This window comes from Homalodisca vitripennis, chromosome 3, assembly GCF_021130785.1.
Source record: "Homalodisca vitripennis isolate AUS2020 chromosome 3, UT_GWSS_2.1, whole genome shotgun sequence".
Taxonomy (NCBI): domain Eukaryota; kingdom Metazoa; phylum Arthropoda; class Insecta; order Hemiptera; family Cicadellidae; genus Homalodisca; species Homalodisca vitripennis.
Genome location: NC_060209.1, coordinates 95160317 through 95232405, shown reverse-complemented (window position 1 = coordinate 95232405; position 72089 = coordinate 95160317). Strand labels below are relative to the sequence as shown.

Below are 72089 nucleotides of genomic sequence, written 5' to 3'. Positions count from 1 at the left end.
TAACATTTGAGAAAGATCAAGAACATTCACTAAAACACCATGGGGAAGTACAAGTTTCCTATTTTGATTTTTTAAGGTGGAATTTAAATGCCATTAAACTATACAGTGGGTTCAAAAATTTATGTACCTGAAAGGATATTGGAAAGTAAAAAAGTTTACAGCAAATTTTAAAATTTGGACAAATAAAAAAGCTTTTGTTTTTAAAATAAAATATTGTTGTTTCAAAAAATATAATTAACGTAATTTTTAGACTGACCTTTCATATATTTTTAATATATATATTTCTTGTATTCGTGTGTAGGGTATAAATTTCCTTCAAAACGACGGGAAACCGATTTTGATAAAATTTTTTGTTTTGTGTTAAAGGAAAGTTTTCGAGAAGGGTTTTTGATTTCCCAATTTGGTCCTATTTAAAAAAGTGTAATTAAAAAATTTTATCTAAAAATTTGTTTTTGATTTGGGGTGTTTTACATTGGATCCGGCAGTTTGCGCTACAAACCAACGTAATATAAATTGAACTGATATTTTTATTATAACTATAATTTGTACTTCTTTTCCAAACTTTGAGCAGCCATCATCATTAATCCCTAAAAGTTAAAAAAAACATTAAATAATAACAATATTTATAACTACCTATGATTTTTATAAAAGGTGTAATTTTCTTTCAGTAGTGGTCGAGACTAGCTAATGAACTGATATAAGCTATATGAAAATTCTGAGATTGTTCTAAGTTAACCTGATTAACAATCAGGATTGTGTTGTTAGTGATTAATCTGTTGAAAGTTATGGCAGTAATAATGTTCACAAGCATGAATTGTAGTCTATTACATAAGTCCATACGTTAGGTATACAAATTTAGGATTACGGTAATTTTAGATTCCGAGGGCCAGAATCGGAGAAAATGCAAAAATTATTTTGGAAAATTACGTTATGAGAGTGATTGCTATACTCTTTATTAGAGAGTTCTAATACAATCTACCTAACACTATACAGGATGAATGATCAGTAACCCAATGCTTTAACATTTGAGAAAGATCAAGAACATTCACTAAAACACCATGGGGAAGTACAATGTTTGCTATTTTGATTCTTAGGTGGAATTTAAATGCCATCTCAGCTATACAGTGTGTTCTAAAATTTATGTACACTGAAAGGATATTGGAAAGTATAAAAGATACAGCAAATGTTAAATGGACAAGTAACAAGCTATTGTTATTAATACAATATTGTTGTTTCAAAAAATATAATTAACAGTAATTTTTAGACTGACCTTGTCATATATCTTAATATATATATTTCTTGTATTCGTGTGTATGTATGAACTTCTTCTAAACGACTGGACCGATTTTGATGAAATTTTTTTGTGTGTGTTGAAGGAGATTCGAGAATGGTTTAGATTTACAATTTGGTCCTATTTAAATAGTGTAATTAGTTAAATTTGTATCTATAAATTGTTTTTGATATTGGAGTGTTTTACATTGGATCCGGCAGTTTGCGCTACGACACGTAATATAAATTGAACTGATACTTAACAGCTGTTAAACACCTCCAGCTGAAGTTCATCAAAGAGGCAGAAACATATATTTACATTAAAATTTTAGTAAATATTAAATTATTGTAAAGTGCTTAATCAGTAGTTTAATGCAGATTGCAAATACGAAGTTATTTAATTTTAAATTTAGATTGCGCCGATGATCAATAATCCATCTAATACAATAGAAATGCTATTTATACGCTGTTATAACAACTACCTTATTGTATACAGCTGTGAATGTTTGCACATAACGTAATCTAATCTGGTTAGTTCCTTTAACATTGTGTATGGCCTTTTTACTGCAGTTATTGAAAAGCGAGATATTTAAAAGGAGATAAAATACTCTTGCCCTAATACTTGAAGCATACACCCCTAATACATATTTAGTGGATGAGTAAAAATATCTAAATCACTTAATCATCAAAATTTAACCTAAGTTAGATTCCGAAACCAACATTTGAGACAGTTGTTTTGGTCAGTGCAACAGCATAAATTTATTGTAGAACCGTAAATAGATTAGACTGGGAGTGAATTTTAAACGACCAGAACAGACCCATTTTGACCGCAGCAATCTTTTAGTTGTACGATACACTTTCGTCATTGGGATAAAAAGGCTAAGTCTTATTGTTACTGAAGCCATCGAAGAACTTCAATAAATTATTATAGAATGTTGGAGGGAAATACTAATCTTATAAAAACTGTTTCACTTTACGACTTCAGGATCCCAAACCTCTGTTCTTTTAAACTTAAATCTAAAATGGATAAGGAGATTTGAATAGCTTTGAGTTACTATCGATTATCTCTAGACCATTTATTATGTCATAGAAAAAGAATACATAGATATATTGTCCAGTTTATCAACACAAAATTGCGTGCGAAGCCGCGGGTAACTGCTAGTTTTATATATTTCACTAAACAGATGATTATAACACTGACTGCAGTAAAATATCAGTTAATATCCGAATATTAGAATAAACATTCCCTTTATACACACATACAAAAACGGATTTTTTGGAATTGTTTGTTGAAAACCACGAGGAAAGTATAACAAACATGGTATTTTTGATATCAGTAGATATTCTACTTTGTTTTTATTAAATAAAATATGAATCGTTGCATTAAAAAACTTCAGTTCCATACCTGCTGCTTGTCAGTCTTGAAAATGTTTAAAATACAAAATTTAAAAATATAGGAACTATTATGCAGATTTTACACAAAGCACGATTTAATATAGGTACTAATAAGAGAGCTTTGACAGTTTTAAAATTTTGACCAACATCAGTTTTTTTTAGCACAGCGAGTAAAACCAATAACCAACTTGAACACATAAATTTGATGGTCTTGTTACTACGCACAAATTTGTTAATTTGATATTTGCTGAGACTATTACCAAGATCACTTCAGTGTGCATAAAATATGGAACTAGTGTTTTGTGGAACTACTTTACTAGAAAATTAAAGGTTTGTATAAGCAAGTTTCGAATTATAAAAAATAATGTAAAATTTATAAATTGAAACCGGTTTTCCTTAATTATTACAAATTTCCTAAAAAATCTCTTGTTATTTAATTAATAAAACTTAAAGTATAGAAAAATAAACTCGTCCTGTAAGCAACAAAAGTTGTTTCATTGCGGTATTTAAGATCGGTTTGCTGCTTATCTGCGTTAATCTTGCATATAATTCTATTCAAAGTATTCCACAGAATAAATACCAAACCCATTCAAAACATTCAGAACATAGGGATTATGGCCGCACAGATCGCTCACATACCCTACTGTGTAGCCGGCATTTCATAACGTGAATGAGAGAGCGTTGGATCTCGGTCTCGTTGCCCGTTTTGGTCCGCTGCACTTTTTTCTTTTTAAAACGATATAAATTCATTAATACAACGGGTTCGGGTATTTACAGAACCCCCTTGATGTGCGTTAAATCTAATTTCTTGGATTTGTCTTTCGCGATCCTGGACAGATGTAGATTCTCGTGTAATTGGATATTCCCACCCTTTGATCCCGGAGGACTTGTATTGTGAAATGCGCTATAGCCTACACTACTCTCATCTGTAAATGCACCTACTCGTATACCATTGATAGTCTCTTGGGAGAATGAGACATGTAAGCCGTACCGTGTAGCAGGTGAAGATGACTTCGGTGAGTGGCATAATTCATGTACTCAACCATTTTCTCGCTATGTACACTACCTCCTATCGACATTTGTTCTTAATTTAACAAATTATTCATAGTCTGTAGCTTTTCTTATACAATCTCGTACATTTATTGTAGCAACGTATTGTTATAAAATATATTTTCATAAAAAAAATAAAATATGTGTTTTTAATCAATCATAAAATATACAACACATGGAATAAGAGAAATAATATCTTAGCTTTAAACACATTACTGATAAAGCGTGTTCAATATAAAATAATTTATAGTAAAATTTCAAAGGTAATGTTTGGAAAAGAGCTGTGTACATAAATATTATTAATTTCTATGTACTGAATGCCAATTTTTAAACCCCACCGTTTGCGTTAAAACAAGTAGTAAAGTTCTCAGACAAGGATGTTCCTTATCGTATTTGTGGACATCACGAAAGGAGTAACGCAGTTTTAACATTTTGAAAACAAACTGTATTTTAAACGTACAAGAAATAGTCTCATATAAATCAAAATGCTTTATTATTAACTTTTTCTAGATACATTTTTATCTTTTTCTATGTGCTTAAGCATGCTATGTGGTCGGACTAGAAACATATAGCACCGAGGAGAAATCTGCGGTATATCTTTTTGTATTAATATGAGTACTATATTTTAGGCAGCAACATTTAATTTCAGCTTTATCACTAATATTTTGGATAATTACATTTATAATTATCCAAAGTAAACTGTTATTGAAGAATTTCAGATTACTACTGAATATCTTGAACACACCAGTGTAAATGACGTCAATATGTCTTCAGCGGACACTTTATAAACATTAAACAGTTGTGGTCTGTTAGTGCTTCATATCTGTACCGCATGGAAGTCTCCCAGTCACAGTCGCTCACTTTCACATTTGATTTATCACCTCAACTGACCAATCATGCGTAGACGAACGACCTTGATCTAGTTACGGTTCTATCTCTTCGCAAGTCTCTTACACAATTCTCCTTTGTTGGTAAACAGTCTGCTTCTGTTAGTGCTTCATATCTGTACCGCATGGAGGATGTAGCGCCTTGCAAGTCTCCCAGTCACAGTCGCTCACTTTCACATTTGATTTATCACCTCAACTGACCAATCATGCGTAGACGAACGACCTTGATCTAGTTTCGGTTCTGTCTCTTCGCACGTCTCTTATACAATTCTCCTTTGTTGGTAAACAGTCTGCTTCTGTTAATGCTTCATATCTGTACCGCATGGAGCATGTAGAGCCTCGCAAAGTCTCCCGGTCACAGTCGCTCACTTTCACATTTGATTTATCACCTCAACTGACCAATCATGCGTAGACGAACGCCCTTGATCTAGTTTCGGTTCTGTCTCTTCGCACGTCTCTTACACAATTCTCCTTTGTTGGTAAACAGTCTGCTTCTGTTAGTGCTTCATATCTGTACCGCATGGAGCATGTAGCGCCTCGCAAGTCTCCGGTCACAGTCGCTCACTTTCACATTTGATTTATCTCCTCAACTGACCAATCATGCGTAGACGATCGACCTTGATCTAGTTTCGGTTCTGTCTCTTCGCAAGTCTCTTACACAATTCTCCTTTGTTGGTAAACAGCTGCTTCTGCTTTTGCATGCACTTTAACCAACCCTCCTTAGATGCTCTAATTTGTTAATTACATGTATTGGTTATAGTTAATGACACATTCGTCAGCAGCGAACCTAATCTTAGAAATGTAAATTTTCCTCGTTTAGCCAGTTTAAAAACACACATTTCTACTTTAATACATATTTTAATACTACAATCTAAATATTATAAAAATTGCCTGTGTACCCTGGCTCTAGTTGTATATATAAACATCACTATACGTTATGAATGCTCTGTACAAAATTACATTTCTGCGTCTTTTTTTATAAGACTCTCAAAAATACTATAAGTGTTGTATCTCACATTTTATTTCCATTCTTATTTATCAATCTTACATATTCTATAACCTTCTCTACAGATATTTTTTCAATTTCTTTATGAAATCTTTATGTTAATGATATTAAAATTTTTATACTTTTAAAAAAGATAATATTCTAATTTCAAAACCTTGATTAAAGACCTAAGACAGTGTATATTTCCCAGGGGATGACAGGTTTTCGAGAACAGTTCATAATTATAGTTTAATAAATACACTTTAAACTTTAAAAATATTTAAATTTTTATACGTCAATAAGTAAAATAACTTTTTTAATCATACAAACAAATTCATCATAAATAAAATAAGCATTAATTGTGATATTATATTGCAGCTTATTTAGTTTACAAATAAATAGTACCATAATGCATATATATATATATATATATATATATATATATATATATATATATATATATATATATATATATATAGTGTAAATAACAAAACTAGAAAATAAATACATTATACTTGATTCATTAATACCTTCATTCCTCCTGACATTCTCTAGTCCCATAAACGCGGCTACCCGCTGCAAGAATTCAGTTTCACCTGTAAGCTGACGCAATCCTATCTAGCTCTCAAGCTAAAGAGAGTTCTACATACGGTAAGCGGGTACGACTTTTTATGAAGTGGAATTAGCTACGCTGTTACCAATGCCGGCATTTATTTCGTCTTCATCAATAAATTGAACATTGTTCAGAAACTAGTTAATGAACCTAGTAGTTATAATAGAAAAAGTAAAGTCATAGTGCAGAAAGCTAACACAAAATTTAACTTTCAAATTCATACAAACACAGTTCAGGGTCACAATTATTATGTAAAGCTCCACACTGTAACAACCTTTTATTGAAATAGGGACAGTCGGTTGCCGAGCAGTGTAAGGTGTCAAACTTTGTGTTTGACTAGAGCAGTTTCAAATTTTGTTTGTGACATTTGCACTTTTTATCAATAACGTCAACGTACTGTGCCGACTCGTCTCCTTATTTTGTTTTATAAGATTCTCGCACTGGCCAAAGGCCCATGAGGACGGGCAGAATAAGACCAAAAAGGCCCTCTCCTTAAAAATATCTAGTATGGGCGGATGATAGATTTCGTTATAAACTAGTACTTCATTAAATATTGAAATATTCCATCATGGTTGGCAACGCAAAACAACGCTGTAATGAAATGACCTATTTGTTCAAATAAGCATGGACGAGCCCACATATAATCGTATATATCTCATCTAATTAAATACCACTAATTAATTACCTGGACTTAAGTTAAGACCTCCTCCATGAATCAATGGTTATCCCAATTATCTCTTCGTCTCGACAACCTTGTTAGCCTTATTACTGCAGATCTTAATAGTTAGCAGTTGCCCTTGTATAACAATGTGCCCATCCATATTTAATAACATTTCAATACTGTAGTTACACTTACATAAATATTTTTTATATATATTTAAAGGAGGTTCATTCAGTAAAGAGGTAAAAGATTTAGTTTAACAACTAAAATTGATTGCTGGTAAAATGTTTCACGCTCATGTGGAATTTATCGAACTTTAATAACATTGTGACTTTAATAACCAAATTTATAGACCTTGTAAATTTTCAACCTTTTTATTACAACCAGATAGTGAATCCAATTAGAGATACTGGCCAACAATCAGATCGATGACCACTAGACTACAATAAGTCTCCTCACAGTTATAGTTGGTCTTTAGATCCGACTTGGCGTTACTTATCGGAGGGATTATCAAGTTTCCTCCTTTTGAAATCAGTGAAGTCCTTCACTGAAATACAAGAAGATACTCTTATTCGTAGGAAAATCGGTTGGCGTGAGAACTAAAGTTCCATCGGAATTTAATCTCTGAACAGAAAACAATAAGGCATAGATATAACGCATCACAAATAATTATGTTTTTAATAGCTGCCTGTGATGTTACCGTCACGCGCCTTGGTGTTTTGACTGACAAACGTGGTATTACAGGCTAAAAGACTCTAAAGCAGGGTCCACACTATGCCGGGGTAGGCCGGGCGGGATGACGGGTGGGCTAAGCCGGGCGGGTACGTTCGGGTCGGGCCCGACGTCTACACCGAAAAACGAAAACGACCGGGTTATTCTACCTACATAGTTTCAACACCCCAGACTGGTGACTTCGTTGAAGAGTACTTTTTAGAAGTTTTTTAAAGTGTCCTTAAAGTGTTTTTAGTGTTTTCAAAATGATTACCGACTATGACGTCGCTATGTCAGCCATGGCTGTGGTGATACTCGCTTTAAATCAGGGCCCAAAAAGACGTCAAAGAAGATTTTGGATTCGCCCGAGCCTTAGGAGAGGACGGCAGCTGTACAGGGCTAGCGAATTAATGAAAGATTTAATGTTGGATGAAGAAGACCCGTTGAATTTGGAATACCGAAATGACGTTGGTTTCACCAACTTTTTCCGAATGCAGCGATCGGACTTTCAAATGCTAACTCAACAAGGTTGGACCCAAAATATCAAAAAAGAATACTCTTATAGAGATGTTATTCCAGCAAGCGAACGATTAGCTGTCACTCTGCGCTTCATTGCGACTGGTGATTCGTACCACTCACTAATGTATGTTTTGAAGATCTCCAAACAATGTATCTCTAAAATCGTACCTTAAGTTTGTGACGCCATTGTAGAGGCCCTTCAAGACTACATTAAGGTAAGGAAAATTGAACAAAAATTAATTTAAAAACAGTACTTTTATTGACATAATTAAAAAATAATTGAGTACAAAAAGTTAAAAAACTATTGAGGGAAGGGGTCCATATTGGACAGTTCTGAATTAGTGGATGCCGGGGATGCCGATTGCGAATACGATGAAATTGACGACGGTAATGAGGAATATCCAGACGTCGAAAACCATTGAGATGTTGAATTGGTCATGTTGTCAGTGAAGAATGGTGGTTGCGTTTGAGTGGGCGTCCTGGGGGAATGAAGGGCACCATTGGATTGGCCGGTCCAGAGTTTTACCGTGTATTAACTTGTGGCACATTGCACCCATGCTGATGTTCAAAGATATCCCATTTCAGCTTCAAATAATAATTGGTTGATCTTATTCTGCACAACTAACCTGGTTCGGGGCGAAGGAAGCTTTCTCAGTTTAATTGCTATCTGTTCACCGTACAATGAATATTCATCATCGATGTTCGCTCTTTTTGATTGAAGAGATCTCATGACGTTCAGAACCTCATCCAGTGCATTGGAAGAACCGGGACTATCCACTAATCGACGTCTTGCAGATTTGCTTTTTGGTGCCTTTGGAGATTTGAATGGTTTTTTGGTTCCGGCAACCTCTGAAGGGGAAAGCGTTGATGCTTGTTTGTCTTCAGAATTTTGGGGATGAACAACTTGGCTGTCATCGTTAATGCCTTCTTCTTGACTGTCTTGTGGTCCATCTTCCTGAAAATATAAATACTAAAATAAATACTAAAAAAAAGGCGTACCGGCAGCTAGCTGTCGGAAAAAGTGCATTTCTTTTAGTGCATAATTTGAGCCGTTGATTTTGAAAGTGAGACAACTCCATTTTTTGTTATTACTGGATATTTCTTAATGATTTGCATTTGATGGGCATTAAACTATTCACAAGCACTAATAGACTTATTTTATATTTTTTGAGGTGCACTAATAAATAAATATACAAGAAAAAAATTCGCTAAAAAATATGACTAATTTTTCTTTTACTTTCATTTTTCAGATGCCTCAGAGTGAAGCAGAGTGGAATGAAATCGCCCAGGTATTTGAGGAAAAGTGGAACTTTCCAAACTGCATCGGTGCTATCGACGGCAAACATATCGCTTTAGTAGCACCTTTTCATTCAGGCTCTGAGTTTTTTAACTACAAGGGATTTTTTAGCATAGTTTTGATGGCTGTGGTGGACGCCAATTACAATTTTATATATGTAAATGTGGGTTGTCAAGGGAGAATCTCCGATGGAGGGCGTTTTCAATAATACATTTTTCAAGAAAGCTCTAGAAGAAAACTCTCTACATTTACCTCCCCACGGGCATTGCCAGGAAGGACAACCCAAACCCCATTTGTGTTAGTTGCAGACGACGCGTTCCCTCTTTCACCAAATATTATGAAACCGTACTCTGGAATACATGACAAAGGATCTAAGAAAAGGATATTTGGTTATATAGACTCAGCAGGGCTCGAAGAGTTTCTGAGAATGCCTTTGGAGTGCTGTCTGCTTGCTTTCGTGTATTCCGATCTCCAATGGCATTACAACCTGAAGCTGCAACGAAAGTTACTCTGGCTGCTGTTTACCTACATAATTTTTTTACGCAAAACCTCCTCAAAATCAGTTTATAACCCTAGAGGGAATGTTCGATAGCGAAATCTACGGAAGATGGGGAAGTTACGTTAGGATTATGGAGGCGTGATGCTTCTTCATCTTTTACGTTCCCTTTCTGGAGTCCCCAGAAGAAGTACAACTTTGGCTCAATCAGTAAGAGATGAATTTGCCGATTTTTTTATTTCTCCACAGGGTGAAGTGACATTCCAACACAACCATTAAAACATATTATGTTGGAAAGTGAACTTAGTTTTTAGCATAGTTGTTAAAAAAATTAAAATAAATAGAAATTACAAACTTACCTCTTCTTTTCTTTGTGTGCTATCCTGAGTATTCCTCGGTTTATTTTTATCGCCCAAAAAATTCAATCGGTTGGTAAGCGAACCATTTACTAACGTACGGCTCATCAGCGCCACTCCCTGTTCTTTTCGTTTCAGCTTCTTTCTTTTTTTCCCTCCAAAATGGCTGGTTAAATTTTTCCAGTTGCGCTCAATTTCATTTTTTATCCACTCCAAAAAGACACAGCAATCTCTGTGAGTCTGTCGTGTCTTTGGTTTTTTAATTTATGTTGGGAATCTGAACTATCCATAGAAGACGACGTTCTCTATATAAGTCTATTAACACTAAAACTTGTTCGTCATTCCACTCCATCACTTAAAATGAACAATAAAAAAACCCTACTTAAACAAACTGAGTCGAAAATAAAATAATTCGTCTAGTTCGGTCGGAGGTTTAATTGTAACTGAAGCCGCTCGGCCACGTCCCCACTCTATCTTTTTGTTCGGCTCGGCTCGGCTTCCTTTGATCTGTACCTACTTTATGCGGGTTGGGATCGGCACCGGCTTAGGCCGGCATTTTCTAACCCGGCAAAGCCGCCCGGGGCGTCTGCATCAACGCGGCTTAGGGCCGCCCGGGTCAGCCCGCCCGGCCTAACCCCGGCATAGTGTGGACCCTGCTTAACAAGTTGAGTCATTTTTGGAAGGGTGATGGGTGTCCAACATCATCGATGTTAAAACTCCCCATTAGGACATACTTTTGTTTACGATTGATCAGGTCAGGTAATACAGCTTCGAATTAGAAAATAATGTTTTCTTCATTTCTGCTGAGTGACCTGTAAATTTAAATTTTTTTAGTTAAAATTTCATTCCAACTGCTTCAAAATATAGTTCAATTGTTCTATGAGCGAAAATGTAGAAAAAAATAATTTTTCTCACAATATTTCTACTAATCCTCCTCTGGACAGTTTTTGGCATGCGTGTTGGCCAATATAACATTTGGAACATGACAACGGTCAGTGTATCTTATTTGTTAACAAATCCTCGTTCAACTCGTTTAATATGTTAGTGAAGGATTGCTCATTTTGGTAAAGCCGTCGTAATGAATCTTTATTGTTAAATTATTAGCTTCTTTCTTTTTGTTGGATTACACCAATTAATTTGGTGTTTTGCCGACAAGTGGGGTGCCTTAGAAACAGAATTCTTTTGGTTATGGGCAGTCTGTGAAACATTGCACTTTCCACGCGGCAGCAGTCTGCCGGTAGAGGTGTTTTTCCAGGCGAAGTCGACTTACAAGATGCAGTACTTGGCTAAATTAATAATTCGCCTACCTCCAGATCTTGCTCAGCCCTAATCACACTCTTTACCAACAGCTCGGCCAGTATCCTCTTACCAGGCATACTGAGGTGCATACCATGACGGTTGAACCAATAACTGTTGATGGCATTGAAGCCTAGAAGTCAACGCCCTCATGTCTGACGCACAACTCTTCAATTAATAAGTTTGCGAGGGTAGTCAGCTGGTTCACCGCATGATCTGGGACAGATCATGGCTATGCAGTGCGGTCGAGTAACAATACCGGCCGAGCTGAGGCGCGAGGTGTTGCGCTGCTCCAAGAGCTCGAAAATGCTGTGGTTGTCACCAGCCGCAATGACGTTCGCCCCCGTAATCAAGACGTCGCGTCGCAGGTGTCTGGAGTAGGTGGATCGCATAATCGATCAGTGGTAGTCTGGCCCTAGCTTACAGGTACTACTTACCCTCGTCCTTGCTGCTATTCGTTGCCTAACCAAGTCAGCAAAGTGTCGAACATGGCTATCACACAGGATGTTAATTAAACACTTTGAATCTCAGTTGGCGTTTTCTGGTCGGTTTATTACTGGATGAGAGACTTGCTAAGGATTTTTTCATTTACCTTTGAGCTAGGAGGAAGGTCTCATATGTTTATTTTAGGCGTTTTGTTTTTTATTTGAATACAGTTATTGGAAAGGGGTAGTGTGATTTTTTATTAGATAGAATAAAAGTCTTTTTGATTTTTATTATTTTAACTACCGACGAGCCCTCCTTTACCCATCTACCATCTTACTGGACACCGCGGCAGATCCAGTTGTTAAGGGGTGGGTTATTAATGAGAAAGCAATGTACTGGAGCAAGCGAGTAACTAACTCATTATTATAATTCAGCAACTTCTCGTACTCAGTTCTAAGAGATTCATTGTCCTGTTTGAGTCGGTAAATCTCCATTATTGAAGCAATCTATATTGAGAGGGATAATATGTCAAAACAGTAGTGCTACAAAATCTAAACAATAAATAACAATCAACTACAATGGATAAAATATGACAAAAGATTTATATCTATAATTTTAGGTCTGTGGAGAAAACATGACTGCAGTAAACGTGAACCGATTCACTAGTGCAAAGCGCTACTATTCTACCGGGTTTGCTATAAGAATATGTAGATGTAGAGCTTATTGATAAGATTCGGCGCTCCACGAGGAAGAATAGGAGCGTGCTAGGATTATTATAAAGAAGTCTAACCTTGTGTTAGTGATCAGATTAAATGCAGTAGTTACTTGAATGGAATAAATATGTTGCCCGGTTCACCTATAAATTTCCACTATTTTAAAAGTTTTAAAAATTAGAATATCCTATAGCATAAGTGTTCTTAAATTAAATTAAAAACTCGGAGCATCAAAGATAATCTGCTTACTTCCGTTTATTAATATAAAATAATAGATCAGGCATTAGCAAAATGTTTAGTTTTATTTGAAATGCAATCATAGATGAAATATATGGCAGAATAAATCTTCCATAGTAACTGTTTTAATACCGCCGTTTATTATACATTTCTGACTTCCATTTAATACAGTCAAAGCAATTGTGTTTTGATGGCAGAAAAGAATTACACAACAGTGGTTTGGTTACCTGTGAATGATGGATGGCCAGTAATGAGTTAGCGTAACTTTCCTGAATAAATGGAACTATTGACTAAGCTCTATTGTGGAATAAGACGATCTGGTTCATTACATGTGATTCACAAAGATAGGAATGTGAAAGCAGTGTCTGAAAGGTGAGGTGAGGAGCAAAGGTGAGCGAGTTTGGGCCATTGAGTTGGGCGGAACCTCTTCAGACCACACTGACCGCTTTCTAAAGTAAATGTCACAAGTATCATCTGAGATTGTCAACAATAACCTAAGTATCTTCCTGACTGTATCATGTAGCATAAGTGAACAGTATTGTGGAGCTGTTAATTATTCCCTCCATTATCAATTTTCGGACGATTCATTGAGAATACGAAATCATTGTTCACAAAACCTTACTTTAGTACGCAAACAAGACAAGGTAGCACTATCAATAGCCAACAACCCCACGACCAGAGGACTAACTTAACAATGGTGAGTGAGAAAATTTAGGAGTATTGCAGGGTTGCTTACTCGTTCCTTCACATAAATAACTTTAAATGGACCTTCCTAGTATTATTGTAAGGTAAGCCTTTTTAGTATAGAGTTGATTGATACAACAAACACATATTGAATGTGTATACAACATGATCCATGATTGAGAGAACAAGTGTAAGTATCGTGTGGAATACCTCACATATATTTAAGGGCGTTTCCATGGATATCATGCAATGTTCCCTAACAAATTAGTGCAATATCGGCCCATCCAAGATGAGGCTATCTGTCTATAGAGCACCTGTTTTATTGAGAGTTAACTCAATCAATGAATGACTTGACACCGATAACTATATAGAAGTATCGTTTAGCAGATCAAAGGCGTCTTACATTGCTGAGAACTCGTCCCAACAGTGCTGTGTCACTGGCCGTTCCTTATTAGCACAAAACCGGTCTATTCAGAACGAGGCTAACTGTCACTAGTACTGGCGTCTAATTTTATCAAGAATAAACTCAATCTACAACTGACTTGATGTCGATAAGTATAACAATTTAATTTGGCAGATAAGAGACGTGACATAAAGCTGTCAAATATTTCCACCATTATTATATCACTGATCGATCCTAGTTAGTACATGCCCAGTATATACTTGACAAGGTTAACTGTGATTTTTGTTATCTAATTTTATCAACAACAAACTCAATTCACCATCCAATATCCATGGACTGCTTTAACATCGATAAATATTCTTTGGTAGATGAGACATAACATAGAGCTGTCAAATATTTCCACCAGTACTATATCACTGATCGATCCTAGTTACTTCAAGCCTAACCGATACTTGACGTGGTTAACAGTGATTATTGCTATCTAAATTTATCAGCACCAAAATAAATCTATCATCCAACATCCATGAACTGCTTTAACATCGATAAATATTCTTTGGTAGATGTGACGTAACATAGAGCTGTCAAATATTTTCCACCAGTACTATATCACTGATCGATCCTAGTTACTTCAAGCCTAACCTATATTTGACGTGGTTAACTGTGATTATTGCTATCTATATTGATCAGCACCAAACTCAATCCATCATCCAACATCCATGGACTGCTTTAACATCGATACATATCCTTTAGTAGATCGGAGACGTATTATGGTGCTATAATATTCATATTAGTACTCCGTTTCTTACTTTTCCAAGTTATTAAAAGCTAATTATATATAGCCAAATACATTCAGGACTACCCTAACTGTCTTTGATGGAATTTGAATCTCTCAAGAATAAACATGAATAATTACTCTGGATGTCACTCCCTGTTGTGCAAGCCTAAGGCTAACTATCCTATTGCTACCTGTATGTTTTAACAAAACATTTATTAATTACAGACTTGACAACTTGACATCGCTTCTTATTGTACAAGCTCAAAGTTAACTGTCACTATATGCCACCTACCTTTAACAACAATAAACTTGGTTAAATACTCACTTGATATGTATTATATCACTATAATATTATTCTTCGTTGTGCCAAGCTCAAAGCTAACCGTCAATATTGGTACCTGACTCTAATGACAATAAACAACTAATTGCTTAACTGATATCGTTCCTTGATGTATAAGCTCATGGCTACCTATTGGAAGGTTTTGAAAGGCTAATAGGATTTGGAAATTTACCTTCGTTGTATGTTACAAAATATACAGCACTACGTTTCATGGATTGTAATATAGCCTCTTCGTTAACTGTCTAAACATTTATAATTCTTTATATGCACTTAAAATCTACAATTGTAGCAATGGAGAGCTACTACACAAAACTAAAGATTGAGATCATACCCAAAAACTGTTTTGAGATCCAGACAGGAACCCAGACGTTGTCATTTCACAGATGTCAGGAGCAAAACATATATCAAACCAGAAAATATTGTAGTGGGTTATTAAAGAGAAAATCAATGTCGGTATTTCCTGTGGTATCGCGACGTGTCATCTGAGACAATAAGACAGGACGTTGTTGGTCGGTAGCGGAAAGAGTAAAGGTACCCGCCTTTGGCCGTATGTTTTGGTCTTAAACCTTAATGCCATTGGAGTGTTTACGAATTTGGTTGGTTGAGGCTTGTTTGATTGGATATTGTTAAAATATTCTTAGGTTTCCAAGTTAGTTATTTTTTTAATATTAGCACCCAAACAGGCCTAACCTTAACCGAAGATAGACTTAGCCGTTGGTCTACTAGTTTTATGTGTGAAGCCTCTATAAGTTTTAGTTTGAAGAAATTCTCTCCGCTGTATATTATGTTGCCTTCACCCCATTTAATATGATTTTATATGACGTACTACCTGCACTACCTGCAATGATCAGCAATCTTAGACTTGTCCCCTAGCCTTTTTTCCATAGTTTTATGATTTGTAATTCTCCCTTTTGTGGTCTTTTCGACTCGTCTATGTATTTCCTATTACAAGAATATTTTATACTGTAAGCAAAGTTTTTTTAGTCCTGTGTGTCATTGCTGTTTGGTTTTTACGAGACTTTGTTTAACAGTGTTTTTGGTTACAAAAGAGTTTCTAATATTATATTTTCTGCCTACTCTTCTAAATTTCTCAAATAATCTCAGAACATAAGGGATTTATATGTACGTCATTTTTTCTTTACTTTTATTTTGAGATTTATAGTTTTTGTATATTGGTTCTTTTACACTTCTCAATGACAAAATGAGGGTATTCACTTTCTAAAAGATCCGATTCAACGTTTTTGATGTTTTCTTTCAATCCATCTTTGTCTGATCAAAAGCTCTTTACTCCGTCAAAAAAAACTATGTGACTTCTTTATTGAGATCATCTTAAACATGTAGATGTTGGCCCATGTGTTTTTTTTTACAATACAAAATTTTCGGACTTACCTATCTCTTATTACACACTCATCCAGAAAGGTGATTTTGTTTTGTACATAGGGAATGGACGAAAAATGCTGTTTATGTGTAATAAAGATTTATTTCATTCATTATTAGGCTGATCTTGACCCTCATTGGATGAGAAAGAGCAACAAACCCATTACTCTGAACAATTAAACGTTTGGCTTGGCATTGCGAAGAATCAGTTTTTTGGGCCCTGTTTCATTGATGAAAACCTTATTGCCGAGGTATATCCAGAAATGTTACAAAATTAGGTTTATCCCGCTATCCAAGTAGCATCCAACGAGTGTAATGAAGTTTGGTTTCAACAGGATGGGGCATCTCCACACTATGTAAGGCCGCGAGTATTTAAACAACATTTTTCAAATCGCTGGATAGGCAGAAGAGGAAGTATCGAGTGGCCACTAAGACCACCAGAACTATCTCTACTTGACTGCAATGTGTGAGGTCACATTAAAAACAACGTCTATAAAACGAGACCCCAGTGCATTAATGGCCTTAGGGACAGAATAGTAGCAGAAATTCAAAACCTCCCGCGTGAATCCATACAGCGTGCCGTCTCAAGTTTCTACTACAGGCTTGGACATTGTCAAACTGTCCTGGAACAGCGGTTTAAACATCTGATACAAAAACAGGTTAGTAAGTTTATTTTATTGCTTAACGTAATTGTAATTAGTAGTGCTTCTGTAACTTAACATTTAAAATCTTAAACTGATTCACTTTAGTTTCCTTCCTATAGGGGTGTCCTGAGTTAAATTTTTTTATATTTGTTTCTAAAATGTTGAGCAGGATCTATCCAGGCTTTTAACTTAATTGATATCAATGAGTTACCATTTTTTATAGAGTTGAGATAGAGAGTTCTAGTTTTCACTGTTCCTCTTCTTTTGGCAAGACCTTTCAAATGAGGTGTCACTTAACGGGTTTTTACGTTTACGTTTAAAAGTTGTAAGCTGTTCCCACAAAATCCCATTTGGAGAAATGGGCAAAGTTTTAACAGTGACTACAAAGTTCACTTATATTTTCTAGAAAGAGTTCCATACCTCCATATTTATCCATAAAAAACTAAAGAGAGTGTTTCCATACTTACATTGTATATTTTTCACACGTATAACGAAAAAAATTTAAATACATACATAAATCAATATCTGATGTCAAAAGAACACTGCGTTATTCGTTTCAAAAATAATGAAAATTTAAAGGCTTAGAAACTTATACTAAAATAATCCAAACATTATTTTTGTAAAAGGAACAAACGACAAAGTTTGACACAACAAAATGTAACAAAAAGAAGGAAACTATTGACGTATCTCACTATATCGATCAGAAATGTTGTTGTTCACTTCTTATAAATCCACTGGCCCTATGTCTGAGGGTTTGTACATTTAAAAATTTGGAGCCGTCCTCCAAAATCCCATTTTGGGGAATGGGCAAAGTTGTAACAGTTTGTAGTCACAATCGTGATTCTGGTGCGGCTGCAAAAAATATGCTCGGAATGTTATCATGCACCTCAGTCCTGTATCTTAATGTATGTGCCCACCCATATCCTTCCAATTTGTAGTCACAACCGTGATTCTGGTGCGGCTGCAAAAAATATGCTCAGAAGGTTATCATGCACCTCAATCCTGTATCTTAATGTATGCGGCCACCCACATCCTTCCAATTTGTAGTCACAACCGTGATTCTGGTTCGGCTGCAAAACATATGCTCGGAACGTTATCATGCACCCAATCCTGTATCTTAATGTATGCGGCCACCCACATCCTTCCAATTTGTAGTCACAACCGTGATTCTGGTGCGGCTCTAAAGCAATATATGTTCACAATATTAGCAGGCACCTCGTTTTGTATCCTAAAGTATGCAGCCACTCACGCCCATCCAATTTGTTCCTTCTGGTTATAATGGTGCCGCTTGTCTTGTATATGGTGTAACTACCAGATGAAACCGGATATTAATGTGACAGCAATTATGTGCGGTTAATTAATTACTTATACTACCTCACTACCCGTATTGGAGAATAGCCGCATTCTTAGATTTGTTATGTAATGATTGCGCAATAGTTAAGATGTAATAGTGCTATGCAATTTACTGAGCACTGCTTACACATGTGGGGTACGTTTAGATACTTTAAAGTCCACAAGGCGTTTTTCTATTAACACATACAAAACGTTTACCATAAATTTAGTAAAATTTTTTGAATTTGATCCAAATAGTGTTTAGTAAATACCTATGTATTAAATGCTTACTATTCCTTTAAAAAACCTAACGATATAATTTATGTACATTATATTTAGGTTTTTAAACCGGCGGCGTCTGAATGCTTGCAAAAATAATTGTAAAATGTTTTAAAATCACACGAAAAGCTATTAAAGTAAGCATAGAATTAAACACTATATATATATACAGGGTGATTCATGAAGTTCTCCCCCCACTTCTACAGCACATTGTACTAGTAAAATAATGAAATAATGTTATTTAAACATAGGTCCGAAAAACGCTTCGTTAGCGAGTTACAGCTAGCGAAAGATTTCGCCTGAATTCCTGGGTAAAGAGTAAAATAAAAGCCATACTGAACTTTTGGAAAGGTTAATTAAGTAAGAAATATCGTGGATTCTTATGTATTTTTACCTGATAAAAGCTAATAAAATAGGTTTCAGAACTGTACCTGTAGTAGTTTTTGAGGGATTCAGGGTTAAATGCAAAAAAATTGGGGCACGAAACAATGTTTTTTTAAGTTTGATGTACAATAACTTTGTTAAATTGGTAATAAATACATAAAAATCAAGAAACATTAATTGTAGAGAATTTAATTCTGAGAAAATTGATATAATCAAAGTCTACAATTAAAATAGAAATAAGTACCAAAAAATCGATTTTATTCACTATAATACATTACTAGTTTTAAGCAAAATTAATCAGGTTGGGCCAACCGTATGCACCTTTTTATAATAGATGTTTGAAAATAAGGCCATCATTATCAATCAATTTTGCAGCACGTTTGTGTATTGCTTTTGTTGCGTTTCTTAATTTTTCAGGACTTCCCTGTATCTGCACAGGCCGAATCCATAATACGGGCAATTAATTCATCACGAGAATTCACTATTGTCTTGTATACAATGTCTTTCATCCATCCCAGATGCAATAATCCAATGGAGATAGATCTGGTGATCTTGGTGGCCAAGGGTGAGGCCCTCCACGACCAATCCAGTGTCCAGGAAATTGATGATTTAAGTAAGCAGAAACGGCACGTGAAAAGTGGGGAGGTGCTCCGTCATGCTGAAAGTACAAATTTTGTCTGAGATGTAAAGGAACATTCTCTAACTGCTGCGGCAACTCTTCTTGAAGGAAATGCAAATAGAAACTCAGCATTTAGGCGTCCAGGTAATATGAAAGGTCCAATCAGCGATTGTGCAAAAGGCCACACAAGACATTGACGCTAAATCGGTGTTGAAAAGTTCTGTTCCACTACCTCATGTGGATTTTCTTCTGCCCATGAGTGTTCATTGTGCAAGTTATTGACACCATCCCGAGTGAATTGTGCCTCATCCGTAAACAAAATACGCTTGTAGAGTTGATTATTAATATTCAAAAAGTTGCAAAACTCCAAGCAAAGCGAACCATCCCCCAGCTGTAGATGTTGTACCTTTTGTTTATGAAACGGATAAAATTTGTTTCGATTAAGTGACCTCCACACCGTTGACTGCGAAACTCCTATCCGCCTAGAAATACGTCGTGTACTTACACCTGGACTGCGATGAACAGCATTAATAACAATATTCATCATCAAGTTGGACAGCTCGTTCATAATTGGTTCTAGTACTTGGTAGTGATCCTGTTTCCCGAGGAGTACAAAAAGTTCCTGAAATTGTTTTGGTATCTGGAATCCTCGTATTAGGGTAACGTAGTTCATATTTCTACAGCAGCTCTAGCATTACCCAGTAACCCAAAATAAAAACCATATCAGCGTATTCCTCTGATGTAAATAAGTAAAGCATTTTTTCGCTGAATAAAACAATCGAATTATAACTCACAGAAAAATTGCATTTAATAACACGATTCACAGAACCCGATCTCCTGCTGTAGCTTGCAAAACACCACTAATACACAGTTCTAACGTAAACAGTACAGAATAACCATTTGTTGATCAGGTGTGATTCGTGCGTTACCAACTTAGAAATTAATAAAACAAAAAACTGCATTTCGTTGATTAGTAAACAATAATGGGAAAATGTTTGCTTCATTTATTTTCGAACATTTGATGTAAATTTTTATTTAAAAAAATACAACGTAATAAAACATGATATTTTTATTTACAAACAAATTTATTTAACAGTTAATCTTGTTTTCTCAATTTATCTCATCATTAAGTAACAAACATTTTGTTTTGTTTTATTTTAACTAAATTACCTTACGGTATTTCTTTACAGCTAGTAATGTATTTATACTGAATAAAATCGATTTTTTTTTGTACTTATTTCTGTTTTATTTTAGACTTTGATTATATCAATTTTCTCAGAATTAAATTCTCTACAATTAATTTTTCTTGATTTTATGTATTTATTACCAATTTTAACAAAGTTATTGTACATCAAACTTAAAAAAAACATTGTTTCGTGCCCCAATTTTTTGCATTTAACCCTGAATCCTCAAAAAACTACTACAGGTACAGTTCTGAAACCTATTTTATTAGCTTTATCAGGTAAAAATACATAAGAATCCACGATATTTCTTACTTAATTAACCTTTCCAAAAGTTCAGTATGGCTTTATTTTACTCTTTACCCAGGAATTCAGGCGAAATCTTTCGCTAGCTGTAACTCGCTAACGAAGCGTTTTCGGACCTATGTTTATATAACATTATTTCATTATTTTTACTAGTACAATGTGCTGTAGAAGGGGGGGGGGTGAACTTCATGAATCACCCTGTAATATATATATATATATATATTATAATTTTTTTATGAGAAGAAATCCACATATAGGGGAAGTGCGCTTAAATTGCACCTGTGCCTAAAATGCACCATGATGTTGTGGCAAATGAAACAGACATTACAGCGCTCCACGAGGGGACCAAGGTGAAGCTGTAACAGTAAAACAGTCACCCCACTCACTTGGGTTAATGAGGGAGTTGATTGCCGTTCATATAAAAAACTTTTGTTTATTTCACAGTGCGCTAGTTATTTTTGGTGATTTTGACTTTATGGTGCCACGATTCCTGTGAAGGGTGAGTAAAATTTCTTATTATATCACTATATAGTAGGCAATCTTAGCTTTTTAAACGAAACGTAGTTCGATTTAAAATATGCAACCTAACCTCAAACACGAAGTAGTTAGTTTCAATATGGCGATTTGCCTAAAATGCACCGCACCGTTTCCCTAAATTGCACCATTTTTTTTACTGGTGCAATTTAGACTAATATGATGTGTTGTTCATTTCAGATGGCGAATAAAGGCAGAAAATACCGGTATATGGAAGGAAGAGGATATGGAAAGGGCGATTGCGTCATTCAAGAACGGTGATATGGGCATTAATTGCAGTTTTTCGGGTGTACGGAGTGCCGAAAAAAACATTAAAACGTCGCCTCGCCGGAACAAATACCTATGCAACTGATTCTAAACAGGTGTTCGGCCGTCCCCAAGACTTGCCAGCTGAGTTGGAAAATGAATTGGTACAGCCCGTATTAGATTTAGAGAAAATGTTTCTTGGAGTTACTCGAGAAGATTTGAAGAACATGGCGTTTCAACTAGCTGAGGCCAATGGTCTACCGCATAGATTCAATATGGAAACCAAAATGACAGGGGATAAATGGTATTATTCTTTTATTTCAAGGCATCCACAGTTGTCTTTACGAAAACCGGAGGCAACATCAATGGCTAGGGCCAGTGGGTTTATAAAGGAGAGAACGGATATTTTCTACGATACCCTAACAAAAATAGTTGATGAAAACAAGCTGCAGGCCTGTGACATTTTCAATGTCGACGAGACTGCCCTTTCAACCGTCCAGAGGCCACGTAAGGTTTTGGCTCAAAAAGGCAAACATCAAGTAGGGTCAATGACTAGTGCAGAAAGGGGTACCCTGACCACTGGGATATTTTGTATGAGTGCAGCTGGTGTTTTTGTACCAAACAATGCTTGTTTTCAAAGGTTTAAGATTCAAACCGGAATGGAAAGTAGGAGCTCCTCCTGGGACCACGTTTGACATGACCTGAGAGTGGTTGGAGCAATGCTGAGGTATTTTTGAACTGGTTAAAAACCTTTGTGTCTTTTATAAAACCTAGTAACGATAAAAAAAATGTCTCATTATTACTAGATGGCCATTCGTCACATACAAAAAATTCTGGAGGTTATAGAATATGCCAGAGATCATGGGGTCATCTTGTTATATCCCTACCATCACACACAAGTCACAGACTACAGCCGCTCGATGTCAGTTTTCTTTGGACCCTTGAAAACCAATTTCCACAAGGCATGTGAGGTTTACTTTAGAACTCATTTGACAAAAAATTACTGTAAGCCATATAAGCCATGTACTGAACGAAAGCTATCCAAAACAGCCGTCGTAGCTACGGCTATAAATGGCTTCAGAGCCACTGGGATTTGGCCTATAAACAAAGACCTTTTTGAAGATCACGATTTTTGCGCGTTCATACTAATATGCCTGTTGTCATCAGGAACGACGCCGTCACAAGAGATCAAGCCATATGATGACGTCAGACCTTCAATCAGCCAAATTATGAAGTACGGCTCAGACCGGCCTTTTATGCCAGAAAACCCCCAGTTCCACTGCTTCCGTTGGAACCTCTAGAGCTAAGAAAACTACATCTATTAAAGACATTTCCCCTTTACCCAGATACTAGTGTTTTGCTAAAGAAAAAAGAAAAACAACTTCAACACAAATTGTTGAGGTTCTTACAAGTTCACCTATAAAGCTGAGCTGTTATTGAAAGGAAAAGAGAAGAAAGAAAAGAATATAAGAATGAGAAAGAAACTCGAATTAAATCCTTAGCAAAGAATGACGCTAAGGAAAAAGTGTTTCAGCAAAAAGAAAAATTAATTTGATCTCCGCAGAGGATCAATCTCGTTGCACGAAAACGGTGAAATTAAATAATGATAGATCTAACTTTAATGAGTCATCGTGGTTTTTTGCAAAATGTGCGAAGAGGAGAGAGAGGAAGATATGATTCAATGTCTTAATTGTAGTGATTGGTTTCATGTAATTTGTGTGGGGGTGAAACCATCCCAAAAGATGTTTAATTGCAATGTATGTAAAGATATGGTATAGTGGTATATAATAGTGACCTAAGCTTTCAAAACATTAATTTGGATGTCCTATGTCCATTTTCAAAATTGTCTATAACCATATAGTTTAACTTATTACAACTTGTACTTTTATAACTTTGGTATTTGTTGACCTTGTTTCACTGTGCACAGCACCACATGTCGGCTTCTTTGAGGTTGCACGACAAATTTCTAGATAGTTAGGCTCATTTCATTAGGCCATATTTGTTGCTATGTTACATATTAATTTTCATGGTTGTCAAACAGTAAGGGATATCTTATTCATCATAGTCCCCAACTCCCCATACAATTTAGGCCTACAGATTTTCAACAATATCAATAAAGAATATAACAACAATACATAAATTATGGAATAAGAAAACTTTAAATGAAACATAAACAGCTTAATTTGACATAACAAATTATTTGCTTGAAAATATTGGCAAAGCATTCATATTGACGCATTCAAATATGTTAGTTGATTATTACTAACTAAATCTTTTGAAAACTAAGTGGGTGAATACTAACAAAGGCCACCTACTACATCTTGGTGTTTAAAACTCTTGCACAAAAGCTTTACTACGTTTGGGTTGCCATGTTTTAGAAGTTTTAGTAATGTTTGGTTAACAATATTTGGAATTGGACAATCAGTGCTGAAACTGTAATTTGCTGGAAGTTACTCAATTCGAATTAAAATTGATGTTGAGGAAGTCATGAGACGTTGAGGAAAAGTAATGTATATACTAGAAACGGAAAATGGCTTTTTGTAGAGAAGGTGTATTGTGACTTGTTAAGGAAGTTTAATGCTCATAAATATTAGGTCGGTAGAACTTATATGGTGTGTAAAGACGTAATTAATTATGATCATGGCTTTTATTGGTCAAGTTGTAAACAGTAAGCGAACACATTTATTGAGAAATTGTTTTATAAAATATATATATATATATAATTTTATTTTTTTAGTTTAAGATATAATCACATATTTATTGCATGCTTTTGATATTGTTAATTTATCATTACTTTAGTATATCTTTGATTTTATTGCTTTAAATGGCTACTTTTGAGCTGTTTTGTACATTTTAATTTTTATGTATAAATATTTACTGTGCTTTACGTATATGGGTCCTAATATACAGAGTGTTAAAAGAATGGAAAACTATTTTGGATTCATCATTTAACTTTCTAAAGGCACACTTGTAAAATTGTTATCGGTGTAAAACGAAGTAGACACACTGGGGTGTATCACAGCCGACTTTTTATGTCTTTCATTGATTGGATAGTATTTTATTGAAATCTGATGCCTTAAATATTAAATGGTATTTTTGTTGTTACTTTTATTGATATTTATTAAATCAAGTACTATGTTGAATACATAAATGCAGTAACCAAACCTGTTAATGATCATTAAAAGTTCCAACATCCCATAAATATGTTTTATCATTACCGAAAGTTCTAATAACTAACTCATTTTACTGAGAATAAAATCTATTTACAAATAACAGAAGTACCTACATTATACGTAACTTAGCCAGGTATCTCGGTTTGATAGTTTGTATACCACCATACATTCATAACAAAATAGCACTCTTGCTGCTGCACACTCTCATGTTACATGAAGAGCAAACATTCATTGTTTTTCTGTACCGAATGGACAAAAGATACAGGGTGGCACAGAATAACGGGAATTTTTGTAACGCGTCGTGGCAGCCGTGAGCAGGTGGCAGCACTGCGGGACAGTGACAGTGACCAAGTAAACAAGCCGCCATTACACTATTACAGTAGCCATGGACCAGTGGAATGGGCAACAGCGTGCGTTAGCTATAAAAATGTTTTATAAAAACGGTGATAGTTTGAAAGCTGTCCAGATTGAGTTCCGACGTTTTTACAACTTAGGACGTCATGATTCTGTTCCATCAAAGCATGCCATTAGAATTTGGATTAATAATTTTGAAGAGAGTGGATCAGCTTTAAAGAAGAAACCAACGGGACGACCAAGAAGTGCTCGTACTGCACAGAACATTGATGTTGTAAGCCGATCTGTATTGAGGAGTCCACGCCGTTCGTAAGCAAGCAGCTGCGGTTGAAATGTCCCGTGAGAGTGTTCGCAGAATTCTTCATTTAGAATTAAAATTTCACCCCTACAAGCTGCAGATAGTGCAACAGTTGAAGGAAAATGATTACCAGTCGTGATTGCAATTCTGCCAACGAATTTTAACACATATAAACAATGAAGATGAATTTCTAAGCAAGTTGTGGATGTCAGATGGGGCCCACTTTCATCTCACAGGTTATGTTAACAAGCAGAACTACCGATACTGGGCAGACAGAAATCCTAATGAACTTCATGAGCGCCCTTTACACGCTAATAAGGTTACAGTATGGTGTGCTGTTTCATTACATGGGATCATTGGACCTTATTTTTTTGAGGATGAACGGGGGATTGCAGTAACTGTCAATTCTGATCGTTACGTGGAAATTTTACAACGTTTCGTTACACCTGATTTTAAACATTTTCCAGACGTTCAAGAATCCTGGTTTCAACAGGATGGTGCGACATCACACACTGCACGACAGTCAATGGAAGCTATGCGAGTATTGTTTGGTAACCGTGTCATCTCAAGATTCGGTAACGTTTCATGGCCCCCTAGATCGCCAGATTTGACCGTGTGCGATTTCTTTTTGTGGGGCTACCTCAAAACTAAAGTGTTCACAACTCGACCAAGAACTGTATGTGAGTTAAAACAGAGAATTCGGGATGAAATTAACAGTATTCCAGTTGAGATGTTGCAGCGGTCAATGAGGAATCTCCACCACAGATTTCAAGAATGCATTCGTAGACGAGGACGCCACCTAAAGGATGTTGTTTTAAAAACAATAAATTCCATCAGAGTTTCATAAATGGCAAGTTTTATTGTTTCATTTAATACAAATAAAACCATTTTCTTCCATGACCCTTATTAATTTTTTTTTTTATTCCCGTTATTCTGTGTCACCTTGTGGGTATATATCTTGTGGATTTAAATACGAAAACTTGTCGCTTCTAATGTTTCTTCTAAAAACAGGTTTTACTTTTACCAGTACCAGCTCCTTGAGGAAACCTCTTCTCTTCATTTTTGGGGTTTCAACTTTTAAATTATACAATGCCATTGCATTTATATTACCTTGTCCATTATGCTGTAACAGATTCGTAAAGTACAACATTACAAACTCGAGTTGTACTTTGTAGAAATGGTATAGCTGATCAAAGAAGTCTACACCTCCTTTATTATATTTTTAAAAAGTATGGCTGAGCATTGTGAGTATTTTCACCGATTCCTTTTGTTGAGTGCATCGTTGATGAAACTAATAAATTTTTTTGGACAGTATAAAATCAGCATATTATGTGCGTCAAAAGCAAACTGTGATGAGGTAACATCTTTTTAGTAATAAAAAATGAATGCATTTCTGGCTTATTAGATCGTTACGTTCTGACAATGGTCAGCTTGCGGCCTTGCAACATTTGATGAAGTAAAGGCATGGAGGAAACCAATTTTCAAGTCTTATATTCCAGTGGTACATGTTGACTCAGAGGCTTGACATTGTGAGACGGTTCACTTTCATTGTTAAGAAGTTGAAATATACACGTCCATAAAGAGTTTAATTTACCATATATTAGGTTTTGGCATTATTCATTATAAGATTTTGATCTGGTTGTTCCCCATGTGAACTCTAAATCAAGAGTCCCCCCTAAACCCAAGGAGTTATTCATCAATAGTGCAGTATTCAGATGGAGTATACGGCGATTTTTCCTGTTCAACAAATCTTACCCAAACGTCACTGAGCGAATACGTCGGATTTGTCACTGATCTGCCTAGTCTGTTTATCATCAAACCCTGGGCAGAGTCCCAATAATATAAATCTGTGTAAAGACATTGTCATTCGATAAGCAGTGATTTCAATTCTTACTGATCAAAGTTCTTCTAGGTTTCTGTAACAATATATTTGAATATCAGAAAGATACAGCAACCCGAAAATGCCAATAGGTCACTTTCTCATGTTTCGTTATGATAACTTTGCTATATTTTAACTCCTTGAATGTTTCTGGAAATTTCCTCGTTCTTACTGGGCTAATCAAGAATTAAATTCCAAAACTGCAGAGTGGAGTACTTTGAGTCTCTTGACCGCCCTTTAGCCCCAGGTACTACTACATTTCTCGCTTGAAGGAACGGCCTCTTCTGACTGGTTATGTAATGAACCATATATGTCCATGTTTTCCAAAACGGGACTTTACATGTATGATGCGTTGAAGAGCCACAGAAGCAAGCAGAATTCCTGGTCGAGTGAGCTGTGGCATATTTAGTCCGGGAACTGCATCTTTATTAGCATCATTATCAAATTTATCAATATCTTTCAGTACAAAGTCCGGGTCATCGTCGGTATCGTCCTCTCTGAATAAACTGATATCACTATCATCTAGCAGGAACTTCAGTAAGATATTCTCTTATTGAATAACTTTCTATGTCAATTTTGAGTTAAATAAAATAAAATTAACATTTTTGTTATGACCTAAACTGTAGTTAACGAATAAAACATTAACTAAACAACTGCAACACGGACACATACTTGGTTGTAAAAAACCCCTTAACTGAAACGCTGCAGACACACCGGGATGTAACGAACCCCAAGGCAACTTTTTTCTAGTTACTATAAAGAATCATTCACAGACCTGACTGAACAAGTTGTGGAGGGAACGGCCAAGTGTGACTCTGGAGTGTTAAAATAAGGTGAAAATAAACAGAATAATTCCTTATTTAATATATTTCCCAACATTCTTTGAACATCCTTTAAATCAGTACGACATAATATAAAATGTGTGCATTTACAACTTCGAAATTATTTTGGATAGATTTTCAACTCCCATATACATTTCAAGCGCTGTATTCAAGTATTACTAAATAACGCTTATTCCGAAGTAAGCAAGCTGACGTTTGTTTAACAGACAAAACACAGTTTGTCAAGAAATCGCCGGTCTCAGTTTGACACTCGATTTGCAAAAATATGAAAATACTAAGCTTAGATTCTAGATAGTTTCCTTCGTGATTTAGTTTAGTCTTGAATATTTTTTAATCATAGCTATAATTAATAACATTTGCTATCGCGTTACAAAACACGGCCTGTACAGACTAATGCAGTCTGGGAACAGTCACACAGATTACCAGATTAATAAAAACTAAGTATAGTATTCATTGCATCGTGAGAATATTCTCCACAATAGTACCTGTAATAGTCTGCCTCCCTACCTATTGTTTGACGCTACTCACCAGCTTTCTGTACAATATGATGTACGTCTTAGGTAATTTGATTATTTGACATTCTTCGCTATGAATATTGCAAGTACCGTGAACTTTCTGACAGGTGAGCATGGAGCCTATATTCTTCATTGCGGAGCCTTGAATTGTAGGAGGAGGTTATAGAATTTGAAAATTTTCGATGATTTTTAGAATTAAAACTCCGTCCTGGAGCAATGGGGGAAGATAATGTGCGGAGATTGAAAATGTTCAAATAAACACAAGATACATCAGAGGTGCTATGAAGAGATTCATAATTTATAACAGAATTCTAGATTACACTTCTGCAGGAGTTATTTGAGATATGGCATGGAGTAACGTAACTCAACAAGCTGTGCGAGTAGAGAAGTAGTTTTCTTTCAATTGCCATCACTTATCTCACTAGAATTTCTGAACATCGCTCTGGCGACGACCATATTGGAGGCAATGTGGAATCCGTGGTAGAGCTGTGGGACAGGAATTAATGCAGAGACTTGCATTTTTAAGTAACTAAAAGCTACTTGAATAGTACTGTGGAAAGTTTTCTGGTTTACATCAGAAACTCAAATTACGCTACTCTGGCACACCTTCGAAACTTTCATTAGGGAATAAGAAGGATCATGTTGTCTAGATATAGCTTTCTTCCAACGACCATCACTTGCAACAAGGATGGCAAGGAAAAATTTGTATGTTCTTTGGTTTATCCAACCCTTGCAATCTATCCTATTATGTACATATATATTATAGTATGATTTATAAAATGACTATCCAATAAATAAAGGTTTATCAAACGCCCTCAAATATTGTACCCTATTATATATTCACAAATCGCGTAATTCTGACATGATTTAATGAGTACCCAACAATGCTTATCAAACGCTTATTTAATAATTTAGCTGTCGTATAATATATTTATTAATAAATTTATTCTGACATTACTTAACGACTATCAAATGTGTAAGGATTTAAAAAAACGCTTGCAATTATTCTTCCTGATTATATGTTCATTTATCACGTTATTATGATATTATTTAATGACTATTCAATAAATAAGGGTTATTAAACGCTCACAATCCACCCCACTATGCATACACCAGTCGGGTTATTGTATGCTATCTAAGGATCGGTATTTCTATACCTCTTCTGTCGGCCGAGTGGTTCGAGCTGCAGTTTATTATTCCAGGGGTTTGGAGTAGAATTTAAAATTAGCACGTCATTTTCCCAAGGTAAGTAATGCTATTCTGAGGCTACTTTAAATAATGTTACAGAAGTTTGTACACTGTAGCTTAATTCTGTAGAAATAATATTCAACACATGGCAATACATTTTAAACCTACCATCGTTCATGACTATAAACAGTAATAAAGAATGGCTAGCGGATGTATTAATAGGTCCACAACTATCATACTCTACGATTCACATGTAGTGTTCGGCCCTATTCCAGCGCCGTGTGTTTGTATGTCTGCATAAAGAGAGGATTGCTCGGAAAGATAAAGTATAACTACTATCATACTCCACGATTCACATGTAGTTCTCGGCTTCACACCAGCGCCGCTTGTTCTTGTACTTCTGGAAGATGAAAGGATTGCACGGAAAGAATAAGTATGACTGATGCCACACTCCACGATTCACATGTAGTGCTCGGCCCCATTCCAGCGTCCCTTGTTCTCGTACTTATGGAAGAAGAGAGGATATCGCGGAATGAGAAAGTATGACTAATTGTATACTCCACGATTCACATGTAGTGCTCGGCCTCACTCCAGCGCCGCTTGTTCTTGTACTTCTGGAAGAGGAGAGGATTGCGCGGAAAGAGAAAGTATGACCGGTGGTCAGGTGTTTGTCGTGCCCCGCCCGGTTACGTCGCGGTCTGTAGGTTATTTCTCATTGTTCACCTTGGACTGCAGAAGCTGTCTTCACCATATAGTGTTATAGGAAAGATCTGACCTGGCCTTCAGCTTCGAAGGAACTTTGTGTATTTAACTCAGAACAAACTTATTCGAGATAATTTTGATAACATGAACTGGCATCAGACGGCATAAGGTGAGAACGTTAACAAATGTAATTGATCATTTTAGTTTTCATTGGAAGTTGTCTGCATTAGTATTTTTATTTCATATATATTAGTTGAGATACTTCTTTAGTATATTAAAAAGTGAGTGCTTGTTTGCTATGCATTATAACGTACTCAACAAAGCTTGCTTCACGTTGCATTATATAAAAATAAATTATTGAGGTGCAGCTTCCTCAGACTGTAAGATCGTAAGCAAGCTTGGCTTGAAAGTCATGTGTCCCTCGTTTTCTATACAAATTAGGTGCTGAAAAAGTGCTGCCTTCTCTTCCTTTTGAAACTGAATTAAATACAATTAATGCGTTACCTCTTAAAAACACAGTCCAACTGAATATGTTATTTTGTTTTAATGGTAGTACTAATAGCTTTTGAACTGTGACTTATGTATAGAACATATTAGAACATATTAGGCCGAAAAGAAGGAAATACTTAGCCAAGGAACTTTAAATGTATATTCGTGAAAAGTGTAGGTTTACAGGAACCCATAGTGCTGATCCCAAGGGTCACTTTCAAAAATGTTACTTTTAAAATACAAATACCTTATTATTGGCAACCCGGGAAAATATTCTAAAATACGGTGCAACAAAAAGGTACAGGTACAAAAATAACATCCCCAATAAGCGACTTAGCGCACCTGTGAAACTATACTACATATTCAACAGAGATATGTGTTAACCCTCAAGATAATATAAGTGGATTTTAAAATCTATACTGTAATTTTAAAATTATAATTAGTTCCAAGAATTTTTAATTGGAATAAAAGCTAATGTTGTAAAACCGTCGTTGCAGTAAAAAAATCCTTGACTGTCAAAGATGAAAATAAAAATGAATTATTTGTGTCTGATAAACATTTGAGTGCCGAAGGCTGAGCGGTCTAGGACGTCGGACTTTGGATCTGAGTTAGAGATGACCTAAGACCTGTGGTCGTAGCATATTCTATCGGTATATTGACCTTGTACTTTAACGACTCTCCCCCCTTAATCTGTTTGGTAAGATTCTCTCACAGACCTATAGCTCATGAGGACACGTAAATAAGGCTTAAAAGGGGATCGGCCTCCCATTAAAAAATAAAAAAAACCAACCACTCAAATTTCGAGATATTGATTCAAATTTATTATTTATCACACAGAGATAGGTGGCACTTAAAATTATGCTGATTAATATAGATCAGAAATAACAGTGATCCGGGTGTCAAGCCTTTAAAGGCTCTTCTACTTTGCAAAAGCCAAAATAGGCAGACATTATCAGTGATCGAAGATGATCCATAATACGATCATGATCAACAAGCCTAGGCAATAGACAACCAAGTTATATGACTGTATATTGTGCTGCACGGTGTCAAATGCACTGGAAAATCTCAGGCGATAACAATTGTAAGATAATACGTATCTACACACGGATACGAGGTTTTGCCGTATGAATCCCATCAGATGTATTTCTTTCTCTAAAAATTCCAGTCTAAGAAGACGATATATTCCAGTTACACTGGACAGCAGGTTAACGAGTTGGCTGCATTAGTGTGCGATACACATTATACTGTTACGTGGAATCAGCTACTCAGTATAGAGCCGTAGTGAAGATATTATGTAATATAGCGTGACTAGTTAGACAGTTACTGTCTAACAACTGTCTAGTTATATTCCATGGGGTTAATGTAATGTACAATAAAACTCAAGCTATGTTTCATGTGGTTACAACTCTCTCCCAAAACTTAGCTAGCGTGTACCTCTTTAGTGTGAAGACCTGTAAGAAATGGATTTATCATTATATGTCTCGTTTCCATTATTTATAATATTTTTCCTCTTTATGGAGATCCATCTTCGGTGAACAACTGTTACCCGAAACTGGCAGAGCCAATAATACATTTCCACAGACAAGTGTAGGAGGCGGAGCTTTATCGCGATTGGTTGACCAATCTCCATCAGTCTGACCAATCAGCAATTAGTGTAGCCTTCTTTATCGCATGCATTAAAGTTTTCGATAATCTAACAATCTGGTTATTTTATAACTATAAACTAAATTTATTTCTACGTTAACTTAAATCTGTGGTGCAATCTATTTTTGAACGGTACAGTTTTGTTTATTTTTCAAAGAAAATTATGGTCATAGGCCTTTAAGAGACATTTTCTGAGACAAAAATATGGATACTTTTACTGTACAACGAAGGTTGGTACGCATTTGAAGAAGAATTAGACACATGTTAACAAGGCCCAAAGAAAATTTGCTGATTATGAATAAGAATATTAAGTTCGTACAATATGTACATGAAAGGTAACAGGAGGCAATTACGTGGTTTTTTGACGAAATACCTATATAAAAAATACAGTTCATTTTGTCAATTTGTATTTCTTAAAGAAATTAATTTCCATCTCAAATCATAATAAAACTTGATTCTCGATTAAGCTATCATGTAGCCACTTCAAAATAATTACATTTTACATTGACCTTTTTCACTCTGCCTTGTTACAATAATGCGCATATTTTCTACTTTAAATGCCTGTAATTCCTCTTAGAGTAATCAGAAATAGTTTTTCTGTCTTCAGGGAATCTTGAAAGGCTATAACTTGCATAAAACATCCTAACCAAACATTGCTGCACGACCTTAAGTATCAGGTTAATTACTCTTAGTAGTGCTCTTTTATTGATACTCTTTCTTTATTTGTGCCGGTTTGTTTGTGGCATTCTCCAAATGTTTTTAGTGCAAACTTTAATACAGAATTTGCCATAAAGAATTAGTCCACATAATAATTTAATGTTTACTAAAATAAAACTTACGAATGTTATTCTTAACTTCAAGTTACAGGTCCGTTATTTGAAAACAGAGGCAGGAAAATACATGTTTGTGTTGTGCTCATACACTTCAAATGGAACCGAGATTCTGACGCGATAATAATTACGCGTAGTGTGTGACACACCCTTTACTGTCAGACCGAGTGATTGATAAAAGCGTCTATACTAACGCAAAGACAGTTTGACTTATTTTACTTTATACTATGTTTATCGTTTTTAATCATAAATTTATTATAACTATTTCAAACTAGTAAACATTTTGTACATTTTACGATTACTGGAAAACGAGTTATTATGTCTAAGCCTGAAAACTTTCAGAATCAGATTTTGCCCCTAATCTAAATATTTGTAGCTCTCATTGCTATTCGACAATAAAGGATTGAATATTGTTTTACATACAATAAGATGAAGTGCGTTTCTCTTAAGTGTTGGTATGCACTTAAATGTAAAAAGTTATGTTCATGGTGTACATACATAAGATCACGTATGTATTCCTCTTTAATATCTTAAATGTATGTGAATTTCACTGGCTTTATTCTATTGAAGTAATACACCAAAGTATCTAAATAAGGGTTTTACTCTAGGTACTTAGTAAATCCTTCCCATGAAAATTACATGTCCTGAATTTTAACCATCCAAACTGCCTATGTATTTCCATTGTAATACAATATGTACCTAGCAACAGGTGGTGTCAAATTACAAAGCTGAAAGGTCATCTCATAAAAGTGAATATTTAATACTTTTCTGGTAGAGTACTTTACGACGTTAAATTTTCGAGGAAGAATTCAAGCGCCAATACATTTCTCCCTAGCTTTCCAATGTTAGTAGTCTGGTAAGAATCAAATAAGCATTAATTTATGAAACCAGTCTCAAATTATTATAATGTATGCCAAAAATGACCTAATTTATTATAGACATTTTTGATTATATAAATTAGCTAAACATATAAATATAAATACATAAAACAATAAATAAATTACTAGAAACATAAGAAATATACCTTAAACAATATGACTTAACAGCAGCGCCTTCAGAAAGACAACAAACTGTCCGCAGTACACCAATGTATTCTTAAAGCTTAGAACAGCACGAGGGCGCGGCACACGTCTTTTAATTTCCAATACATAAATAAAATTCGAGCATAAAAATTATAATTTCGGTATTAAGATGAATACATACTCTAACAAATTACTACATAGTTATAAAAGTAATTAAATTAAAAATTATACAAAATATTTAGTTACCATAAACATTTATTAACGTCTTGAACATAATGCTTGATTATATAAAAATGTCACGCAATCAGTCTTAATTCACCTCTGTTTAGACGCGTCATAAGGACAAGAGAAAATAAATTGTGATTTGAACACAAGGAGTTAAATCTTGCACGCACAACAGATTTTACTGGAATTACAAGCAGAGGGGGAAATTTACTGTAATAAAGTATAGTAATAATTGTAATAAATAGATTATTACAAATTAAACCGATCTAACAATACGTTTATTAATATAAATAATTATAACAATACACGCAAGAAATTCCGTAATGTCTAGAAAATGGACTAATTTCTGTAATCAACTAAGAAAATAATCTCAATACAAGACATTTATACATATTTATCCCATGCTTCTGGACTGGAACGTTCGTGACCTCAGACGCACAACACAGTTTATTATTAGGGTAATTTTAGTCACTACAATGATGTGCAAAGAAAGATTTATTTTGTCACCTCCAAGCCCCTTTTTGCTACGCAGTTAGCGTCCATGTTCCGTTCATGTTAATTTGGTAATGTGTTTTCGGTCGTTCAAAACAAGAAAGCAAATCCATTATGAGAAGGATATGTATTTCTTTTAACTTTTACTCGATATTGTCCAATGCTTTTTCTTTTGATAGTTGAGGGCATTTTATCTTTCTCCTCTAAAGCTTTCTTTAAAATGAATATTTTGTGAAGTTTTTTAAGCGTGGGGGTTCTTATCTCTAAAATTTTGCCATTATGTGAACCTGGGTATGGATTTCTGTAAAATAATTTGTTTGATTTTAGATATAAAAAACTAATACTGTAAGTTTAAATAACATTACCGGGTGTAACATGGCGTATAAAAGGGGGACTCAATGGGCTCAACCCCCGCCAGAAAATTTGAAAGAAAAATAATAAAATTTTAACTAGTAGTTTGTTTTAACTAGAATATTTTGAACTCTTAAAGTTCAACAATCTCTCGGGTGACGATTTCTGAGCCCCTATTCTTGGATGACGTTTTATACTTCCTAAACTATACAGTATATCAGTTTCTCCTGAAATAACTTTCTTTATATGCCACGGTGTTAGTGCCTCTAACTGGCTCTGCTTTAGAGAGAGATGACTGATCAGGGAGGTAGGCTGTGAGGTAGAAGAAGTCTACTCAGATAACATTATAAACTATGAATATAATAGTATAAACTTACTATGAATGTGTAGCAGGTGTTATATGTTAAATTTGCGACAGGAAACTTGAATGAAAAGTATTTGCTGAATATCCTCTATACCATGTCTGCTGCCAATATGCATATCAAAATTAGTGAACACTTATAGCCTAATATGAAAATGGTTTGAAATTTATTCTGACAAATTTATGTAAATGCCCATAATTTTGACCAATAGTACTTGCCTCATTTGCAGAAGGTATCAAGTAAATCAAGTCATCTGCAAGTTCACATCAAAAAAACATAACGTGTTAAAATTTGTTACAGCATAAAATTAGTTTTAACTGTGTTGTGTGACCTTTCGCCTACAAAGTCTTCTAGTTTGATTTTAGTACAATTCATCTGTTCTTGGAAGGACACATAACATGATAAAACTATTTTATTAAATGAGGGATATTACTTTCGCTTAAAAATAAATTTTGATGATTTGGATATGTAATTTAGTATTAAAGTTTATACAATACTCTTTTTTATGAGTACGTTAGGACGTAACTATAATATGTATCAAATTTACGTAACACAAGAAGCAATATTGATAAAATTAAAACCTAACCTTTTGAAATAAAAAAAAACAAAGTTTTATTATACGTTATATCACTTATATAATATAGGTAAAATGCACACCAGATTTCGGGTCAGCGTGGGAGACTTCGCCTACGCCCGCAGCGAACATCCTGGCCTGGACAGCGACTCTCGACGTATACCGTCTTCAATTTGCATGTAGAGGTAGTAAAGGTCTACCACACTAATCGTTAATTAATCCTATGACATTTTCTGTTAGGTTTTTTAGATCTAACTATTGCACTTAAGACTAAGATGTTGCATTCATTTCCTGTTTTTTCGGAAGTGACTTGATATTATTATCAACTCATAATCCTAATACAGTAATATTATAAATGCGAAAGTCCCTTTGTTTGTTTCTTTTACTTTCAAGCGTAAACTAATCAACCGAGTTTACTGAAATTTTACATGAACTTAGGGTGTCTTATATGAATATAAGCCTACTATTATTTCAAAAATCCCTCCGGAAAACTCCACACTGATCACTAAAGTAGCAAAAAATCCTATCTCAGTCTCTAAAGTTGCGTCATATTAATTGAAGTGTCTGTTAAATACAAATAAACTTGTATGTAAACGTATTACGAAGAAGCCTACCATAAGTTTAGTTGATTGCATTCCAATTTTATATGGGTGTCCATTTACACTCCTTAAAAATAGATTAAGCTTGAAAGTAATATTTTAATTCAATATTTTATTCAGATAATAATAAAATAGGAATTGTTAGTAAAAACATACTTTTAACCGTACCTTTAACAAACATTGAATATGCAATACTTGGTCAGTAGTGTAATGCAGATATCAAAAACAAATTTACTGTATAGCTTTGACTACATATTTCAAGACTGATATAAAACCAATATTAGTACTTTTTACAGAAACAGGCTTCTTGGAACTGAGTATGTATATATCTTCTTGGTTGGGGCAACAAAGCAAACTCAACTATGACACCGGAAATGCTTTAGATCTAAAGTAAATTAGAGTGCCCAAAAGTATTTGTAAGTAAGTGTTTTTAATTATTTATTCTCCCAAAGGTGTCACCAATTTTACATAGAACCAGATACATAACCTATCCTACTAGTTTGCATCTGTAACTACCAAGAATAATAATAAGTGACTAACATTTATAGTAGTTTAACAATAAAGCAAGTGGTAATAACATTAGTACAAGTATCACAGTACAAAATAATATGATAATAATAATGATCCAACAATATAAAATCATAGGAATTACCCATCAAAGAAACAAGAAAAATAAACAATACAAAACTGTTCAGAGAAATATAACAAATGAAATAATGTAACAATTGTGATATATTGTGCATCAAGCTTCAAAAGCATCAACATACTAACACTAGGTGATACATTTTGGTATTTTGTTAGTATTTTTGTGCGTGTGTAAGTGTGTGTTCTACATTATTTTTCGTGCACAGGTCTGTCAAACCATCACTCACATGGCTCTAATTGATAACTCTCACAACACTGCCCTTAAAGGTGGAGACTGAAACACCGAAGAAGTCGTCCCGAGAAGCAGTCTCACCAGCCTCACTGTTGTACGCATATGAAGTTGGGAGATATCCACGCTGGAATGCGAGTGGGACGGCGAAGCTGATGCTGTCCAAAGTCTCAGGGCAGTCAAAGAGCCCATTTATAAACTTGTAGAGTACAAGAACATCCGCCAGTCTGCGTCTGAGTGGATATGGATGTGACCAGCTAGTAGAGAGGCCAGATAATAGAGCCGTGTTCTAGGATTGGCCTAACCACGGTCTTGTAGAGTAAAACAAAAGATGCGGGTTACTAAAGATTGATCTTGGCAGGGCTAAATATGAATCCCTGGAGTGCGTTAGCCCTGGATGTTATTTGACTAGATAGATGGTCAAAGGTGCTAAGAGACGGGGCCTTGATGATTCCTACATCCCAACCCTGTCAACTGCTTCCATGAATGCTATACCATTGCATTTTGATCACACTAGATTGACCTATATTGTCAAAGGATTTTTGTAGATTTTCTTAATCAAGTGCTGTGAATACCTGCTAAGACATAACCAAAATAAAATTTTAATAAATAAATACCATAAACAACAAGATTCCAATCAGCTGTGTGTAGAATATTTGTAAATGTTTACATAGAACTAAAAATGTTTTTGTTATAAAAAGGAAAAGAGAATCATCTTAGGTTCAACCCATCTGGTTGCCTTGATTTTAAAATTAATTGATGTACGATTTCAACATTTCTTAAATTTATTAGATTGGTATTTAGATTGGGGTTTGGCTCTAAATGGTAAATTCCTTTTAGGCTAAAGCAATTTTCTAATTTATTTTGATTGTGTTGAATCGCATGAGCAGATAATGGTCTCTCATAATTTTGATGAACAACATCAAATCGATGATCTCACTCTTAATGGAGTGATGGTTTTTCCAATATAGTCTTTGGGACAGAATTTACAGGTTAGTTGATAAATTATGTTTTTTGTAGTGCAATCAATGTTACCTTTAATAGGTATATATCATATACGAATCGCGATTTAGTTTAACATGTGAAACTCTGAATTCTCATATATGTACACTTGATATATATATATATATATAATTTTGCGGAATAAGGATTAGTGTGATAATGCGAATTGAAATTACTGGTGGAAGAATGTTAAGTCAAAAAGACTAAGGTGCAGAATTCATCAGACAAAGGAAATTGTATTTCCAGCCAATGAAGTGATCTAACCGTAAGATAAGCTAAAAGTGTTTACCGTTCAATAAGAAAACTATAACATACATAATAAATGCTTATAAAAATTTATTCATAAAGACATCATTTGAAATCGATAGTTTGAAATACCAGACAGTTCTAAATTAGGTGACTATTATTTCTCCTAGTGTGGAGCACAAGTACCTCCTTTAGATGGTGGGCAATTAAACGCCATCCGTACTGTTTTGTTAATCTCTTAACGTGTATGTACTTTACACAGTCCGGAAATGGCATGAAGAAATATAAACCTAACAACAATTTTGTAATCCAAATGTCGGTTGACCCCAAACCAACTGATATAATTTATTAATTCAATGTTTCTCGGGTGTAGCGGAATCTGATGTAAATTGTTCTGGATAGCTGTTTCCCTTACAAGAGGCGTATTTGTGATTCTCCGATCTTTGTCTATAACGGGCTGAAGATGAATATTTAGATGGAATGTAATCAAGATATTGTAAAGTAACATGGCCATATGGAAAAACCACAAAATATTTATTAAAAGATCACAAATTCAATGGGCTAAAGATATAGATTTAGATTAAATCTATTCAAGATATTTTTATCACCTAACCTAGTCAAATGGAAAAACTACAAAATATTTATTAATAAATCACAAATTCAACGGGCTGTAGACATATATTTACATGGAATGTACTCAAAATATTGTCAAGTACCATAGTCATATGGAAAAGCCACAACATATTTACTAAACAATCTCAAATTCAACGGGCTGTAGATATATATTTAGTTGGCATCGAATCTAGATATGGTCAAGTAACAGGGTCATATAGCAAATCTGCAAAATATTTATTTACAAAATCACAAATTCAAAATTATTTATGATGACATGATGATTACACTACCATAGCTGTCTGATCACATGTCCACAGTTATCAAGGGATGTCCACTAGACCTCAATTAACGAATGTTAACATTTAATATTATCTATATTTCAATACAATCACGCGACTAAGAAGCTGAATTACTTACTATTACAATAAATTGATGAAAGCCCAAACTAAGCACTCTAGGCTCTCAGAGCTATTAACTGATGTTTTTAAGGCCCTACTGTACTACACAGTATTCCATATTTATCACATAAATTATTGTATTAATTGTAAAGTAATTATTTACGTTATTAATCTTTTTCGTACTCTAATAATATGTAAGTGTATAAAACACTCGTGATATGACACCGTATATGATTACAACCTCTATGACATTGATTCGCACTGCTGTGCCTATTACTTTGTTTTTAGAGTGAAGAGACGAAATATGTCTACAGTGAATATTGACTCTTGCACATTTCTTATTAAATTTCATTTGAAATTTTACATAACAAACCCTCCTCTATATTAAACCAAATGTATTTATTTACTGAGTTTTTCCATGTTAATAAATTTAAAAGCAAAAGTAAAATAATTTTTTTATTACAACAGTACTTCGTTCCACAGCTAATTCGTTGTAATGGGTCTACCGGTGTTGTATTTAAAAGGTCCTTTACTTATTTCTCTTGTGTGATTTAATTTTATTGTATTTGCAAAGAAAATATTTTGCTTCGACATATTTCAAAAAGAACCTCAAAAATAATTAAATTAACTAAACATTACTTTTAACTATTATAATAAAGTTGTAGCATGCCATTGAAATCATCCACGGATCTCCAGGGCAGTGTTGTGGAACCCATTCACATATTAATTAAGGTATATGTTTGTTATGATTTTATTTCAGGACAATCATTACGTTCTTGTAAGATAGTAAGCAACAACCTTTTTAATCTATATTTTAATTCTATTAATTTATTATTTCACAATAATAAACATATTTATTTGTTTACCTTGTAAACCTTTGTCTTCCAATATTTTTACTTTTCCTTGTCTTTATATTTACGAAACTTTATCTTTTCTAACTCAATACATTGAACATTTCAAAATTCCTCGTCACCATTAGTATAATTTAATAATTTCTAACCTTCAGGTCCCTGCACACCACACAGCTTTCTTCCAAAAAAATCTCCGTTACAATGAAATTAGCTGTTTAACAAACTCCCTATGCACCTCAAAACAGAGTCAAATCATTTAAAATTTAGAAAAAGGCTTAAGTTATTTCTCTCATTGATAAATGTTTTACAGCGTCCGTGAATTCCTGACTGACGGCTAATTGGACAACCTGGTAGTTTTAAAATATCTTACGAGTTCAAGTCGTTTTGGTTATTTTATTGACGATTTTAATCTGTTGTAAGAAGTTATCTGACATGACCAATGCATTTAATTGTGTTACTTTGGTTGAATAAACGACTTATTAAGTTACTGACCTATTTTTGAATTATTTTGATCGAGACTATTTAGGTTTGACATTGGTTAAAATATAGAAAAAAGGAGAAATTACACACCACATCTTTACTCAAAGTCAGTTCAACAGTTTATTAATAACAAACTATATTCTATATTGTATAACAAGTATTTAAAACTATGCACAAACTTCTGTAATGTTAAATTGGAAATACGGAACTATATACAAACTTGTTTCAGTATTTATAAAATGCTAATTAGTTTATGATGTAAGAAACTACATGTAAGCACCAAAGAACGATATAGTAATGTTTTCAACCGTTTTAATAAATTTCTGTGTTTAATATATAATAAAATAAGATTTGAAGTAGACAATAGAATGGCTTAGTACGCAAGCAAAGATACTTTTATTGAAAACAATATATTTTAGGTTCGCAGACAATTTCCGCCCAACATTGAACTAATATAAACAATATCATATCAATTTTAAATCTACTATTGTTGTTTCAGTTGTTCAGCAATCGCTATTGGCCCTGATATTGCCTCATATTATTATAAACACTTTCGTACAACATGGACTTTAGTGGTCTAGAGACAAGTGTTATGTTTCAAAACAACCTAAAATATTTGTTTAATATTAACAAAGTTTGATTTTAAAATTATTTCTATTATATGTAAAATGAGAAGGTGTGTATTTTGATTTTTAGATCTCAGATTCGTGTCGAGGAACTATTTAGTTTACAGTTGAGCAACAAGGCAACTAGTCTATAAATATTTGTCCAAACAAATATCATGAGTTCCCTCTAATAATTCTACAAGCTATTGTAAGAAAAACAACCTACAAGCTAATTTAATTTAGGTTCTTTCTATTAAATATTTAACCCAGTTAATCTTCTATTGAAATTATGACTAATAAAACTACTTTGCTATCACTAACAGAAACATCTTACAGAAGAACAATTAAAGTGAAAAAATTAACCTAGACATATATACATTATTAAAAGACTAGATGTACTGTTTAAAGTATTGTTTCCTTTATTTGGCAAACATTTTAGGAAAATCAAAAGGGTCAGAAACTTTAAACTTCTTTATATAAGCCAAAAAGACCAATAAAGCACTCACAGTTAAGCAGACTTGAAAACTACTGTTGTCAACATCAAATATTCTCTAATTTTGAGAAATGACGAACAGTTCTTTAAAAACTGTTTTATAGTTTAACTTGAAGGTTTCCTAATCTCTATATGTGTCTAATTATATATTTCGTGTTTTGAATATTTTTACACAATTCTTAAATATGCTTCTCCAATTATACTCCACAAACCTCATTTATGTACTGATGTAATCTACTCAATATCCATTACCATGACCAGCTACGGAGTGTTCTTCCACACTGTTAGTGGATTCAAAATTTTGGCCATGAGAGTTTCCATACCCGCTCGCACCGGCAGGTTCATTGTTCGCAGAATAATCTGTCTGTCCATAGCCTTCCTGATTGGTGGCTCCATGTTCATACACTCCTTGAGCTCCCTCGTAACTGTATTCTTGCTGAGGCTGATAACTCTGATCGTGTCCGTAAGCAGGGGCGGAGTGGTCTGCGACTCCTCCAGATCCATATGTCACATAGGCTTGATAGTCAGTGGCTTGGTTTCCATGATACTGAGGCGCTGTCAGATACCCCGGTAGAGAAAGAGGATAGGATATCTGAGATGTGGGGAATGGCTGGTGAACGGAATACGGTTTGGGGATCTGGAAAGGAACCGGATTAGCGATAACCACCGGCTTGGTGACCTCCACAGGGACCGGTTGGGGAACTGCGTAGGGGATGGGCTTTGGAACAGATACGGGCACCGGGACGTGCTTAGTGACAGGGTAAGGGTAGGGAACCGGGACAGCTACAGTGTTGGTAACCCTGATCACTTTCACAGCTGTGGCTAGTTGTCCGCCGAAGGTACCCAGGTTGTAGGGGGTTCCGGCGCCCTTGGAAAAGGCACCACCTTGCACCGCCTCCGAAGCTAATAGTATGCAGCAAACCTGAAACAGGAAGGCTAAAATGTATTTATTCGTAAACAACGTACAATATTAAACATTGTCTTTAAATTCCTCAGTATGGTGATGGCTGCTGCCACATTTGTTCTATTTACAACCAAGTATTTAAAAAAATTACAGCTACATTCAGATCGAAAGTTTTGATTCCTGATAGTATATACAAGTTAATAACTAAAAATATTGCTATGCATGGAAATTGCCATTGGTATCAAAATGATTCACTCAATTTTTCAAGCCCACTAAATATGTATTATTTGATTGCTCAATAACATGTGCATTAAATAATTCATCTTAGCCTGATTAAGAGATTTTTGGTAGTAAAATTTTTAATCATATTAACATTCTTGTAACTCAGTAGTTCCAGAGGTTATATAAAAGGTATAATAGATCGTTAGAGTGGTTTTAAATTAAGTTAATGGTCACTAGGACAAAGTATTTTTACCATTTCATAACTCTATGGCTGTAGCTTACATTTGTCTAAGGAATTGAGGGTATGATACAAACCTCCTATGAGGTCATGACTACATGACTACCTGATTAGGAAGGGTGTGGTGGATGTCCTGGCAAACTGTCACTTGCCTCAGTACTCCACACCACGCTACGTAGCCTAAGCAGGATTAACGCGGTTACTAGTCCCCATCAGACTCAGACAATATATGTACGATTTTTAGTAAAAAAAAAACTTTCCAGTACCATTATTAAAAAACGTAAATCATTTAAAATAATCAATTTCACTTGATTTTTTTAATATTCACTTTGAGCTTAGATTAGAGATTATTAAGATCTCCACATTGAAAAGGACAACTCACGGTATTGTTTTGTACGTGAAAAGAATTATCTAGAACCAAATTAAGTGTCTTAGACACACAACCAGAAATATAACGCATACTTGAGATTCAAAATTAGCATAATATAAATTAAGTTTATAAAACATGACGCAGAATGCAAGTGAGAATAAGAGTAACTACTAAATATAAAATTCATTTGTGCTATTCTACAAGTCTCAAATGTTTAGGAAAGTAATGAAACTTCATGCCGTGGTTATAAAAATTCAATTGATTGTTTAAGAATACATTTCAGATTTTAAAAGTAATTATAAAATCATCGACATACAAAACTACCTTAGGAATAATTTAATACCTTCACTACTGGTCTATACTAAATGAGACCGCCCAGAAGTATCAGCTTCTTCACTGTAACACTTATGCCACAGTAAACGTGTTAAGGATATTAGTAATCAAATACATTTAGCACAGTTACATTAAAATAAAGTTCTATATATTTATTTTTTTAATACGTGTGTAGCTATATAATCAGAGACCAATATAACCCTATCGCCAGACCACCTAATGCAGTTGGCGTGTAAGTTATTGTTTAGTTATACGTCACCGTGCATTTTCCTGGAAACGAGCGAATAAGGAGTAACATCTGTTGAATTGTTTACATTCCTGAGGAAGATAGTAACCATTATTGTGAAAGTATATAGGAGGTGAACTATGTCAAGGAAGTAATGACTGGTCTCGTACTATAATAAAGGATATTGTGCGGAAGTTGTTACACGTTGTTACGACTTTCACCTTTCGGCCACTTGGGTTAATTGGAGCATTCCTATAGTCTCCGAGTAAACCAGGAAGGTGAAGTAACCTGTGGGAAGTTCTATTTGGCTATTAGCTTGTATTTTATTTGGAGCATCCTTATAGTCTCCGAGTAAACCAGAAAAGTGGAGTAACACGTTAGAAGTTATTGTTGTCTGTTAGCTTGTATATTAGTTGGAGCATCGCTACAGTCTCCGAGTAAACCAGGAAAGTGGAGTAACACGTGAGAAGTTATTGTTGGCTATTAGCTTCTATATTAGTTGGAGCATCTGTACAGTCTCCGAGTAAACCAGGAAAGTGGAGTAACACGTGAGAAGTTATTGTTGGCTGTTAGTTTGTATATTAGTTGGAGCATCTCTACAGTCTCCGAGGAAACCAGGAGGGCGGAGTTACCCTAGAGAAGGCTTTTTTGGCTGTAACTTGTAGATTAATAGGGGTATTTCTGTAGTCTCCGAGTAAGCCAGGAAGGTGGAGTTACCCGAGAGAAGGTTTTTTTTTGCTGTAACTTGTTTATTAATTGGGGCATCTGTGTAGTCTCCGAGTAAGCCAGGAAGGTGGAGTTACCCGAGAGAAGGTTTTTTTTTGCTGTAACTTGTTTATTAATTGGGGCATCTCTGAGTCTCGAGTAAACCAGGAAGGTGGAGTTACCTGTGAGAAGTTTTTTTGCTTACCAGCCATTAACTTCAGTTAGTGGGAGTGAAAGTTGTTACTGCAAGATTACACTATAAATGGTAGAGCAGGATGTAGACTCAGAATATGTAAAGTAAAAATATTTTAATTCAACATTACCACCTATTTCTCCATAAAATACCAACAAATATTTGTGAAAATATGTATGTGTATTTATTTATAAATTAAAAGCTATTTAAATTTCCTGAATAAAACCAAAACTCAATATTTGAATGGTTATAAAAATATATTATTGATACTCCAAATCCGAGTTTGCAATTTTTAGGGAACTAAACTTTTTAAAATAACGTTCATTATAAATATCACACCTTACTAAATCTCCCTAGCACTCTCCACATCCTTATATGGAATACTTAAGCTAGAATATGGTAGTGGACGGCTCATCACACTCTTCAAACAGCAAAGAATTCATCAATTCGTCTCATAAGGAAAATGAGTCGTTTAGAGCACCTTATACACTCCAGTGAACCATAGAAACTCATTTACATTCATTACTAATTGCAATTAAATCGTGTCAGCTAACCGGCATAGAAAAGCGTCACGCTTCACGGTAATCTGCTTTGATCCTTTAATTACTGGCAGCGGTAAAGTGCTTCACGTTGAGCTATCGTTGCTAGATTAACTATTCCTACGTTTCCGTTGTTTTTGCCAAAACGTAGTAATGATAACTCGTAAATAGGAATTACATTTTTTGAAAAAAAAAAAAAAAAAAAGAATGATACCGGTAAAAACTGTAGTTGTGAAGTGTTATAATAACGGAAAAGTCTACCTACGATATTGACACCTAGTGTTTAAATTTAACGTTAATAACTTAAAATATGTTTAATTTTCCGATCCTAAAATTTTCTCAGAAAACTCACTGATCAACCAGACACACACTAAGAATGGAAATTTTCCAAACGGATGTTCCATGTTACTATTGGTGGATAACAACATTGTAATTACCTTTTATTTTTTTCATTGAGGTTGTTGTCAGTCTGAAATTAAATAGAATATAAGACTTAATATTATTTTACTTATTACTTAGAGCTCTCAACCGTATTCTGTTGAAGAAAAGTATCCGTTCTATCATTCTCATTACAATTGTTACTTCTATGATTTTTTCATGGTAATAATACTGCCTTAAATATAAGGATAAATAATTTTAGACCTACATTTTTTAAACAAATCGTTATAGTGGTTGCACACAGATTCACACGCAACTTTATGCTGAACAACTGGACATCTCAGGCGTGCCGAAAACTCCGTTGCAGAAACAAATTCCAATATCCTGATCCATTTTTTAATAATCTGAATTTAAGTTTCAAGTGAAGTATTACGAGGCCTCACTACTGTACTTCAAACTGCTCTCGAGATAACGTGCAGACAAATATTCCACGATCATTTCGAACCATCGTGGTGCTATAATAATATTTATGATTATTTTAATTCTCCGAAAGGAAATGTATGCCTACCCTGCGGGCCACTCTGCTCAATGCCTTTGTAACCTCAGCATTCGTTTTCGAAAGCAAGATTACTTGTAAACCTAACACAGTAAACTGTGTGCCTATGTTTTCCTATCTTTATTCGCTACATCATTCTATTTTCTTAGTTCAGTCTAGGAAATACAGTGTGTCCACAAAAGGCACGTCACACTTTTAATTGTTTATACTATTTAATTGCTACTCTATTGTTAATAGCAGTCTATTAAACATATGTAAATTAAACCAGCAGTTTGTAAAGTTTGTATTACTTGAATTATCAATTGTTGTAATCTAGTAATGTGTGGCTAACGTTGTTACAAAAACCGTAATCATGGTAACTTTTCAAATAAAAGTTCAGTGTATTTTGTGGCTAGTAAAGTTTAATTTTATGATTTCAGTGCAACATAAGTATTGAGGAATGTTTCATGAGAATTCCTCTGACAGACCTAGCATTTATCGATGGTATAAAAAGTTCAAGGAAACGTTCAGAACGCGGACAGGTAAAATAAACAAAGGAGATGAAACCATCGAGAACATTCAAAACAGTTTTGTAACAATTCCAAAAAGTCTGCGCGGAAACGTACTCGTCAGTTAAATTAAATATCCCTAACGCTACAGTTCACAAAGCTTTGCAGAAGAGATTTAATATTAGTAATTAAAATCCTCAACTATTACTTGCTTTAAACTCTAATGACAAATTAAAGAGGTATGACTATGCTGTTTCCATTCTATATAAAAATTGACTGGATCAAAATTTTATAAACGGCATTGTTTTTTAGTGATGATAATATGCTTGATTTATCTGGAAATGTATATCGTCATAACATTCGTATATTAAACACTTAAAGCAATGAATCATAGCTGCAATGAATAAGTTACCTCAAAAGCCCTAATCAAAGTATGGGAGGAGGTCGATGTTCACCTGGACGTCTGCAGAACGTGGGCGGGTGCTTATGTCGAGCTCAGATAAAGGGATGTAAAACTTTAATCCTATGTTAATCTTGTTCGTGTGCTGTACAAGCTTTTTAAAATTAAGTTATTTAAAAGTGTAACGTGTGGACACACTGTGTATAAATTTGTATATACCAGATCACTACCGTATGTCTCTTAGGTGCAAAACGAATCCGATGCCACTCTATAATTTTGTGACACAAAAAATTGCATTTCGTGTCTGCGGCATTGGTCTGTCATCCAATAGATTTGCTTTGATCATGGGTTTTGCTGTGCTCTTTTGCTTTCTCAAATTGTAGCCACAGAGCGAATGGTTTGTAAGTCACGTTAGTGCTCGGCGTCTACATTTTTTGTTCTCTCAGTTACTCTAAAAATCTTGTCCCAGAATTTCAAAGGAAGTTAATTGAAATATCTCAAATGAACTGAATGGTTTGAATCGGTCATTAATCTATAAAAAAGTCAGAAAATACTACTATCATAGCTACGCAGCACACTATGACTAATGGTATTTTGTTCAGTCAAATACAATGTTGTGGAATACGTATTTCATAATCTGTGTATTTCGAGATAAAATACGATCATGTATTTTTATAATTACAGTAATATATATCCATGCAGAATTCGACCAAATATGACCATTAGGTTTTGTGTGATTGAGTATCAAATATCCAAACACCCATACACACAAATATCTAAACGTCAAACATATTTCTTCACAACCTTTAACAATTTGGATACCTTTAATAGTATTGGATCATACAGAATAATATTAATTGTAAAGAAGCTACATTGAACAACTGCATTTAAAAATAAAAAAGCTTTCATAAAATAAAAGTGAACTGGAAAACATGTTAAATTTGTACAAGACTCGATAGTTAATGACTATAATGCTGTTTCATAGATGAAGGGCCCATAAGCCTGTACGCATTTTGCACAGAAATCTCTTTAGAATATCTATTATATTGACAATAAAAAAGGCCTTTGACAAGGTTAATCACGAAATCTACTGTAGAACCCCGAAAGTACTGCTATCAGGGGTCACCAGTTACGTAATTGTGAGGAAACAGCACGTAAAGATAGGCAACCGCCTTAGCATTCCATTAATAATAAATGTAGGCGTGTCCCAAGGAACCTTGACCTCCGCTCTTCATAATGTTTGTAAATTATTAGTTATTACAACTAAATTTTAAAGGAAAAATGTTTGCACTCGCTGATGATGTAGATAAATTTTATTCTCGTAAAAATGAATCGATTTGGGACCCATAAGAGTTTCATAATATGAAAGAATGGTGTGATTTTAATAAATGCTAATGAATGTTAAGAAAAGTAAAAAAGTGTATATATATATCCATGCAGAATTCGTATATATACCGATTCATATATATACCGATGAGTATATATACTCATTCATGCTTTAATGTACCGACTCCATTAAAATTACATATCAGTAATGAAGACACAATAGCTGCAACTGTTAACGGACTAAAAGTGTCAAAAGTAGGTAATAAGTATTTAGTTATTGTACTATATTGTCTGATGATAAATTAACATGGGATAGCCATATAAATAACAAATTGACACTTTTATAAAAAAACTTGTTTACTTTCCAAAAGCTTGTCTAATTAGGAGCTATTACAAAAATTATATTATTTCCTAATCCATTACTTGTTAATTAGGAACTTTGTTAATTAGGAATTAGGAATGTTTAATCGGAATATTGTCATCCAAAATTACTTTTGAAAATAATTTAAAGTAAAGGGAAATGTGACTGCTCATATCCTTTATTTTTACACCAAAGAAGTGGAAATAATGGACATTAAAATTTGGAATAACATTTCCTAAGGTAAGTAGAAAAAGATTTTGGAGACTGTGTCCAGCAGCTTGTCCCTAAAAACTACAACCAGTTGCTAAAATTTGCAAAAAAATTCCGTTAAAGATTAATTAAATGGCTTATGATGCCAAAAGATATTGGATTTTTGAACTCTGCATTAAGTTTAAATTTAAGATTGAATAGCTACGTCAGAAAATAGTTTTTATCATTATCTATTTTATTTATTGCTTCTCTTGTAAGAGTTTTTTGGTATTGTTAATAGGTATTGTATATTGTATTGATATATTGTAATTGATGTATTTTTATTAAACACATATTCAAATCTAATCAAATCAATCGTTTATTGCCAAAAATATTTCACAATTCATAGCAAAACTCTTCATATATCTGTGAATAAAAGTTTGACACATACCACAAGAAATCTCACTCATACAACATACAATTTACTCATACATAGATCCATCCATTTACTAATCCTCTCACCTACGGCACCGGTGTTAGTTTTATTTGGCGGTCCCCCGTCGTATGCAGGACACTTGTTAACATTGTAAATTTTTTTGTGACACTAAAAAGTGTTTTAAACAAGTTTTTAACACTTGGTCATTTGGAAATTTTTATATAATCTGGAATTTTTGTAGAAAATGAACATCTATCTGTGAGGGAAAAATTCATAGGCATATTGTCTTAATGCCCCGGCACTCGGTCTATACTAGATTGTGTTTTCATGTCCCAATGACCAAAATATGCATATATACAAGTTCTACGTACAGACTTGTGTCACATATTAGACTCCTGGAATCTGGAGTCATGTTCGTCTCAAGAGATCCAACAAATATTTGGCGACGAAGAAGCTCAAGATAAAACTTTTCACATCGTTTCAGCATTACAGACACTAGACTCCAAAAGGTGAAAAAGTGTTCTAATTATCTCATCAGGTTCACAATTAAGTGCAATACGATGTTTAGACATGATCCCATTATGGAGCAACCAAATTTTCTTCACAGTTATGTGAAGAAAATTTAACATAACTATGTTAAGTTATGTTATTAACATAACTATGTTAATAGTAATGTTGGGAAGGGTCTATTCAATAAGAATGTTGAGTTTTATTCCAGTTCACCTTCCTCATAGTGCAGCGTCTGTAATCTATCACTGTCACAGACTAGACTCCTGGAATTTGGTGTTCGTCTGAAGAGATCCAAAAAGTCGGCGACGAAGAAGCTCAGAGTTAAATCCGTAGATAGTTTCGACATCAGAAATACCTATACAAGCTGGTATCCGCGGCTTCAAACGCAATTTAGTAGGTATTGCACCAGTATGAAATCTTCTGGTTTTGAGTGAATTATATTTCCGACACTAATTTTGAGTTTCCCTTCTTCTCACGATGAAGAAAATATATTAAACGTGTATATTTATGGTCATTGTAATTTATAACTGGAATTATTACATTATTTAGTGTAAAAGCATAGTCCAGCGAACTTTCATCTAACATAGTTCATGTCGACTGCTTCAAAGGGAGTCTTCGATGTCACATTCTAACCATCTTATGCTTTGGGGCATTCTGTAAGATAGATGATTATTTAAAACAGAGTAAAAAATATTTTTACTCATTATATATATAAACAAATTAAAAATAATAAACAATGTTTACACAGAACAGGTAATTACAGTATATTTCCTAACTTTAGAAACCAAGTTGGGATTTTGACGCTGCTTTAAAAACCAGTGGGGCGTAGCCCGGAGGGAGTTTCGACGTAATAATAGATCTATATTCATCCTAGGGACTCTAAGAATGTCCATGTCACATTTCAGCGCAATCGGTTGAATAGATTATGCGTGAAAGCAAAGTAAAACAAACAAAGGCAGTTTCGCGTTTATAATAATATTGTGACTAGGATTTGTAGATACAGTTTTTAGTAATTGTAACAAAAATACAATTGCGAGTTCATTTAAATGTTCATGGTTAAGAGGATCACAGGTTAAGCAACAATGCGACAGACTTTTACTTTGGATTTTGGACGTGGGTGAGTTTGAACGAATTTCGAACGTGACATCTGAGTCTCCCTCGTTGCCTCGATCATTGAAATATATTCATATGCATCTCTCAGAAACCTGCGTCAGTCGAAAAGCATGTGATTTCGGCCCTTGTGTTATACTTCCGGTCAGCATCTCATACCTATGCTCTCATTTGAGGTTTTCCTCTTACTTCTCGCGGACTCTAGCCCCATAGGTGAAATGTTATAATGGATTAAAACATCAGAGTTTTAGCTGTAATATAAATATGCTAACTTATTTATTGATCTGCAATGATTAAAAATGTAGTGCCGTTCTGAGAAAATTTGTCACTCTGTGGATAAATATCCATGACGATCCTACAAGCTGAAAAGAGTGTATTCCGAACGTATAAATTCACTTCCGGTCTTTTGTTTTTGCTGTGCCACAATTGAGTTTGTCTTGTTTCCCCGATCAAGAAAATATATACAAATATTCTAGCAAACCAACTGATCAAAACGTTTCTACTTCCGGCCTTAGTTAGTCTACTTCAGGTCTAAAGTATTTCTGGTGCTACATTTTAGTTTACTTTGCTGCCCCGATCACGAATATATAAAAATAGGTAGGCTTGAGAAGACTACCTTGGTAAAAAGGCATTTACCTTCGGCGCTTTCATCTCCTTTTAGTAAAAGGGGGAGAGTGGAAACCCCTTACCAAGATCATGTAACATTTAAAAATAATCGTTTATAATATTTTTTGTATGATAGAAGTCTTATTGTTTTCCGATTGTACTGTGGGAAAGAATTGGTCGTTGATACATGTTAGTGTAATTTCTCTCCAAGCCACAGTTAAAATGTTTAGAAAACCAACCAGTTCTCGTAGTTTATATGCAAACATTTACATATTTGTTCATTATGCTGGTTTATAACAGTGTTTAAATATACTTCCAGTTATTAGACGTTTTTAATTCGTATCTGGTGTAATAAATAGAACAAATTAAATAGTTCTTGCAATCTGCGTTACATTATTTATCAAGCACTGTATAATTTCATTTCAATTAGTATTTTAACCCGTAACAACCCACATTTTATAGTGAGAGTGCTAGGTTACGGTGTAAATACTGTTCTTTGCAAACTTTTTACATGTGGTAACAACACGGGGTTGTTAAGCGTTAATTGGAATGGAAAGACATGTTTCGGCCTCTTTTGCGAATTTCTCCTGAAAAGTAAACATCTGTTTAGTGTCTGTTAAGTTTTGATTATGTTCCATAAATACAATTTTTATTTTTCTGAGCTTAAAACGTATTCCAGGATATATATGGTAATATATTGGTAATATATGTATCTCCTGGAATACGTTTTAAGCTCAGAAAAATAAAAATTGTAATATATATCTGACCTTTGACTTCACAAAAAACATTACTTGAGCTTTAATGAGTTTCTAAAAAAAGAGTAAGCCGAATGGTCCAACCATTATTGAGCTTTGGTCTTAGTAAAACACATTGTGATTAATTGTTATTTACTAAGAACATAAGACTAAGAACATTGTGTTTTAAATGTCAACTATTTTTAATCGTATCATATTAACCTTTTATACAACAATATATTCCATTTCAATATGGCATGTGAATCAAATAATATGTTTTGTAAATTTAAACCTCTTATAGTAGATTTATGCCACTTTTATCATTAGATATATTTTACGGTTCGTTATAAATAAGGGATAGGAACAGTTAGTATGTACCAATATAAAAATGTGAAAATAAGATCTACACTCCTTTAAATTCTACAAACATCAATGCGTTTATTAAAAAAAGGTTCCAAACTATGAAAAGTTACCTCCAGCAACAGTTATAATTAAAAGTATTCAAACATTCAGATATGTTGCATTTATGAAATTTCTGTAATGTAAGAAAAGTATCTGACTTAGACATTAGTGAATGGAATGAACTGAATTAAGCGAGAACGTACCGTGAGTAGCATGTCGCAGGTGTGAAGCTCGAGTGGTGGACGCGAGGCGGGAGGAGCAGCTACTTTATACTGAACAAGTTAGTGCTTCTCTTCTCCCTTCACCTCCAGAGCGGCGGCGTGGCGCGGCACGATAGTAGCATTGACCTACGGGGGCAGCAGGAACTGCAAGCTCGGGAAAGTGGTGCATTGTTGCGCAATTGAGAGACCAGCACGTGCGCGGAACTGTCCATACGCTGCCTACGTGTCAAACGTCTAAGTATCCGAATCAATTTGGGATTGTTAATGTTTATAAGTATTTTATAATGAATTTAATTTGATTCAAGTCTTCAATTAAATAACTTTGAGGTTAATTTTTATTCAAATGATTACATTTTTTATAAAAACAAATATATTTCTGTTATATTTTTTATTGTACCAGTATGTAAAGTTCAGATGTTGATAATGTTATATTTGCTAAACCTATTATAAACGATAATTTTGAAATCTTACATGAACTTAGTAAGGGGTTTCCATTCTTCCACTTATTATACTGAATATCTGAATCACTGTTTAAAATGTTTTGATTTTCTCTTTACCGATTAAGAGAATTTAATCATTGCATTTGAAACGGCTTATTGTATTTTAATAAGATTTTACATTGAATTCATCTAAAATTTTCTGTTTACCTTTGTATATGGTTAAATTATACAGTAATTTGGTTAGTATTTGAACTGTTCCCAAGATACATCACCTTACACAAACTGTTAATAGTTTCATTTTCCTGCAGCAACTTCTAGGCTACATTGAAATCTTCAATCTATACTCTAAATGCAATAACTTTTAAATTCCATAGAAAGAAGACAACACAATAGCTTGTCACAATATTTACAAGAATAATGAACATTACAATACATAATTTAAGTTCAGTTTATATGCAGCAATCTAAATTTAGCTTACATTATATCAATCATTTAATAATTAATAATTAACAAGTCTATACAAAAACTACTTTAAATCAAAATTTAGAATTCAATCAAATAACACAATTTTTTACAATTAGCATTGAAATTGCAAATAAAAGTTCGAAATAAGGTATTTAGATGTAACAAATTAGAATGGGCAAAACTGAGTAAATGAAAAATGATATATTATTGTAACATTTAATAAGAATACTAATGCAAAGAATGTATTCTAGTGTCACCTGCTGTTAAGAGCAAACGGAACATTTTTAATACATTTCCAAACGGAATTAATAAACCTTTTGGATATACGGGTGTCTTGGATACTGTAAAATGAATACGTATTTTTGAAAATATTGGCTTTAAATTAGCTTTTAAACATTTGAAATCTACAATATAAAGAATCTAACTCCAATCCAAATTCCATATATCTTTTGGAAATAAAAAAATATATCGATCCTCATTTGTTTTTCAATTAGATAAATAGTATTACGTGTAATTTTAAAAAGTTAATTAATACTTTTCGCAGATGATACAAGTCCTAATTGTTAAAGGTAAAGAACGATATAATAAAGCATACCAAGACTTGACTAATATTTATCGTTACTGTATCTAATTAATGAATATAAATTTTATCTCTATAAATTCTATTTTATCTTGGAATAAAGAGCTTATAAAATTATCCATATTTATTCTTTTATTTACAACACTTTTCTTAGTTCTTTTAAATCTAACACGATTTTAATTTTCGTAATTTTATGAACACATTTTGTACTGAAATCCACAATATTCTTCTAAAATTTTGCTATAAATTTCTTATTTTTAGTGCTAAAAAACCTTGATTTTTGGTTAATCACTTATATCAAATTCATCAATATTTTGATTGTACATGCGTAATGGTATACTATTTTCAACAAATGTTTTAAAGCATCTAAGCTTGTTTCCTTTGAGGCATTGAAAATTTTTAATTTCCTAGTTTAATATCACATCTGTTAGGAAATTGTTCAATGATATATCCAAAAACTAAATTATTGTTCATTAACTTATAGAATGATAAAAATTACTTATTGCTGTATTCTTATTTTTGTATTAAACCGAATATAGTCATACATGGTTTTTAACCGATTGCAATAACTCTATTATTATGTTTCAGAATCATTCTCGATAATATTTTTAATGTCTCGAATGATCTACATAATTTGTTTTATTAAGAAAAGTTGCTCATAACATTCTGGAGCATGTGGTAGATCTTCATGAAATTCGTGTGAATTTGTTGGAGATTCTAGATCAACTTCAAGAATATGTCCAAAAGATTCATCACTAGTAAGTTGTTAATTTTGTTTCTACCCACCCTTCAGCTGAGTAAATCTTTAGATCAAACAATTTTATATCACCATTTTGTCAAAACGCCCATCCATACAGATTATTTGCGTCAACATAAAGTAAATAATATTTAGGTTTTCTATCGCCAATGTTGAACTAATTTTGATATTAGACTTGAAATTATTTTTTATAGATTGAGATATTCCTCCAATAATCTCTTTTTCAATCATTAAATACATATTTTAAACATAAATCAATTGTAATTCAATTTGGTTAATTTTAGCATTGCATCCCAGGCTAAACTTGGAGCAAGTTACATGAAGAGCTGGATCATTTTAAAATATACCTGCTAGTAACAGAACTTCTTGAATATTGTAATAGTATTTTAACTTTAAATTTGTACCAAACATTCATAATATATTAATAGCCTTTTTCAGAAGTTTTGTAAATATTGAATAACAATCTTGAATTTTCTATCAAGCAATAAAATTTCTATAAAGTTTTTGAAATGGTTTGTTTATTGATGAATTCATGAGGAACTATTAATTTACCTAAAAGATTAGATTTGTAAGGATTTATTCTTCATCATACATCCATCAAAATTTCACCATTATTTATAAAATTGTTACTATGTTTAAAATCATCGTATTAAAAATGTTTTTCTAACTTTCCTATAGATGATGCAATAAATTTAAATGTAACAATGAGTGAAAATTTTAGAAATGTTCTCAGGTTAGCATTTTCAAACTCACACCCATTTCCAGAATTGCAGAATAAGTTATGTATTTTTGTTTCGATATTATTTTGCTAGTTCCTTAATGTATGAATGAGTGTTATAATAGGTTGACATATTATGAAAAAACAGGAATATTTTGAAGAAATTTAAGGTTTAAGTTACGATGGTTATGATCAGCACCTGTAATATTTTCAGATAAATGACAGTGACCTGTTACTTTTTTAAAGGTATCATCGTGCCAATCATCTGGTATTGACATTAATTTTGTCCATAAATATGACAAAGACTTCCACTTTGATACATAATTTCTTATTTTTCAGTTAATTTCAAAGGTTTCTTTACTTTTAGAATTAGTTTTTTTTTATATATTTGTGAAATTTTTGAGATCTCGGAATAATTTTGTTGAAACATTGAGCAAATCTTCTTCATTATTAGCTCAACAGCATATATGTTGTACCTACAATTTGAAACCAAATATATTGTAAAACTATTAGGAATATCCTTTTAAACTTTAGTTGTAGTTGGTTTAGTGGTTTTTGAGAAGTTAGAATTTTTTTCTCAAATACCCTCAAAATTCATATAAATTAAATAAGGATGAGGAAGCATCTTTAAAGTTGAAACATTTAGTTCTCTGAAATGAAAATGGTATTATTAGTTTGTAAAATCTATGATTTTCAAACCTTTCAAATGATTAGATTAATCGCTGTATTCATAGAAAATAATCAAATATCTTCTATGTAATAATTTTTGTTTTTATTCTTTATTAACTAAGAAAGTGTGATTTTTAAATGCATAATTAAATTCATATTCTTGTTTAATATACAACAAATCGATATTAAACGAAGCGTCATCAATTTCGAATTTCATCATGTCTTATCAGATTTAAATTGTTTTAGTTAGTAGGTCTGTAAGGGACGACAAGGCACCAGACGTTTTTGATGTGGTTCAGCTCAATCCACGTGACTCATATAGAAGAATGGCTACCGATGCAAGAATTAGCCAACGATCAGTACTCAGGATCCTATAGGTATACGAGTCAACTACCCAGACGTCCGTCTGGGTATCTATCCTGATTTAATGTGCATGGCCTACTACCTATGGGAAGGTTAAAAGGCTTGGTTAATGCATCAAGGCTCACAAGTCGAGAGAATCAGAGTTGCTGTTCAATCAATAAACAGAGAAGTGGTCTTAACGGCTCTAGAAAACTTCACTTCCAGGGTCGAACTCTGTTTGGAAAACAAGGGCTTATATATCGAACATCCGTACGTAAAACTAGTTGAATAACACAGTTTAATATTTATTTCGTTAGATTTCTAAGTTTTTAAGTTGTACATTTTTAATTTAAAATTAGAATGTTAAAATAAAATAGTTTTATTTTTGTAATTTAGACAATAAAAGATTATAGCCCTTTTGATCCCAAGATTTTTGTGTGGGGATCTGCCAGATTCCCAGCTCTTGGCGCTGAGGTATCTGCACCAGTCCCAGCCACATTGAACTAGAAATGTAGACGTTAGCTAAAAATTGCATAGAATTTTCATTTATTGATGAAAATTCATGTAGTTTTTATGTTTTTACTTCCAAAAGTACACTGTATTGCATGCTTTAAACTAAACTTTTGTAATCATGCACAAAAAAAGTTTTTGTAAAAAGATCGTTACTTTATAAATTTTAATAATTTAATAATTAATAATTTTAATAATAAATTTTATTTATAAACTTTATAAATAAAAAAAAATCATAAATTTTGCATTTCCAAAGGTAAGGAATTCCACAAAAAATTCCTAGGTTAAAAACAATATGTTTTTTTTTATTATTACACATAAAATTGAAGTAAAACCCATGTTTTCATTGCAATATATTTATAAATAGCTGAGATAATATCAAAAGAAAAAAAAGATGTAACATGGCCAAACAGCCACGGCCATCTAAATCAAACTAAAACATAGTTGACACATCGAATAAAAAGTATCAATAGTTACTGTAACTTTGTAGGCTGGTTTATTACGAGTACTCTGATTTAATAATTATAGTTATACTGCAATTTATTATATTCGAAAAATATTTTTTCCAAACGTCCTAAAAATAGGACGTTGGGATCATACGCGATTTCATGTGACGTCCTAAAATAAGGACGTTGGGATCGAAAGGGCATTTTCTATTGTTGTTGGTTGTATTTTGTAGATATTTTAGACAGACATCCTTTTTTGTTATACTTTAGACAGAGATTTTACATTGATTTTTTATTACCCTAGTATGTTATAGATAATTCACATTTCCTACTTATTTATTTTTTATTTTGACAAAAACAAGTATACGATTTTCTTAGTGTTTCTATTGATTTATTTATTAGGCAGGGATTTTACATTAATTTTATGCTGTTCGAAAAATTATTCTAGGACTCTCACATTATCATAATATACTTATATATACTAAGTTTGTGCAAAATGAAGTGGAAAGTAAGAAACAAACTTCAATGCTTTTGAAATGGATAGAAACTACATTCACAGCCAACGTTGAACTTCTGATACACTAGACATATTTGGCACAAATTAATATATGCATATGCGCGTCACACTGATAAATATATAACATATACAAAACGGGAATAGAATCCATACTACTAAAAATAAGTAGAACAATCTTTGCTTACAGTCTTTTATCAACTATGGAAGGTTTGAAAGAATAATAGGATTTCGGACATTTTCCATCGTTATATGCTAAAATTTAAATCTATCCTCTTCGTCAGTTATAAGAAAGTCAGTGCTTAAGAAAGTACTTAAAACCTACAACGTGCGGTAATGGACTGCCACTAAAAAGATATAAATTATCAGTGATCCACTATCGCTTGTGCGGGTGTGACGTGTGTTTGTGCCCTTGACTTATGTGCAATGACAACGCCTGTATTCATTTTCTTATGTATGGTATTCAAGGTGTTTTTGGGTGTGTTATTTTATTTATTTTAGGTTTAAAAATCTTAGGACAAATACCAAATAATTTATTTGTTTCATGATCATTTATATGGAGTTCCATATCAAAATCCATGTAAGTAAACAGACAATTGATAACAATTGAGTTTTCAAGCAGTGAATTTTTTTATAAAAAAAGATGAAATATCAAAGAGTCTTTCAGCTCAGTGGGAAGAAGTAGCTAGACTTTGTGACAACTGAAAAATGTATAAATTTTATAAATGTTGGAATTCGCATATAAACAATACCTCGAAACTCGTTCCAGATGCAAAAAATAAGAAAACGTTCAGGAAACGTTTTATAAGCATTCAGAAAATTTATTTTATTTTTCAAGGTTCTTAATAACCGATTTGTAATTGTTCAAAATTGGGAAGACCGCTATTTTGGGAATACAATGACCTCAGCCAAGATATTTATAAGATAAATTGTTACTAAGTTTCAATTCGTTTCAGCATTTCTTTCCCCGGTTCTTGGTGACCAAAAAGTTCTTGTGTGACGTACATGTCGATTACATGTTCTAAAATATTCTAAAAAAGACAAATTCATAATCTGTTATGTTTTTTTTTGTTAAGGTCAATAAATAATGGATTTGTGAATTTTTATAAATTTGAACGGCCGCCATATTGAAACAAACTGGCGGACCGAGCTGGCCACTGGAGTTAGCTCTAAATATTTAACTTTTTTGTAATAAGTTTCAACTTCTTTGGGCTTTTCGAGACAGTTATCGTTTCCACAACATCTTGTATTATTTTTTTAATATTTGGTAACATTAATAAATGTGTGATTGAAACAGGATGTTCTCCACTGGAATATTAAGATGGCATGAACTATAAGTTCGTAAACACCACGTTTGGACATTTTGGATACAGGCCTACAGCGGTTTACAACTTCTCTAAGTTCGTTATATTTTGCCTACATGAAATATTCCGTTTAACTTTAATTGAGATAATAGTTTTAATGAGATTGCGTTACTGGTTCCTTAAGAATTTAGGTTTGATTTCCAGCTACATTGGGCCCTCCAACTGCAAAATATAAGCATCGCGAAGTTTTCTATTGAAACCTAGAATCTTAGAGTCATCCACCTCGGCTTAATTAGTCTATAGTCTTCTTTACTACAGAAAGACATAAGTTTAGTACATAAAAATTTAAACCAAGGCTCGAAAGATTGCTTTGTAACATCGTATTCCACGACTCTTTTTGGAGGAGGTTTTTGAATTAATGTGCTTTTATTTTGAGGACTAAATATATGTGTAAAGGAATCGCTTTTTAAATATGCAATTGTTGAGACAAGGAGAGAGAAAGTTATTACTAGGTGTTCGCGGTCAGACAGCTATGTAAAAAGAATTTGAAATTTGAAGAAGCGAAGTGAAAATGTGTTATAATTTTGTACAAACCTGAGCCTCCTTTATTTTGATCTGCCAGTAATGTACCAGTATTTGATAGTTGGGCATACACTAAAACTGTTTATTAAGTCGGTGAACACTGTAGGCTCTTAGGGTGATGTAAAGAGAATGATGTTAAAGTTTCCTGACAAAAAGATTTGGTTGTAATCCCTACTAAATATGGATACAATGATTTCAATTTTTCCATGAAGAAATCAAAATGTCCATACTGAATATACACTAAAACTAAGTCAGTAAATACAGTAGACTTTAAATATGATATAAAGAGATTGGTGTGTTAACATTTTCTGCCAACAAATTTTTTGTTTTAATACTAAGTAAGGATGTAATGATTCAATTTTACCATGAAAAAAGCAAAATGTCTGTTGTATAAATGCAGATAACAGTAATCTTAAAAGTATAAATAGTGATAGCTGATACTTCTATAATAGTAGGTCAACTAGTTCGACCGTGTTACTAACCTCAGTAAGAGATTTAGCATTGCAACTGATAATGTTATGTCACAGGGGTTACTTGAGCAGATGTCTGTAGGGTAAGGCCGGCTGGGTTGTGTAAGCTTAGCCCTAACTGTCTGGACAGAAAGCCTCCAGTAGGGAAAGGTCAGTAGCAGCCGTTTAGTGAGTTGTCTGACCGGTTGAAACTACACGAGAGAAGATTCTCGTGTCGGTAAACACGTGCTGGAAGTGATAGATCTCTGTATTATTATAGGTACGCTGTCTGTCCGGCTACGGACGGAACACAAGCAGTGTATTTGTCGGAAAGGAAATAGGATTTTCCAGATATTAGCCATTGTTTAGTGATAAAAAAATCAGTAATATTACGTTTCAAAATCTAGAATCTCATATCTTCCTCAGGTGGTCAGATTGCAGATCTCAAAACGTAGTGTTACTGATTTGTGTATCACAGAACGATAGAAATTATCTGGGAAAATCCTGTTTCCTTCACAATCCTTCCATCGTCAAAAACCAACTTCAAACAAAGAATTGTATGTTCCTATATGAAAAGCTCTATCACTAATTTCATACATTCATGCATGTTTTTGAAATAATGGCAATATCGATGGAAAAATGTGGTTATAAATGTTAGAATAACATTACACGCAACAGTGTGTTATTTACGAGAAATAGTATTAGTTACTAGGTAACGGATTAGTTGTATGGTTTTCAAAATGATCTTTAGATCTAAAAACATAGCAATAATCTTATATGATATTAATATGTTAATACAAATAATGTACGCGCGATGTATTTTATGTATTTTAAGTCGTAATATTGGAAAGAACACATTGTTGAATATGTAAAAATCCTTTATTTTTTATATCTTTAAATAAAGTAACTAAGAGCTTGAACGCTTTCACGTATTTTTAAAATTATATGCTATAAGTGATAGTTTTAAAACTGCTTTCTTTATATTTAATATATAATTAAAATTAATTTTGAGTTAAATATTTTATGCTCATTTCTTTAATCTTTGCTAAAAATGAATTATTGACGACAAATGATAAGAAGTAAAATATAATTTTTGAAATCTGCCACCATTGTTATGATTTAAATATATTCTGCATGTGTAAAATATCTTTAAGCCTAGATTAAATATTTTTATATCCTTGTCTCATTTTTTTCTCATATGCACACCGATGTCATGTAGAAAGAGAGTTACAGTATTTAAAATTCCTTTCAATATCATCAAAGAAAAGTCACGTACTGATAAAAATCATAAAGATGTCTTTGAACTGTTTGAACTGAAAACGATATAATTTGACACAAGAAAAAGTGTCATCACCTTGATCAAGGATTTATTTTAACCAGTGAACATCCTAACAAAGTAACAAAGTAATTTTACATTTCATCTTTACATACATGTTCTTATCACTATGTGAATTAGAACTGTAGCTATAAAGTTCTGCTTAAGAGAAATTCTTCATTAATTTTATAGATAATGTTCTGGAAATGAGCATACTTACACAAGGTACAAAATAATGTCTTTATTCAACGTAAATGATATAACAATTGGTAGAATTTCAACTGAAAACAGTTTACTTTGCTTCTAGAAAAGAAAACCCTTCTTTAACTTAGACAGTAATAATTTATTTGAATCGTTGAACATCATTGGATAAGGCAGGCAAATGTTTTATCCCGTAAAAATGTTTGATATATATAAGAACAAATGAGTTTGTCTCTTAATATGTCAAATCATTCACTGAGGATCTTAGTTAAGATGAAAGAGATAACGTCATTTTGCAGTTAAACACTTATTGTAATAGTAACGAGAAATTTCTATTAGTATTCTCCCAATTATGTCTCGAGCTGAATGTATCTGTAGCTGAGCAATAAAACAGCCAACGGGTTCGTGTAAGTGGCTGATTGGTTACGTAAGCGACGGAGAAATGGCGATGCGACAGGACGGGCAGAGAGTGACACAGACCCTGTCAGGAGAAAGGAGGCAGGAAGAGAAACAAAGGAATGCAGCAGAAGGTATTTGTTACAGATCGCAGTCTCGACAGTTCGCGTGTATACAGTCTTAAACCCAGACTGAACAACTTTTAGGTCATATATTGCTAATGGGTTTATTTTCATACTTGATTGAAATAAAATCATCCCATTAAACATATTATATATAATCAGGGAAAATTACGTAAGCTGCACATGTTTGCCCTACTTTGGTCCAATTCAATAAATATAACACGAACTTGTGAACATAATAACTGTTGGGGGGGGGGGGTGGGGGGGGGGGGGGGTGGGGGGGGGGGGGGGTGGGGGGGGGGGGGGGTGGGGGGGGGGGGGGGTGGGGGGGGGGGGGGGTGGGGGGGAAAATTAAGGTATATGTTTGTTTATGATTTTATTTCAGGACAATCATTACGTTCTTGTAAGATAGTTAAGCAAAATTTTTTTTAAATCTATATTTTAATTCTATTAATTATTATTTCACAATAATAAACATATTTATTTGTTTACCTTGTAAACCTTTGTCCCTTCCAATATTATTTACTTTTCCTTGTCTGTTTTTTTTACGAAACTTTTTTTTCTAACTCAATACATTGAACATTTCAAAATTCCTCGTCACCATTAGTAATAATTTAATAATTTCTTACCTTCAGGTCCGCTGCACACCACACAGCTTTCTTCCAAAAAAATCTCCGTTACAATGAGATTAGCTGTTTAACAAACTCCCTATGCACCTCAAAACAGAGTCAAATCATTTAAAATTTAGAAAAAGGCTTAAGTTATTTCTCTCCTTGATAAATGTTTTACATCGTCCGTGAATTCCATGACTGACGGCTAATTGGACAACCTGGTAGTTTTAAAATATCTTACGAGTTCAAGTCGTTTGGTTTATTTTATTGACGATTTTAATCTGTTGTAAGAAGTTATCTGACATGACCAATGGCCATTTAATTGTGTTACTTTGGTTGAATAAACGAGTTATTAAGTTACTGGACCTAGTTTTTGAATTATTTTGATCGAGACAATTTAGGTTTGACAATTGGTTAAAATATAGAAAAAAGGAGAAATTACACACCACATCTTTACTCAAAGTCAGTTCAACAGTTTATTAATAACAAACTATATTCTATATTGTATTAACAAGTATTTAAAACTAGCACAAACTTCTTTAATGTTAAATTGGAAATACGGAACTATATACAAACTTGTTTCAGTATTTATAAAATGCTAATTAGTTTTATGATGTAAAGAAACTACATGTAAGCACCAAAGAATGATATCGTAATGTTTTTCAACCGTTTTAATAAATTTCTGTGTTTAATATATAATAAAATAAGATTTGAAGTAAACAATAGAATGGCTTGGTACGCAAGCAAAGAAACTGTTATTGGAAAAACAATATATTTTAGGTTCGCAGACAATTTTCCGCCCAACATATATAAACAATATCATTATTCAATTTAAAATCTACTATTGTTGTTTCCAGTTGTTCAGCAATCGCTATTGGCCCTGATATTGCCTCATATTATTATAAACACTTTCGTACAAACATGGACTTTTAGTGGTCTATAGACAAGTGTTATGTTTCAAAACAACCTAAAATATATTGTTTAATATTAACAAAGTTTGATTTTAAAATTATTTCAAAAATTATGTAAAATGAGAAGGTGGTGTATTTTGATTTTTAGAATCTCAGTATCGTGTCGAGGAACTATTTAGTTTACAGTTGAGCAACAAGGCAACTAGTCTATAAATATTTGTCCAAACAAATATCATGAGTTCCCTCTAATAAGTCTACAAGCTATTGTAAGAAAAAACAACCTACAAAGCTAATTTAATTTAGGTTCTTTCTATTAAATAATTTAACCCCAGTTTTAATCTTCTATTGAAATTATGACTAATAAAACTACTTTAGCAATCACTAACAGAAACATCTTACAGAAGAACAATTAAAAGGCAAAAATTAACCTAGACATAAATACATTATTAAAAGACTAGATGTACTGTTTAAAGTATATGTTTCCTTTATTTGGCAAACATTTTTAGGAAAATCAAAAAGGGTCCAGAAACTTTAAACTTCTTTATATAAGCCACAAAAGACCATATAAAGGACGTAACAGTTAAGCAGACTTGAAAACTACTGTTGTCAACATCAAATATTCTCTTAATATTTGAGAAATGACGAACAGTTCTTTAAACACTGTTTTATAGTTTAAACTTGAAGGTTTTCCTAATCTCTATATGTGTCTAATTATAGAATTCGTGTTTTGTGAATAATTTTACACAAGATTCCTTAAATATGCTTCTCCAATAATACTCCACAAACCTCATTTATGTACTGATGTAATCTACTCAATATCCATTACCATGACCAGCTACCGGAGTGTTCTTCCACACTGTTAGTGGATTCCAAAATTTTGGCCATGAGAGTTTCCATACCCGCTCGCACCGGCAGGTTCATTGTTCGCAGAGTAATCTGTCTGTCCATAGCCTTCCTGATTGGTGGCTCCATGTTCATACACTCCTTGAGCTCCCTCGTAACTGTATTCTTGCTGAGCTTGATAACTCTGATCGTGTCCCCCGTAAGCAGGGGCGGAGTGGTCTGCGACTCCTCCAGATCCATATGTCACATAGGCTTGATAGTCCAGATGGCTTGTTTCCCATGATACTGAGGCGCTGTCAGATACCACCCCGGTAGGAGAAACGAGGATAGCTATCTGAGATGTGGGGAATGGCTGGGGAACCGAATACGGTTTGGGGATCTGGAAAGGAACCTGGATAAGCGATAACCATCCGGCTTGGTGACCTCGACAGGGACCGGTTGGGGAACTGCGTAGGGGATGGGCTTTGGAACAGATACGGGCACCGGGACGTGCTTAGTGACAGGGTAAGGGTAGGGAAACCGTAACAGCTACAGTGTTGGTAACCCTGATCACTTTCAACAGGCTGTGGCTAGTTGTCCGCCGAAGGTGCCCAGGTTGTAGGGGGTTCCTGCGCCTTGGAAAAGGCCCACACCTTGCACCGGCCTCCGATAGCTAAAAGTATGCAGCAACTCTGAAACAGGAAGGCTAAAATGTATTTAATTCGTAAACAAACGTACAATATTAAACACTGTCTTTAAATTCCTCAGTAGTGGTGATGGCTGCTGCCACACTTTGTTCTATTTACAACCAAGTATTTAAAAAAATTACAGCTACATTCAGATCGAAAGTTTTGAATTCCTCCCTGGATAGTATATACAAGTTAATAACTAAAAAATATTGCTATGCATGGAGAATTGCCATTGTAAGTGATCAAATCTGGATTCACTCAATTTTTCAAGCCCACTAAATATGTATTATTTGATTGGTCAATAACATGTGCATTAAATCATTTATCTTAGCCTGATTAGAGATGTTTGGTAGTTGAAATTCTTAATTCACATATTAACATTTTTGTTACTCAGTATTTCCCCAGACGTTATATAAAAGGTATAATAGATCGTTAGAGTGGTTTTAAATTAAGTTAATGGTCACTAGGACAAACTATATTTACCATTTCATACTCGATCTATGGCTGTAGCTATACATTTTTCTAAGGAAAGAGGGAAAGATACAAACCACCTATGATGGTCATGGAACTCTACATGAACTACCTGATTAGGAAGGGTGTGGTGGATGTCCTGGCAAACTGTCCACTTGCCTCAGTACTCGCACCATGCTACGTACCCTAAGCAGGATTAACGCGGTTACTATTCCCCATCAGACTCCAACAATATATGTACGATTTTTAGTAAAAAAAAACTTTCCAGTAACCATTATTAAAAAACGTAAATCATTTAAAATAATCAATTTTCACTTGATTTTTTTAATATTCACTTTGAGCTTGAGATTAGAGATTATTAAGATCTCCACAAGTTAAAAGGACAACTCACGGTATTGTTTTGTACGTGAAAAGAATTATCTAGAACCAAATTTAAAGTGTCTTACACACACAACCAGAAATATAACGCATAGTTGAGATTCAAAATTAGCATAATATAAATTAAGTTTATAAAAAAATGACGCAGAATGCAAGTGAGAATAAAAGTAACTAACTAAATATAACATTCCATTTGTGCTATTCTACAAGTCTCAAATGTTTAGGAAAGTAATGAAAACTTCATCCGTGGTTATAAAAATTCAATTGATATGTTTTAAGAATACATTTCAGATTTTAAAAGTAATTATAAAATCATCGACATCTAAAACTACCTTAGGAATATTTTTAATACCTTCACTACTGGTCTATACTAAATGAACCCGCCCAGAAGTATCAGCTTCTGCACTGTAACACTTATGCCCACAGTAAACTTGTTAAGGATATTAGTAATCAAATACATTTAAACACAGTTTACATTAAAATAAAATTTCTATATATTTATTTTTTTTATTACGTGTGTAGCTATATAATCAGAGACCAATATAACCCTATCGCCAAGACCACCTAATGCAGTTGGCGTGTAAGTTATTGTTTAGTTATACGTCACCGTGCATTTTCCTGGAAACAAGCGAATAAGGAGTAACATCTGTTGAATTGTTTACATTCCTGAGGAAGATAGTAACCATTATTGTGAAAGTATATAGGATGTGAAATATGTCAAGGAAGTAATGACTGGTCTCGTACTATAAATAAAGGATATTGTGCGGAAGTTGTTACACGTTGTTACGAACTTTCACCTTTTCGCCACTTGGGTTAATTGGAGCATTCCTATAGTCTCCGAGTAAACCAGGAAGGTGAAGTAACCTGTGGGGAAGTTCTGATTTGGGTATTAGCTTGTATTTTATTTGGAGCATCCTTATAGTCTTCCGAGTAAACCAGAAAAGTGGAGTAACACGTTAGAAGTTATTGTTGTCTGTTAGCTTCTTATATTAGTTGGAGCATCGCTACAGTCTCCGAGTAAACCAGGAAAGTGGGAGTAACACGTGAGAAGGTTAATTGTTGGCTATTAGCTTCTATATTAGTTGGAGACATCTGTACCTCTCCGAGTAAACCAGGAAAGTGGAGTAACACATGAGAAGTTAATGTTGGCTGTTATGTTTGTATATTAGTTGGAGCATCTCTACAGTCTCCGAGGAAACCAGGAGGGCGGAGTTACCCTAGAGAAGGCTTTTTTTGGTGTAACTTGTAGATTTAATAGGGGTATTTCTGTAGTCTCCGAGTAAGCAGGAAGGTGGAGTTACCCGAGAGAAGGTTTTTTTTTGCTGTAACTTGGTTTATTAATTGAGGGCATCTGTGTAGTCTCCGAGTAAGCCAGGAAGGTTTAGTTACCCGAGAGAAGGTTTTTTTTTTTTGCTGTAACTTGTTTATTAATTGGGGCATCTCTGAGTCTCGAGTAAACCAGGAAGGTGGAGTTACCTGAAGTAGTTTTTTTTTTGCTTGACAGCCATTAACTTCAGTTAGTGGGAGTGAAAGTTGTTACTGCAAGATTACACTATAAATGGTAGAGCAGGATGTAGACTCAGAATATGTAAAGTAAAAATATTTTAATTCAACATTACCACCTATTTCTCCATAAAATACCAACAAATATTTGTGAAAATATGTGTATTTATTTATATAAATTAAAAACTATTTAAATTTTCCTGAATAAAACCAAAACTCAATATTTTTGAATGGTTATAAAAATATATTATTGATTACTCCAAATCCGAGTTTGCAATTTTTTAGAGAACTAAACTTTTTAAAATTAACGTTCATTATAAATATCACACCTTACTAAATCTCCCTAGCACTCTCCACATCCTTATATGGAAATACTTAAGCTAGAATATGGTAGTGGACGGCTCATCACACTCTTCAAACAGCAAAGAATTCATCATTTCGTCTCATAAGGAAAATGAGTCGTATTTAGAGCACCTTATACACTCCAGTGAACCATAGATAACTCATTTACATCATTACTAATTAAAAATTAAATCGTGGTCAGCTAACCGGCATAGAAAAGCGTCACGCTTCACGGTAATCCTGCTTTGAATCCTTTAATTACTGGCAGCGGTAAAGTGCTTCACGTTGAGCTATCGTTGCTAGATTAAACTATTCCTACGTTTCCGTTTTTTTTTTGCCAAAACGTAGATAATGATAATAAATAGGAATTACATTTTTTGAAAAAAAAAAAAAAGAATGATACCGGTAAAAACTGTAGTTGTGAAGTGTTCATAATATAACGGAAAAGTCTACCTACGATATTGACACCTAGTGTTTAAATTTAACGTTAATAACTTAAAATATGTTTAATTTTCCGATCCTAAAATTTTTTTCAGAAAACTCACTGATTCAACCAGACACACACTAAGAATGTAAATTTTCCAAAACGGATGTTCCATGTTACTATTGGTGGATAACAATATTGTAATTACCTTTTATTTTTTTCATTGAGGTTGTTGTCAGTCTGAAAATTAAATAGAATATAAGAACTTAATGTTTATTTTACTTATTACTTATAGCTCTCAACCGTATTCTGTTGAAGAAAAGTATCCGTTCTATCATTCTCATTACAATTGTTACTTCTAATGATTTTTTCATGGTAATAATACTGCTTAAAATATAAGGATAAATATTTTTAGACCTACCATTTTTTAAACAAATCGTTATAGTGGTTTGCACACAGATTCACACGCAACTTTATGTTGAACAACTGGACATCTCAGGCGTGCCGAAAACTCCGTTGCAGAAACCAAATTCCAATATCCTGATCCATTTTTTAATAATCTGAATTTAAGTTTTCAAGTGAAGTATTATGAGAGCCTCACTACTGTACTTCAAACTGCTCTCGAGATAACGTGCAGACAAATATTCCACGATCATTTCGAACCATCGTGGTGCTATAATAATATTTATGATTATTTTAATTCTCCGAAAGGAAATGTGTGCCTACCCTGCGGGCCACTCTGCTCAATGCCTTTGTAACCTCAGCATTCGTTTTCGAAAGCAAGATTACTTTGTAAACCTAACACAGTAAACTGTGTGCCCTATGTTTTCCTTATCTTTATTCGCTACATCATTCTATTTTCTTAGTTCAGTCCTAGGAAATACAGTGTGTCCACAAAAAGGCACTTACACACTTTTTAATTGTTTATACTATTTAATTACTACTCTATTGTTAATAGCAGTCTATTAAACATATGTAAATTAAACCCAGCAGTTTGTAAAGTTTGTATTACTTGAATTATCAATTGTTGTAATCTAGTAATGTGTGGCTAACGTTGTTACAAAAACCGTAATCATGGTAACTTTTCAAATAAAAGTTCAGTGTATTTTGTGGCTAGTAAAGTTTAATTTTATGATTTCAGTGCAACATAAGTATTGAGGAATGTTTCATGAGAATTCCTCTGACAAGACCTAGCATTTATCGATGGTATAAACCAAGTTCAAGGAAACGTTCAGAACGCGGACAGGTAAAATAAACAAAGGAGATGAAACCATCGAGAACATTTCAAAAACAGTTTTTGTAACAATTCCAAAAAGTCTGCGCGGAAACGTACTCGTCAGTTAAAATTAAATATCCCTAACGCTACAGTTTCACAAAGCTTTGCAGAAAGAGGTTTAATATTAGTAATTAAAATCCTCAACTATTACTTGCTTTATACTCTAATGACAAATTAAAGAGGTATGACTATGCTGTTACCATTCTATATAAAAATTGACTGGATCAAAATTTTGTATAACGGGCATTGTTTATTAGTGATGATAATATGCTTGGATTTATCTGGAA

General features: G+C 33.8%; 1 protein-coding gene across 1 annotated transcript; it reads right to left on the bottom strand.

Annotated features, from left to right (window-relative positions):
* Window positions 1-42198: 42198 nt before the first annotated feature.
* Window positions 42199-54619, bottom strand: LOC124358684. The gene is made up of 2 exons (XM_046810986.1): window positions 54548-54619; window positions 42199-44040 (listed from the first exon to the last, which is right to left on the bottom strand). The coding sequence occupies exons 1-2, from the start codon at window positions 54557-54559 to the stop codon at window positions 43357-43359; spliced, it is 696 nt and encodes a 231-aa protein (XP_046666942.1). The 5' UTR covers window positions 54560-54619; the 3' UTR covers window positions 42199-43356.
* Window positions 54620-72089: the final 17470 nt, after the last annotated feature.